The sequence below is a fragment of the Glycine soja genome, chromosome 7 (assembly GCF_004193775.1).
Source record: "Glycine soja cultivar W05 chromosome 7, ASM419377v2, whole genome shotgun sequence".
NCBI lineage: Eukaryota > Viridiplantae > Streptophyta > Magnoliopsida > Fabales > Fabaceae > Glycine > Glycine soja.
The window spans coordinates 10,497,730-10,569,601 of NC_041008.1; the positions used below are offsets into that span (position 1 = coordinate 10,497,730).

Here is a 71,872-nt window from a genome sequence, read left to right on the forward strand (position 1 = left end):
TATATATCGCATGAAGGAGTACTATCTACTGAGATTGTAAGTTTAATTTACAATTTTAAAAAAATTATTGATATTATTATTCATTATTATTTCTAACTTTGTAAATTTGAATCACAATATTATCCTGGTCATCACCAACATCAATCATATGCAGAACCCAAAGTACCTCCCATGCATGTTCCTGGATATATGTCCCAACATCATCCATCACAAGCACAATATCAATTAGCAACCTTCTCTGAATACGCATCTCAAGGATGTCAACTATGTTTTCAACTAGTAGGGTTCTTATCATATATGCCTCAATACTCATTTCAAGTCCCTTCTACCTCAAATGTTTTTATGGCCTCTCACAAATGTTTGTCACCACTTTCAACACTCTACAATCTGCATACAATCTACCACCATCGAGCTTTTGTTATCGTCCATCATTACCTACTCAAATGCGTGACATGGGTCATGAAAATGAGGAAGATGATGATGATAACAACAATACCAACAATAATGACGACAATGATAATGATGAGAACGATGGTGACCATGTTCCTCAACGACAACACACAATTACACGTGAGCATCCTAAAACAAGAGGAGGTAGAAGTCGTAGACCAAGAAGACAACAAACACAGATAAATTCAGTCCAACAAGATGAGAGACTGAGACACGTATTTAGAAGAACTCATTGTGGGGCATCATCTCAATATTAGTTTTAAAAAAACGTGTAATTTTCATTTAAATGTCATCAATTTTTAAATTAAAGTGTTTCAAATTTTTAGTATCTCCTTTTAATTTTATTATGTATTTTTATTAATAGATTATCTAAATTTTAAATAAACAAAAACATTTAAATAAAATAATATTAAAATATATAACATATTTTAAATAATAAAACATTAAAATAAATTAATAACATATAAAATAAAACCATAAGAAATATACACCATATTAAATAAAAATTATTAATAAGTAAAATTAAAATTTATTTATTTTACATTTAAATAATTTTTTTAAAATTTTAAAAAATTAGAATAAAATAAACTATAAAAAGAAATAAACTTTGAAAAAAAAACAAAAAACTTAAGAAAAAAGGTTTTATGACTTTAAAGTCGTAAAACAAAAAACAAATACTTACGACTTCAAAGTCGTAAAACAAAAAAAATTAACTGAAGGCGTAAATAGTTTTACGACTTCAGTTAAAAAAATAAGAAGTCGTAACACCTATTACGACTTACTCTTTTTTGGATAATTATTTAAAAGTTATCCCGGATTAAAAAATTACGCTTAAAATACCCCTTTTAGTAAAAAAAAAACCAGATTTTAGACACTATCTATGCCCTGGCTATTATTACACTGCCAAGTAGAACTCTGCCGAAATCTAAAGTTCAATATCCCTTAGTTTTACCACAGGAGCATTAGCAGGCCTCTACTTCTTTTCTTGCCCTCCACACAAACTTGCTTTTTCTGTTACAATTTCATGTGGATAAAGATAAACCATGCCTTGACAAGGTTTAGCATAAAGTCTCGTTTTCACAAAATACTCTTGGCTGATGTTGATTTTTTCATTTGCTTCATAGATCCAGTTAGTGATTGGTATTTCATTGCTAATATCTTTGTATTTGACTCTTGTTTTTCTTCTGCTTCTTATTTTAATTGACGGAAATAATGCTGGAAGATTGGACAAAAAATATGTGGTACATGTTGTTTACTATTAGAATATTAGAGCTCATATCATGATGCTCATAGGTGGTTGTTTGATGCCAGATACATCAGGTGCAAGAGTTCATTTTTTATATATCTCTTTTTATTATCAAATTTGACTGAGGCAAGTCATTACAGTTGGGATGCAGCAGTATTAGCATCCCTTTTTCGAGCTCTAGATCGGGCTGTGAAACCGGACCAAACAAAAATCGGTAGATGTTTGTTGTTGCTACAGTCATAGGAGTGGGACCGCATTAAATGTATTATTCCAAAGATAGATCACCTATCCATGGAAGAAGTACAAGAAGGACACAAATTTCCTCTTGCACGAAGGTGATCTCGTCCAAGGATCCAAACAAATATTCCCACCAATTCAGTGAGATTGATAGGTGTCATATTTGATAGACTATATATGAATGAGGTTCATTTCTTAATTTTAATGACTTAACTATTTTTTTCTGTTTCCTATTCGATTATAAATATGTGACAATAATAATGTATGTGTTGCCGTTCTTGTGGACTCCTTATGACACACCAGAGATAAGACCATTAATTAATGATGTTAAGGTATCAATGATTGTTCAAGCAAAAGTCCCTCACATATGTTTTGCAATTACGAAAATGACATCCAATAGACATGGTCATGAGACAATTTGGACTGCGACAAATTATTCCAGATGACCCACAAAACGTAGATCAACTCCATGACATAGATATTTGAGGGAGAACATATATTTTTTGGCCTCACCATCATCGTGACTGGATTGCCAAATGGAATTATTGGAATGATTATATTGTTCATGGTGAAATGGACCAAGGTCTTTTGCATGAAAATTCAGAATACATGCAATGGTATATACGTCAAACTAGATGACATATATCGCGTGAAGGAGCACTATCTACTGAGATTGTAAGATATTGAAAACGATTATGTAGGGTCAGACAGTGAAAAGAATAGTAAGGGTATAAAGAAAAAGAAAGACAAGAACAAGATGGAGGCAGAACTTAATTTCTTACTAAGAAACTTTTTGATTTTACATTTAAATTGGAATAATTTCTCAGGTCAAAGAATATTTAACAATATCAAAGTATATTGTCAGTTTAATTTACAATTTTAAAAAATTATTGATATTATTATTAATTATTATTTCTAACTTTGTAAATTTGAATCACAATATTATCCTGGTCATCACCAACATCAATCATATGCAGAACCCAAAGGACCTCCCATGCATGTTCTTGGATATATGTCCCAACATCATCCATCACAAGCACAATATCAATTAGAAGCCTTCTCTTGATACGCATCTCAAGGATGTCAACAAAGTTTTCAACCAATAGGGTTCTCATCGTATATGCCTCAATACTCATTTCAAGTCCCTTCTACCTCAAATGTTTTTATGGCCTCTCACACATGTTTGTCACCACTTTCAACATTCTACCATCTGCATGTAATCTACCACGATCGAGTTCTTGTTATCGTCCATCATTACCTACTCAAATAGGTGACATGGGTCATGAAAATGAGGAGGAGGATGATGATAACAACAATAACGACGACGACGATGGTGACAACGATGGGGATCATGTTCCTTAACGACAATACACAATTACACGTGAGCATCCTAAATCAAGTGGAGGTAGAGATCATAGACCAAGAGAACAATAAACACATGCAATTCGTCCAACAAGATGAGAGACCGTATTTAGAAGGACTCATTGTGAGACATCATCTCAATATTAATTTAAAAAAACATGTAATTTTCATTTAAATGTCATCAATTTTTAAATTAAAGTGTTTCAAATTTTTATTATCTCCTTTTAATTTTATTATGTATTTTTATTAATAGATTATCTAAATTTTAAATAAACAAAAACATTAAAATAAAACAATATTAAAATATGTAACATATTTTAAATAATAAAATATTAAAATAAATTAATAACATATAAAATAAAATCATAAAAATTATACACCATATTAAATAAAAATTATTAATAAGTAAAATTAAAATTATTTTTTTTACATTTAAATATTTTTTTAAATTTAGAAAAATTAGAAAAAAATAAACTGTAAAAAGAAATAAACTTTGAAAAAAACAAACAACTTAAAAAAAATTTAAAAAAAGGTTATACGACTTTAAAGTCGTAAAACAAAATAAAATTACTTACAACTTTGAAGTTGTAATTTTTTTTAACTGAAATCCTAAATAGTTTTACAACTTCAGTTAAAAAAATAGGACATTATAGCACCTGTTACCACTTATTCTCTTTTGCGTAATTATTTAAAAGTTATCTTGGATTGAAAAATTAAGCTTAAAAATACCCCTTTTAGTAAAAAAGTCAAATTTTAGACATTATCTATGCCCAAGCTATTATTACACTGCCAAGCACAACTCTGCCGAGATCTGAAGTTCAATATCCCTTAGTTTTACTACAGGAGCATTAGCAGGCCTCTGCTTCTTTTCTTACCCTCCACAAAAACTTACTTTTTCTGTTACAATTTCATGTGGATAAAGATAAACCATGCCTAGGCAAGGTTTAGCATAGAGGCTCGTTTTCACAAAATACTCTTGGCTGATGTTGATTTTTTCATCTACTTCATAGCTCCAGTTAGTGATTGGTATTTCATTGCTAATATCTTTGTATTTGACTCTTGTTTTTCTTCTGCTTCTTATTTTAATTGACTGAAATAATGCTAGAAGATTAGACAAAAAATATGTGGTACATGTTGTTTACTATTAGAAGAATTAAAGATGAAAACAAGCACTAAAGGTAAAGGATGCTCATGTCGAACCTGCTAGAATTTGCCTTACTAATATTCAATACCAAAGTAAGGCTTCCATTGCCATTCACTTGCTTCGAATTTGCATTTGTCTTTACCATTATTTATCCCGAGGACAAACTTTTATTGATGTGTTTGTTACCAAAATTGAATGTATATCCATCTCAATACACCTTTCCCAAATTCTCAGTAGTTTTAGATGCAAATGAATGAGCACTATAAAAAACATTAATTATGAGAATGTGTTGTAGTGTAACATTACTCAATTACACTATTCCTAGGGAAAACACTCTAGTCAAATATGTAACTTCAGTTTTTTTGGGTTCATTCCTGTTTCGTACTGTTAATATATACAGCCCTGCAGAGAGAGGCCAGACGAGGAGAGGGTGCAAATTCCAAAGCAATATTTTATATTGGCGCCAACACACATGAAGAACGGGGTGTAGTGAGAAATGATTTTCAATATATACTATAATTGATTTTATTTTTAATAAATATTATTAAAATTAAATATATTATCTTAGATTTTGAATAATAATTTATTTAGATAAAAATAATTAAATAAACACTAACATTATAGGTAAGTTGATTATTGTTGAAAAAACATCAACATGTCCCACCAAAAAAGGACAATAGTAAGTTGATTATTTAAAAATAAATATAAAGAGGTAAAAATATTCGGTACGAACACATAAATTTCTAAATTTTGGGGCTAATTAAATTCCTATGATTAATTTTAATAGAAGAACTCAAATAGAAAAAAAAAAGATTAATTCGGTAAGCTAATTAAAGATTATGAATTAATTTAACCTTCTTTATATGTCAGACCTTTCTTTTTCTATTTCTCCTCTCAATCGAATATTAAAAATTTGATACTATCATCTTATTTTATTCTTCTTTATTTTTTTTTCTCAGTTTAAATTCAAACAAATACAAGCTAAAACAAAAGAGGAGAGAAAATAAGTAGAATATATATTTTTATTAAATAGATATTAAATAAGTAGGACTAGGAGGAAGAAAAAAGAAAAAAATAAAACGGAAAGGTTTTCTCTGCATCGCAGCGAAGAAACCTCAAAACAAAACCCTGCCTCCCTTCTTCACTCTTTGGCTTCGCCGTTCGGTCACAGAACACATTTTTGAATTGAAGAGAATTGGAAAGCAAGAAAGCAAGTAAGTAACAATGGCGACTCGCGACGGCGGCATGAAGTCGACGTCAATAAACGGCGTTAAGATGTACACGATAGCGTCGCAGCAACCGTCACTCGCTTCATGGCTTCCCTCCAACAAGAAGCAGAACTCTCATCGCAACGTCAAAAGTATACTAACTAACCTCTCTCACCTTTTTTTTCTCATTCATTCATTTGCTCATTCTTCTTCTTTCAGGTTACACGCAGAACCTGCAACTGCTCGAAGACTTGCGCTTCGCCACCGCCGCCACCAAAATCAAGGCCACTCCCGACGGCGAGTACATCATTGCTTCCGGCATCTATCCGCCGCAAGTCAAGGTCTACGAGGTCAGGGAGCTAGGCTTGAAGTTCGAACGCCACTTGGACTCCGAGATCGTTGATTTTCAGGTGCTAGCTTTATTTCTAATGAAATCAAAAGTTAGGTTTATAATCTCCACTTGTTGTTGAGCGAGCCTCATTTTGTTTATATTTACATTAGTTCATGTTTCTGTGTTTGTAAGCGGTCTCTTACTGAGGAGGAACTGCATAGCTTCAATTGAAATAAAAATAAAAAGTTAGGTTTATATTCCAATTCCAATAGTTGTTCTGTTGTTCTTTATTTTTATTTTATTTTTATGTTTACATTTGATAATATCCTCTCTTGTGTTTGTAAATAAGTAAATTGTAAGCGGTCTGTTACGGAGGGATTGATTGGTAGAGGTAACTGCATAGCTTCAATTGAAATAAAAAGAAGTTATGTTTATATTCCGATTCCAATAGTTGTTGTCTTCAATTTATTTATGTTTACATTCGTTAATATTTGCTGTTTTTGTAAACTGTAAGTGGTCTTTTATGGAGGGATTGGTTGGTTTAGGTAACTGCAAAGCTTCAATTGAAATAGAAAGTTAGGTTTTATGTTCCAATAATTGTTGTGCTTCATTTTGTTTATGTCAATGTTTTCTTTGTGTTTGTAAACTGTGAGCAATCTATTACAGAGGGATTGGTTGGTTGAGGTAACATGTTTTTGCTAATGTAGGTTCTGACAGATGACTATTCGAAACTTGCATTTTTATGTGCTGATCGCTCTGTTTATCTGCATGCGAAATATGGAAAGCACTACAGTTTGCGGATTCCAAGGTTTCTTCTCTATGCTTTATGTGTATTGATTGCTCTTGGAGTTTAAAGTGTGATTTGTGCTGAAAAAGGATTGTTTGTTGTTATCATTTGGTAGGATGGGGAGGGACATTGCTTATGACTGCTGGTCTTGTGACTTGCTTTGTGCTGCATCGTCCCCAGATCTGTACAGAATTAACTTAGAGCAGGTGTTTTAGCTTATAGCTTTCTGTTTCGATACCTTTTCATATTGGTTGAGTTTTGAAAAAAAGAAATACTGAAAATGGAAAGCTGTCTTTCTGACTTGTTAGGGGCGATTCCTCTCTTCCCTTAACACACAATCCCCTGCATTGAATGTAGTTTCTCGAAGGTAAATACTGTAACTTAAATACTAATTTACCCTGCTTTATTTTCTTCAATTACTAAATCTTTGTATATTTTGTGTATGTACCTTGCAATTTTGTATTAAATCACTGGAAATTTAATCTTTCTGAATTTTAGCAAGATTCATGGATTAGTTGCCTGTGGTGGTGAAGATGGTGCTGTGGAATGCTTTGACATGCGAGTGAGATCTTCAGTTGGTAGAATTGATGCTGTTGGACCTAGTGGTGATGTTGACCAGGTAGCATGTCTTCTCTCTCACTATTTACTCACAAGTTTCAAATGGGCAGGAAATGTTTATCCTTTCACCTTTTCCATATCATAACCAAATATGAGGTTATAGATTACTTGGTAAATTTTGTTGTGTAATAGACATCTTTATTGTTAACCTTTCCATATTTGTAGGAGGTCACTGCATTGGAGTTTGATGAAGATGGTGGTTTCTTGTTGGCTGTTGGAAGTAGTGCAGGAAAGGTATGATGCTACATTGCTATCATAGGCTGTGTGACCTGTGCCATTATTGGGACAGTTGTGGCAAATTTTGTAGTACTTACAGTAGTCATGTCTGGTGTTATATAGGATTTTAAGGAAAGGTTGTCTTCATCCCACAATCATAGGTTTGTGAAAATGGATGTATATACTATTAAGACAAGACAGGCTTATTTCATATAATGGGCAATGTTAAGGGCTAATTTCCCAAAAGCTGAAGCTATTAAGTGGAATTCCATGAATGGATTTATATCTCTGACATGGAATTCTACAATGGGCATTGTACTCCATAAATTCTTCAGTAACATAAAATAGACGTAATAGAAAAAAGAAAAGAAAATCCACCATCTGTTGAAGAAACATAGCCCAAAAAAAGTAATGAATTATGGATATAGCATAAACCCCCAATAGTGAAAGTCTGTGGCTTGAAGTTACCTTGGAATTCCTCTAGATGCAACAACCTATTGAGTTTGAAGTGTGGATAATGCAATAGGCACATTTTACCTTGTACTGAAATTTGATTTAGTTATGAGCAATGAGGGCACCAAGGATCAAATCTTGACTATTTCATCTTAGGGCCTGTTTGGGTAAGCTTCTCTAGAAATATTTCTAGGAGAAGAAAATAAGAAGAAAAAAATGAAATGAGCTTTTCTATAAGTTAAAATAAGCTAACCATTAGTTAATTTGTAGATGTCCTCTCATCTTTTAGAGAACCTATAGGAGACAGCTTCTACAAATTAGCTAATGGAGAGCTCATTTTAGCTTATGGAGAAGCTCATCTCATTATTTTCTTCTCTAAAAGTGCATCTAAAGAAACTTACTCAAACATGCCCTTATCTGACTTTGATACCATGTCAAGCACTAAGTCTTACAAAAGCTTAAGTTGTTAATTGGAGGTCCAAGAATGGTTTGATATCTCTAACTGAGCCCAAAAAGTAGTTGGATTAAGTGAGAGAATCTACAAAGTCCAAAGTTATGTTAGAATTCATAAAGTCAGAAGATAAGCTATTACCTTTTACATGATCCCTTGTTTCGTAATTATTTGTTTGAAAATGATTAGACCTCTGGGTAGACATAGCTGATTTAAAAAGTGTACACAATGGAAATAGGACATACTTCTTGTGGCAGCATAGAGGGTGGACTGGTTTTCTGTATTTTTTCTAAATGCTATTTATTGGGAAAATCTTTATTACTTTTAGCAGAAAAAAAACTCCTTGTGGGAACACAATTTTACTTTCTAAACAAAACTCCACATGTATTTTTCCCCCTTGAATATGGATACTTTATACATTAAATTTTGCATATGCAGGTTCTCATCTATGATCTGCGCTCATCACATCCTGTACGAATACAGGATCATATGTAAGTTGACATTCTCATTTGAGAAATTTATATTTGTGTTTGTATTAAAAATAATTATATCTTTAATTAATGGTTGGTTAAAAAATTTCTTACAGGTATGGCAGTTCAATATTGGATATTAAGTGGCATCGTACTCTTAACTATGAACAACCAATGTTGATTACCAGTGATAATCATGTTGTTAGAATATGGGATCCTGAAACGGTAGAGGAATTTGCTCCCACTCTCATATTTCATATTAGTAGTTCAACTGCTTTTCTCCAAATTGATATGTACACCTTGGTCATCCATTAAAATTGTGATGTGTAGTGTCTGTTTTAATTAGTTGGATCATTCAGTAACATTTTCGTAGGTAGGAGAAAGAATGATCAATAATGTTGCATGGCATGATTGACTTCAAGAATTCAATTGTGACATGTTGGGACTTCTATATCATTCTATATATTTGGAGATTGTTAACAGATGTCAGACTTTGAAAACATGATCTTAAAGTGTTTTCAGCAAATTTTTGCTAAGCTATAATTTGTTAGATAAATGTACAAAAATTTCTTCTTACCAAATGTTAATGATTTAAATTTAAATCTATAATAATATTCTACTTATTACCTTCATATTGTGGTTCACCTGTTAATCTTCATTAAATGACTTTTCTTGATAATATGTTTTTGCAATATCTAAACTAAATTGTACATGCATACATCTTATGTTTAAAATGAGCTTGGTATCCCTTGTTCCTAAACATTTTGGTAATTAACTGCATCTAGATTGTATGTTTTATCAGCATGGGTTGTTTTGATTGATTAATCTGTTTCCAGGGAGAAGGCTTGACCAGCATTGAACCGACAACAGGAACAATAAATGATGTGTGTACATTTCCTGGCAGTGGTTTGATCTTGCTGGCCTTGGACTGTAGTCAAATACCATCTTACTTCATACCATCGTTTGGACCTGCTCCCAAGTGGTGTTCTTCCCTAGAGAATTTCACCGTATGTTCTTAATATTTTGATTATTTTATTTTTGTTCTGGTTATCTATGTTGTGACATTATAACTACTTTTACAGGAGGAGTTAGACATGGGCGGACAAACAACTATTTATGATCATTACAAATTTTTGACAAAGGAGGAGCTTGAGAGGTTAAATTTGACTAACCTGATTGGCACCAATCTACTTAGAGCCTACATGCATGGCTTCTTTATTAATCATGCATTATACAAAAAGGTAGGTTGTCTTTGGTATGTTTTCTACTTTACATGTGTTTCTCGAGTTATTGAAATGCTGATATCTTTTTTTTTTCCTAGAGCCTGACTGGCCTTTTCAGTTTTTACATGAATTCTTAAACATGATAAGTTGGTAAATGAAAAAAACCATTTAATTTATTAGCTTAATGGAAAAAGACATGAGTGATTGGCATCTTATGTGTCAAAACATCTAAGAACTTGAGCAAGCTTCATGATGGAGATTCTTTCCTTGCCTTTATCATGTGCTAATTTTTTGCTGTAAGCCACATTTAATTTTAAATTGTAAATTGGCTATTTTCCTTTCAAATAATGTGTTTGGTGTGTTGGATGAACGTTTTGGTTCACCCCAGTGCTTTTGGTATAAAAAGGAGGTCTAATTGCAGTGTGTGGTTTATGTCTATGGTATATTTGGTTAGAGAGAGATGCTCACATTTTCAAGGGTGTCTCTTGGCTCTTAAGTTTGATTTTGGGTAGGGCTGTATTTGTGACTTATACTTTGCTCATAGCTGTTTCAAGGAAGTTTACTTTTCTTGTATTCAAAAAACTAGATATCTTTGCTTGATTTTTTCCTTCATTATGTTTTACTTTTTCTGTTTTGGAGAATAACCAATCCTCAGCTTAGTTGTAATTGTTTCGTTATATATATATATATATATATATATATATAGAGAGAGAGAGAGAGAGAGAGAGAGAGAGAGAGAGAGAGAGAACTATTATACCATTCTATAACTTTCAACTAAATAATATTCTTAAAACACTCACCGTTGGATTGAAAGTTTGTTTCACATAGATCATATATACAAAATTTCATATTAATCCAAAATCATTTGCTACCTCGTTTATATAAATTAAAATCGATGTAATATAAACATTTCAAAATATACTAAAATATGGACCATTTGATTATCTTCTTGTTCAATTTTGACAAAAACAATCTTGGTAATATGTAGATATAATTCAACGGTTAGATTAATAAAAATCACATTCTATATCAAGTTATAAAAATGGTCTAATAATTGTTGAAGTTACACCGGTATAATTCAATTCCTCCATGTGTGTGTGTGTGCATATATATATATATATATATTGATTACAGTATCATGTTTATGCTGTAGTTATTTTTCTTAGATGTTTCTAGACCTAGAGTCTGTTTTGTCCTATCATATGATGCATCAATTATTTTGTAGGCAAAAGCACTGGTGGATCCTTTTGAATATGAAGCTTATATTGAACAGCAGAAACGAGAAAAGATGGAAGCTGAGCGTGCCTCACGAATCACGGTAGAATTGATTCCTTCACTAATCATTTTAGTTTTCTATTCATAGTTTACATAGGTAAGGGTGATTAATGATTTATAATTATTGCTCTGCCTCAATCATTCTCCTTGCAGGTCAGGAAAAAGTTACCCAAAGTTAATCGGGCCCTTGCAGCACGGCTCCTAGAAACTGAAGAAGCTGAAAATGAGAAGAGAGATGGAGATGTTGATGATGGCGAAGCTAAAAAGGCATCCAAGAAAAAGAAAGGGCTCAGCATGCAAGATCTTCAGGACGAGCGATTTAAAGCAATATTTACAAATGAGGTACTGTAATATGAAATATGGCAGTTGTGTTAGTCTTTTTAATGACTTTATCCTCTCTCTTCAGCCCTTTTATTCTAACAAGTTTTAAGATAGTTATCATAGCTGGCTACATTTAAAACGTTATAACTTCCCACCATCCCCAATGGGTTGAATTAAATTTTAAGCCCTTGTACTGATTAATGATGATGCATCAAAACTTTGGCATACAGATACATATCATTGTTGGATTGATTTTTCCACTCTAGTCGAGCATATCATTTTAAATTTTCTTATAGATGCTCAATGTAAATTATGCATACAAGAACTTCTAACTACAAATTTCAAATTCAACTGCAAAATTGGAATATTTGAATGCATTTGATGGGAAATTTGGTGGACACATGTAATTTGTTTGTTCTGACTTGTGATTGCTTTTCCTTTAAACAACACATTTCTCTTACGGTTATTACTTATTCCATTTCAGGAATTTGAGATTAAGGATTCCTCACAAGAATATCTGGCTTTACATCCAATGGGTTCTAAGAAGCAAACATCCTTGTTAAAGGAACATTTTGAACCTGTCATGTCAGATGATGATCAAAGTCTAAGTGATTCTGATGCATCAACATCATCACAAGATGAACCTGCAAATGGAATGAAAGACAAATCTCGGGTTCCAAGGTGAGAATGTTACCAGTTTTTTGTTAGGTTTCTTTTCCTTTATATGGGAGATAAATAGGGTGATCCGTTAGGATTTGGAGCATTTTATTAATTTTTCTATAATCAATGACATTTTCTTTGAGATCAATGGCATCTTTATTATTGTTCTATATCTATTAGTAATTCATAATTACTGATGCATTTTTACATAATATGCAGGATGTATGAAATTAAAAATGAGCAGCATGCAGAGGCATTCTGGAGCCAAAAATCACTTGCAGGGGAGGACTCACTTCCTATGGGAGACAGAGTTGCAGCTCTCAAAGATAACCAACAACCTTCTCGTGTTCCAAATGGTGTTAAACAGGGTCCAGGAGGATCACGAGAAATCACTTTCTCCACAAGAAGCTCAGCTAAGTACAAGGAAGACGAGGAAGATAAAGAAGTGCCACACAGGAAAAAGAGGGGAGTTCAATCCTTGGGGCTTAAGCCGCAGAGACCAGTGTTTCGTGGTCAAGGGAGAGGGAAACGGGGGAATGGCAGAAGAGGACGTCGATAATGACCTTTTACATAATGTAAATGGCATTTGATTCTTCTTAGATCTTGCTTGCTTGATCCTTATGGCTCAGTTTTCCATCCATGCATCCTGTGACTGAAGGCATGCACAGGGTAGGCAATGGCTGCAGGGCTACATGATCTCTGATATGTAGCTGAACATCTTAATGCGTTTACTTATTACATTTTTGTTCTTTCCCCTATTTTTGGATGCTCTATCAAGATAAATTATTTTGTGTGGAACCTACCTTAATTGTTACAGTTTTGTTCAAAAACCAAGGATAGGGGAGGAGGTATGAGTAATCTCAAATGTTACATAGGGATTTATCTCTCCCTTTAAGTGAGAATGTACCATGTACTCCGAATTTTGTTTTGATTATTCTCACCCATTGGGGCTGAATTTTCCCCCATTATGTTTATTTGTGGGTTCGACTGCCTCCTCCCTCGTACAAGAAAAAGCTCCATAATGCTATTGAATATAAGTTCTGACAGAAAGAACGTTCATTGGCGTTGGATGATGATTTTCTGATTATTTATTTTGTCAATGTATCCCCTACAAGTAGTTGAGATATGTTAAATTTTCAAAATTGTAACCAGAGCTTATTCATAATAATAAATTGATGGGTTTGTTCACCAAATAGATTCATCAATCACTTATGGTTAATGGCTGTTGTGAATTTTATCCAAAAGTGAAAGATCAAAATTCAGTAGTAATCAATAAATTCTGAAATTGTATTACTTTATCGATCCAGCAGTTTATGAAATTATGCTCATATATTACTTTGTAAGTTCTTATTAACGATTCCGAACTAATCATTGATATCATATCTATATGAAATTATGCTCATATATTACTTTTTAAGTTCTTATTACTTATGAAATTGTAGTTTTTTTTTATAGTGCGACATTGACATGGAATAGCACTAATGAGTATTTTGTTCATCAAATTTTGATATGATATCATATTGAAATGTAAGATAGGATATCAATGGAGAAACTACATGATATGACAAGGAATTGTGAACGTTTATGTTTCTATTTCGAACTCTTAGTACCACTTTACGTTTGTTTTGTTGGGTTTAATTGCGTTTTCTGCATAATTCCTAAAAATCTGATTTATGCACGTTTATGTTTCTATTCGAACTCTTGGTACTGCTTTACGTTTGTTTTGTTTGGTTTAATTGTGTGCAGGGAATTCAATACTTCCTAATTGCTTTCGAACCAACACAAGAAAAATTGAAAGTTATGTTAAGGGTGTGTGGTGGTGACCAGGTCACGTAAGAGAGCCTATGTGAAGTGTACATCACTTCCGTTGGGAGAATGAATACTTCCGAATATGATGAAGCAAGCCTATATATAGACTATATAGCTATGGACTATAGTAAAACAAGGCTGGGTTGAGCTGTACATAATATCAAAATGTGCCATATCTATTGCTGCTAGGTCTTGGTATTACCATATTGGCATGGTTAGTGCACTCCTCAAGTTTAACATTATTACTTACTTTTTGATAAAAAAAGACATGATCATTCTTCCCCGTATAAGATTGTTGGAATAGTCACAATTCTATATCATGTTATTGCCCTAAAACTAATTGGAAAGATTTTGTTTTAGTGTCTTAATTGACAAAAAAATCTTTTTTTCACTACTATTTAGAAAACCAAATAATCCAAAGGATTGGGCACAGTAACGTAAAGTTTTGCTACATTCATATGTGGGAAAGTGATTATTTATTATTTAGCGGAAGAGATCGTATTTGATTCTCATTATGCGCAAAAGTGTTCGATTCAAAAAAAGAAAACAAATTAATTTTCTAAATAGAAGAATAAAATATCAACAGAAGATAACCAGATAAGGTATATAATGATAAAATGATGAAGAAAGTCTATAGTTCCTATACAGAAAGCTAGGAGGGGCAGAGGACCCTAAATTAATGTCAATATCAAACTTGGGATTTAGAGAACGGTTTGCGTGATTGAATCATTCGCCACGGTTCAAGACTTGCCCCTTTTGTCTTTGCATGATTCAAGAAGAAAATGGCCCGTCCATAGTTCAATCCTGTCTTGGGTTTGTTTAATATTAAAATATCACAATAGGGCCTAAATTTGACACTTGTATATCTCGCAACATTTTATAGTATAAAAAGATTGCAATCATTTATTGTGAGCAATAATTCACTACTAATTTGGGAGGAATAATCTACTCCTAACATGTAAGAGTCTCACTTTTCACATCAGAGCAATACTCTTGGCTCTCAAAAAATGGAAACTCGTGACCTGTATACATATAAGTTTTAACACATTTCTTGAGTATATATTACTTTATCTAATTTGGATTGGTTCCTATTATTTTTCTCGAGAGATTTTTTTTTTCCGATAAATTTTCTCTTGAGAATTTGACCTGGCTTAAAAATATGAAATTTCAATTACATATGATAATTAACTTGTGTCAAATAATTTTATATAGGATTTCATTTTTAACATTTAATTAATCACGTTTTAAGTTTCAAATAGATGAACAGCTAACCAAAATCATGAAAAAATAGTAGTGGTACAAGGAACTAACAAAATTTAAAGGATATAATTTTCAAAGACGAATGGAATCGTTTCATTTTAAGGATATATTTTTTATTATATTTTGGGGGTAGCTGCTAGTGATGTGGACTAATATAGCTAATGAAAGGAACCCTTAACCAGCCCGTTCTCTTGTTTATATTCATTAGTTAATTAACTTGACATTAGGTATGCTTATTTCACATTTTCCGAATGCAAAGGCGCGTTCAGGTATAGGAATAAATTCTTCCACCCATTCAATGAATTTGGGATTTTGTGCTTTAAAAAAATTGATCAATTATCATGCATGCACCGTCATATCATTGTTAGACGCACGTAAAAACAAAAATGCTTAATCTATGATAATTTTCGGCACAACCTAACCATAGCTTTAGCTAAGCCTATATGGTAGCTATATATCAATCAAATGGGATTGTGTGTCCCTTAAAATGAATTCACTTTCAAGGATAGGATGGTTATGCTTGCACATGGGCAGAGTCTAAAGGATTGCAATGAAAATGACTTACAACTCAATTCAAACACCAGATATAAATATGGGTCAATTTGGTTTTAGGTTTCATAATCATGGAACAAAGTGGGTCTGAAACCGAATGACTTTAATTAACCAGTTACTAGTTAGAAAAGCTCACCACTAGTGTCTAGTGCTAGAGCTTATTGGCGTAACAAAAAGTTTAACTTGATGTAATATACCAGTATTCTAATGAACTTGTCATTGGTTTTATTTTATGCTTGCAAACAAGATTAATGAACGTGAATTTGCCAACGAAATTGGTTAAATGAGCAGAACAAAGATATTTGTTTGGCTTCTTGTTTAGCTAACGACTTCTGTGCTTGATTGAAAATATATACAAAAGAGAATACGGGTGAGTAAGGGATTAAGCATGGGTTGAGATGGGTTTATTTTTGTTTTTATCCAATCTAAAATTTTGAGTAGATTATTCATCCAAATTTGAACCCGACCTGATCAAGATCCCAAACCTTGACTTTCTAACGTAATATATTAATCTCAATATTGTGTATTATTAAATCGTAGAATAAAAGAAGTATAAAACTTAAATTAAGATATATTTTATAATATATATTTAAAATAAAGGGTCTAATATCTTTATGGTCTCTATTTTTTTTTTTTTGTATTTTTACTCTTAATTTCTACACTTTTATGTCAATAATTTATATTTAAAATTAATTATATTTAAAAAACATGTTCAAGATGAAATGACATTTACCATAATTATACCATACGAACTATTTTTCTCTATCTTACTCTTATGGTAAGTTTGAATGGAAAGGAAAAGTAAAAGTAAAAATAAAAAACAAATATAACAATGTTTTTTTTTTAATTAAAACGAAGTAAAAAAAAAAAAAGCTAACTTCTAAGAATAAAATTTCAAATTTTTCTTCTGCTTTTCATTTTTCAAATTTTTCTTTCATTCCTCACTTTCCATCCACCTTTCTAAACAGAGTATTAGTTTAAGAAAGGTAAGAATTTCAATTTAATCTATTCCGATGTGCTTTGATGAAAAATATTATTAAATAAAACTATAAAAGTGACATTATATAAAATAAAATAAAAATGGTAGTCGACGTTCTTACTTTTTATCTAAGAAGTAAGAACTAATTAAAAAAAAAGGGAGGAAATTAAATTACACAAACATGCAATCAAGTATTAGCAATAGCAAACAGAGGGAAACATTATATGAGAGAGACAACATGTTTTTTCTGTTGTCCCTCCTATATGGCTAGAACTTGTCCTTAACCAATTCTCAATAAATTCTACTCAGCTGCATGCCTATAAATCTCCTTCCTCTTCCCATGACTTCTCTTTACATCTGATACAGTCTCTTTCTTTTCTGGCTTTTCTCTTGTTTGATAATTGATATGCCACTTCTAATCTTTGGTAGTATTGTAGTTAAAAACCATTGGCAAGGACATAACATATTAACATTAGAGTGCAAGAAGTAGGTATCTCTTTCTTTCTCTGCCTATGCCTCTTTCAATGTCTCTCCCTCTGTCTCTATTTTGGTTCTTTCTGTATGTTTGATGAGTATGTAATATATTTAGTCCAAAGATCATGCAGGGCTTCAATCTGAAGGAGAATAAGATCATGAGAAAGATATTCAGCAGTGATAACTTCAAAGGAGAAAATCAGAATTCGTCAGAGGCCAAAAAGGAAAGTCCTAGTTTGAATCAAGCATCGGCAAGATGCTTCTATCATCAAACCAAAAAGTATGAGGTCATAATAGTATGAATTCTTCAACAATTGTTCTCTTTCACTTGAATCCTGTTCTTGCTATACTATATTTACCTTGAATGTAACTCTCATTTGAATATTAATGTGCACAAGGATCTTTGTTGGTTCCTGGAACATTGGAGGCATTACACCACCCAAGAACTTGGACATGGAAGACTGGCTTGACACACAAAATAATTCAGCAGATATATATGTTCTGGGGTATTCATCTTCTTTGGTTACTTAAGATGCATGTGAGAGAATCAACTGCATAGAGACTAAACTGTTGGATTCCTATTATTTCATTATGTGTGTTGTTATATCAGGTTCCAAGAAATTGTACCACTAAATGCAGCAAATGTACTAGGTCCCCAAAACAGAAAAGTTTCTATGAAATGGAATTCTCTAATTGGGGCAGCCCTTAACAATAGAACACCAACAAAGGTTGTTGAAGAAAATAAAACAGCTGAACCTCAGAAGATATATCCTTTGAAGGAGCACATTTATGCAGAGGGAGAACATGGACAAGATTTTCAGTGCATCATAAGCAGGCAAATGGTGGGAATGTTCATCACCATTTGGGTTCGATGTGACCTCTATCAAACGATCAGGCACTTGAGTATCTTGTCTGTTGGCTGTGGAATCATGGGTTGCTTAGGAAACAAGGTCTGTTTTCACATATCATAGAGAAACAGAAATGCATGTTTTTATTTTTTTTAACTAAATGTTTTCTTTGTTCTTTTTATTGATCTTAAAATACAGGGTTCAATATCAATTAGATTTTACTTGCATGAAACAAGCTTTTGCTTTATATGTAGTCATCTAGCATCTGGTGGGAAAGAAGTAGACCGAAGACATAGAAACGTAAATGCAGCTCATATTTTGTCCAGGACAATTTTCCCTTCTGGTCCTCTGCATGATATGCCTCAAAAAATTATTGATCATGAGTAAGTGTATCCTGAATTGTGTATATTATTATTATTATAGGAAACTATCATTTAGGTTAAAGAAATAAGTCATCAACTAGAAGGAACATTTTTATAACAATGAAGATATACTATCATTATATATTAGATATGTAACTATTACCATTTCCAAGTCCTCAAACTTTTATTTGTGATTGGAAAAATTTAATTAACTTTGGGTCTGTTCCCATGCAGCCGAGTAGTCTGGCTAGGCGACTTGAACTACCGAATCTATATGCCAGACTCTACAACAAAATCATTGATCAAGAGAGGAGAGTGGGAAACCTTGTTGAAACATGATCAGGTAAGGCTCATCATGTTACTTCTTGCATGGCATCATTTTGGATTAGTTAGTTACCATAGTTCACTGAGTTTCAAGATTTAAACTAAATTGGTTTAAGGCATATCATGCTACTTTTTGAATGTCAAAGTTTTTTTCTTATTAATTAGTTACTATAGTGTCCCGATCTTTAGCTGAGTTTAATGGTGCCGTGTTGTCCATATAGTTCACTTCACATAGTGGGATAAGACTTTATTATTATTGTAGTACCATAGTGTTCTGAGTTCAAAATTTAAACTTCCATGCAAATTATATAGCTCAAGATGGAGCTCACAGAGGGACATGTATTCCAAGGTTGGCATGAAGGAGCTATAGAGTTTCCACCTACATACAAATACCGTCTGAATTCTGTAGACTACCTAGGCTGTGATCAGCAGCATGTGAGCAGAAAGCGGCGCTCCCCAGCATGGTAATTAATCAAACATTAACCAATTTGGATGATTCTCATTTCATGACATGTTATTACTTTTTCATGACACAAACTTCCTATAGTGTGACATGTTATTACTTTTTCATGACGCAAACTTCCTATAGTGTGACATGTTATTACTTTTTCATGACATGATCAGAGTCTCACTTCAGATGCTTTATTTGAACCATTAGCAGCCATGGCTACTCTAAGTCTAACCACAAGATTGTACTGCAGGTGCGATAGAATAATATGGTTTGGGAAGGGAATGAAGCAAATCCAATACAACAGGAGCGAGTCAAAACTTTCTGATCATAGGCCTGTACGAGCAATGTTCACAGCTGATATCAGGGTTGCAGGGACTTGTAAATGATTAAAAAAGTTACAAAGGCAATTTGTCCAAGAAATTTTGGTTTTAATGGACTAAATTTAGTCATGGACCAAAACCAGACACAGACACCGGACACCTAACCAAACTTAGTCCTGGGCTAAACCAAGCATCGGTCCACCAGTCAAACTTAGCCATGTGACCATTTCTCAGATGAGAAGTTTTAGGATCCTAGGAAGACATTAGACATGCATGTAGTAGCTGAATTCTTTGCCCATCAGGATAAGCATTTGGAATTTATTTCTTGCCTAGAGAAAACATAGGAAGCCTGACAAAGAGTTGCTCTCCATATTTTTTGGAGGGAGAAAAGGGGGGGACATGGTGATGCAAATCGTAGAAATATGGCATGTTTGTACTATAAACTCGTATAAGAAACTGGTATTATGACTTCAAATTCAGTATTCCTATGTTATGATATGTTTAATATTCACCCAACCCAAAAACCCCATCAGTTAATTATTTGTGAATACGTCAAGATTAGGCCATTGGATGAATCTGAACAAATTATTAAATGACAAAAAATAATGCGCTAAAGGAGTTTTTTCTGCAGTCAACATTGTTGTCATCTCATTAACATTTGAATTGGCAATCTTATGCACATAATATAATGCGCTTCTGGAGCAATCATTTCTCTGCACTTGACCTTTTGTTCCTTCAGCCACTTAGTTCCATGTGGTATTCCATGTTTTGTTTTGTTTTTTTTTTTGAAAGGATAAGAAGATAGTTATATTAAAAGATTCTCAGTTTCAGCAAGTGGTGCTAATGAACCAACCCACAAAAAGAGTAACAGAAAAGGTCTTAAACAGAACATAGCAGTAAAGGAACCTCCTAATCAGTAAACCAAAACATATTAGATACTGATAAATACTCCCCATAACATAATTTTCGAGACCCCTTAAAAACCCATATACATTTCGGTAAGACAGATTCCAACTATGCCACATTTGAGAACATTATTTCACCGCGTGACAGCTTTTTTGCAGCAACATTCGAACACAATGCTTTACAGCTTTTGTGAAACCGATATTAACCCCTTTAACATCTGTTATTGCAGCTCCATATCTTTTCTTTGTTGTTGTCTTATTCTTTGATTTGCTTGATCCTTTGGTTTCTATTGTGATTTTCAGTCATGAAACTGATCCAATACATGGATTCAGAAAAGTTTCCCACCATCTATTTGTACAAATTCCTCTGTAAACTCAGAAAATGTCACAAAATTTCCTGCAAACCTTTCATCTTCATTAAAACTAAGAACACCCAATACATTCCTTGGGATTCATGATCCAATTTGACAAGGAATAAGAGAGCCCCGCCAGCAGCTTTATTCCATTCCCAGGACATCATTTGAATTTTTTCCAACAACTTCATCATTTCCTATAACAATGCCTGTGAAAATCAAAGAACTGCAAGCCCTCCAAATGACCCATAGCACTGCGTATCATACCATATACCGACACCACTTCATGTGAGTTAGCTGATAAAAAAAACATCTTAACTGAAAAGAACTGTTTCGAATATCAGAGTGTAAAGGAGCACTGAATCCCCACCAGTCTAGAACTCTACTCCATAATTCCCATGACTTGCAGCACCCTAGTAGTATATGATTAGTGTCCTCTATATGGCCATCACACCTCTTGCAGTCAACTTCTCCCTAATCCATAATACTCCTATAAACAAGATTTTGTAAAGAAGGAATTTTGTCTTGGACAACTTGCCATACAAAGAACAAAATCTTGGAAGGAATTCCTTTGAGCCACATATTGGAAAAAAGTCCACATTTGGGCCTTCTTCTTTCTGAGGTTATATACTGTAGTTATGGATACAAGTCGAATGTTCTTTTCCTTCTCTCTCTCTCACCCCATCTCCCTCCTTCTCTATCTCCTCTCTCTTTGAATGAATAAGTTAACAAAACCTGAAATGCAAACATGAATTTTACATTTTACATTATATCTCAAAAGTATAATTAAAATCAAAACTAGAGTAACTAAGCTTGTTCTATCACCTTACAAGACTTCTATCTAGTGACCACTTCATGAAGAAGTTTCTCATCTTATCAATCTTGTGCTGTTTTTCTGAAGAGTGAGAAATTTTCCAGCTTTTAAAGCAAGCTCATTGTTCATCAAACAATCTCTCTTCTCACAAAGTGTATTGATCATAGTGGTATATTTTTGGGCATGTTGACAACATCCCTTCATTAAAAGATGCTTGCAAAATTAAGTGCAGCATTAGGTGTTCCGACTTCATACGAACCATTGGTAAGTATAGTTATGCGTGATATATATTAACAGACTCCTCCATCAACAATATGCTGAAGCAAGGCACTTGCTACCAAGATGCTGGTTTCTGTAAAGTGCATCAATGTAATTGATAACATCCAGGGGTGGAGCATTGTCATGCATCTCATTAACAAGCTTCCACGCATAAGAGATTCTCCCAGATCTGCACAAGGCATCAACAAGAGAAATGTAAGTTATGGTATCAGGAACCAAATTTTTTAGATGCATGTCTTTAAAGAGATTAACGGCCTCGTCTATCCTTTCACTCTTGCACACTCCATTAATCAAGAAGGTATAACACCAAACATCAGGTGCCAAGCCCCTCCTAATCATTTGGTTAAACAATAAAATTGCTTGGTTGAAATGTTTACTTTTGCATAAAGCATGCAACAGGGTACTGTAAGTAACAATATCAGGGGGTGGACCATTATTATGCAACTCATTGAGAAGCCTCCACACAGAGGACAACCTCCCAGATTTGCACAATATGAGGAACCAAATTCCTTAAATGCATTTCTTTCATGAAATTCATGGCCTCACCTATCCTCTGATTCTTGCAACACCCATCAATCAATATACTATAACTCCAAACATCAAGTGCCATGCCCCTCTTAATCAGCTGGTTAAACAACACAACCGCCAGGTCAAGATGTTGCCCTTGGCACAAACCATCCAACAAGAAACTGTAAGTAACAACATCTGGTGCCACACCACTCTCACACATTGCCTTAACAACCTTCCATGCAATCGCCACCCTCCCACATTTACAAAAACAATCAACCAACAAATTGTTGTTGGTTCTGCAATACGAGAATCAGAAGAGGGTTGAAAAAAAAGAGAGGGTTGTCAATCAAGTCTCTGCTATGGGTAACTATTTCTTTGTTCCCCTTTGAAAACTTCTCCTCTGTTCTTTTGAAACTCAAAATCATTTTGTGTCATCCTTTCCACATTATACAGTATTTTCATTTGATGGTTTTTATTCTAGGAGTCGAAACTGCGTGGTGGTTTGGATAAGTTTATAACGTTTTCTAATTTTTATTTTGCTTCCATCAAAATATTTCATTTTTGTTATATTGTCAATTGTGCTTTTCTCCATCTTCTTTTTTGTGGTCTTGTATGCAAAGGTGAATGCTTTTGGTGAATTTCATTTCATCTCTCTTTTTTCCCATTTTTTTCTTCTATTGTTACTGGTATGCATGACTTCAATTTTTTTCCTGCACTGGTAAGCATTCTCCTTTGAAGCCCCCACCCTAATTAGATATGCAATTTTTATAATTTCTTTTGCTTCCTCAAATACGTCATTTTTTACATGGTGATTTTTTTTTCTTCCTTTAATACACAGTTGATAAAAGGAGTGTGGTTACCTATAGAGCTGACAACTGACCCGTGTAGGTAAGTATTGTCTTTTCAAACCCCAATTTCATTGTTCTTTGGATACTAATTTTATCAGCTGTTGTTAATTTTTGTTATTAGTAATCATATCTTTTAATTTTGATTCATATGTTGAATTGATTCATATGTTAAATTAACAGATGATTATCACTAATGTGCATTTTGAGTCTGGTGTTTGTCATACAGTCTATTTAGAAGCCGAGTCAATTACACTGTTTTAACTGTGTATTTTTTTAGTGTTTTTCAGATACAGTTTTGTGTTGTTCTTTAAATTTGTAGAGTTGCTTAACTTTGATGTTGCATCTGATGCATTTTCTACCTTTAAGGTCAGATCAGAATCATCCCCCATTTTAATTTCCATTATTTGTCTTACTGATAATTTTAAAGTTCTACATGACACTTCTTCATACATCCGTATGGATATTCTTTGCAGGATCTTCTTACTAAGCATGTAAGCGTGGTCTCTGAATTTTTGACAGCTTACTATGACGAGGTTTGTTTCCTCCTTGACATATTTATCTGATTTGACCATATCAAGGCAGCACTTTTATGCTGATTGAGAAAAAAATGTTTATCTAATATTTATACCCTAGGAAATTGTGGGGAAAATAAATTAATCGATTAATTGTTCTGCTCTCTGTGATATAATTAAGTGTTCATATCCTCATATTAGAATATGTACATAGTACATATTGCAAATTGAATGATTGGTGTGGTTTTATCTCCCATATTACATTTCAACTTTTTTAATAGGACTTTATGTTCCCAGTTCTTTGATATCTATAAGAGAAACTCTTGACATCTCCTAATTATGTCACAAGGAGGCAGTCTTTGAAGGTTTGTTCTGTCAACAATTTTCGACGTTTTTGTTTCCTTATCATATTTTTATTTCTGTGAATTTAACAATTAAATTTCTATGAATTTTAGCTTCTCTCAGAATTTCTTTGGATGCTTGATGTTCGTTCACATCTTTAGGAGTGAAAGAAAAACATAATAAAGAAACACTGGGTAACTCTCTAGCTTTATTTATCATTCCTATAAGTAGAAGCTTAACATCAAGGCATATTTAAATAAAACAAGAAAATTAATATATTAAACCAGCCAGAGTTTTCCACAACATAAAAGGAAAAAGATGATGGCTCTTACAACTAATGTGATGAGAGATGACTCAGACAAGGTACATAAGAGAGCAAGAGTGGGTGTGTGCACCTGTTCCACTAGCAGTTGCTAATAGAAAAGTTGAAATCACTGGCCCTGTGGATTAGAAAGATGGTCATCAATGCTCTCAAATGTGGAGCTAAAGTCTTTATGGTTAGTACACGTACACTCTACATTACTATGTAACTTTACTAATTTGACTATAGTTGTTAATCAATATCCAAGTTGAAAGTTGATGCATATATAAAAATAGTATAAAATTAGGTGTATTCTAGCATTTTCTTTTGGCTTAATTATAATTTTAGTGTCCGATTATAAGATTTTATTATCTTTATTTTAACCAAGAGTTTAACTCAGTTGGTTGGTGAAAGAGTGTATAAGTTGTTGTAAACTCTTGGTACCTCTTTTTAGTTCCTATAAATAAATAAATAAAATCTCTTAAAATTTCTCCTTTTTTATAATCAAGCCCTTTAATAATGATTTCATCTAATAATGACTCTATTAGACCAAAATTTCATAATCAAGCAAGAGTAAGAGATTAAAAATTTAATGAAGTCTTTTGTTTTTTTTAATTATATTGGAGTCGATTGAATTCAGTTTATCTTGGACCAGAACACTGAAAGTTGTTGTTTCTAATTTTTATTTTTATTTTCAACTTCTCATACTGATTTTGAAGATGCACTGCACCAAGCTGGGAAAATCTTATGAAAGGCCATGTGAAATGCATTTAAAATCTTATGGTTAAATACTTGTGATATTAATTTCTTTCGTGGTATTTTATTTCTCTTATTTTTATGATTTTTTTAATATGAAAATATGGACTTGGACTGCTATTCTACAATATGATAAAAGAAACATATATATAATTTGTGTTTTGTTTGGTCATGTTACATTTTTTAAATGGACAATTTGGTTTTTCTTAATTAAAAATCTAATTGTTTTTGGTATGTTTTGTAATTACTCTATTATTTGCGTTTTATTTCTTAGTTATTTTGTTTTCTTTTCTTTGAAGCTCAGGTATGGAAGAGGATGTAGAAGTTTAGATTAACTTTTTTTAGTGTCCTACGACAAATATGAAGGCAGAGTAGTCAGAGAAACTAGCAAATTAGGAAGATTGGTGTAAGCAAGTTCTTATTATTACTTTCTTGATAAGGAGGGTATGCATTTTGTCAATATTTTTAAGTACATATCTTTTTTTATCCTAAAGAAAAAATTAAAATGGTAGATTACCGATTTCTTTGTATTCGTAAGTATGGTTCAAAGATCATGGCAGCATTAAGAACAAACATGAGCATTAGCTTCATTTGAGATGTAACATTAGAAAAATATCTATCAACCTAATACCCAAATTAGAGGATTGACTCACATTTCAAAGTGACAATGTAATAGAAAAGTTGAGTGAATACATGCAACCAATTATTTAGCCTTCCCAACTAACATGATAATTTTCTTTATTTGTTTTTACATGGATGTTTATCCGTGTACTCACTATCACGCTACATTCAGAATATGACCATTTGAAATGTGTTTGACTTTTGTGTGCTTACTATCTATATCTTTTCACTTTGGAGGTTTTTTTGAAAAGAAGAATGGAAGAAGGAAGGAAAGTGTCTGAGTATTTTATCGCTTAGGTTAGTTAACCTCTTTCTTTTGTGGTATTTCATTTCTCGTATTTTTATGATGTTTTTTCATATGAAAATATGGACTTGAACTACTATACTACAATATAATAAAAGAAACATATATATAATTTGTGTTTTGTTTGGTCATGTTACATTTTTTGAATGGACAATTTGGTTTTTCTTAATTAAAAATCTAAATATTTTTTGTATGTTTTGTAAGTACTCTATTATCTGCATTTTATTTCTCAGTTATTTTGTTTTCTTTTCTTTGAAGCTTAAGTATGGAAGAAGTTGCAGAAGTTTGGATAATTTTTTTAACAACCCCACGAAAATTGCAGAGCAATATATGAAGAGTAGTTGGAAAAACTAGCAAAATTGGAAGATTGGTGTAAGCAAGATTGGTGTAGAATGCAAAAGAAGCTGATGAAGAACCTATTGTTAAATCTGAAACTGATATAAAGATCAGAAACCAAGAGTCTTCTAATGAAATCAATAAGATCATCCACATTGGTAGTTCCTATAACATAACAATGTTATCAGAAATCGAGGGTGCTAAATCACTATTCAATTAACAATGATTTACCTGAATTAGACTCAACTCAAGTGCCTAACCATCAAATCATGATCTTCTTTGTTTTCAGTTACGAGAAAGATTTGATGCAATTATTCATGATTTTTGTTTTCTTCTACCAAAATTCTATCTGATGTAGGTGATTCTTGGAATTTTGTTGACAAACTCACTTGAAGATTCCTTCATTGGAGTGTCTCATCTCGAGAAACACTTACAAAGATTCCAAAATCTTATATATTTTATTGTTTTATCTTAATGCAGAGCTTCAATGATTGGATGAAGTTTGGCATGAATTTTGAATTTTTCTAACATCATAATAGAACTTGCTCAACTAAATAATAAAATCATCTCGGCTCAAAATAAGGTTGTTCAAGACTTCATGCAATTAATATAGAAACTTATATCCCAATGTGACATCCTATCAGAGCATTGTGTTCCAGCGTTCTTTAGCATGAGGTTCTCCATAGTCATCCGCCTAACGATCTGTTCCCACGAACACAAAGTTCGAGATCATCATAGGATCCAAACACAAATAGCACACGAGGAGTGATTTATCACATTCCTAACTAATATAGGGAAACATGAAAACATAGATATACATATCATATAAATGAAATATAACTTACTTAAACATAGTTCATGTCATTCCACCACCTGTTGCGTAACACTACACCTCAACACAACATGCCTAATTTATTTTTACATCATTCACGTACTCAATGCTCAAACACAATATCACTCAACCAATCAATCAATATCAATCGATACACAAGCGTTATGCAACATATATACTAAGACTCAATCTTATATGCAATGTGGTACCATCTAAGTGAAAAACCTCGTTAGACGCCCATGAGTACATGACAAGACAAACCACACACTGGTAAGTCAGGTCACTCTCACTAGGTAAAATCAGAGGGAGACCAGTCAGGGTCACGCTGTTTTGCGAGAATGCTCCAACCATGTGGGGCTGACACAAGCTTAAAGGAGCACTCAAATCGAGTGTATTTACCCCCAAGGCCTAGGCTCTGAAAAGTCTGTTAGGGTCTCTCCCTCCTGATTCAGGTCCAACCCATAAAATATTGTAGTACATAGACTCTATGAATTGTACAAAATACACGACTCCTCAATTATTCTCAAAATAATTTTATCTCGTTGCGCTTGTGATTGAACTCGTCGGGTCCCCACAGTGGTTCCCATCACAATACTCGTCACGCATTAACTTGTCGCCCTTAAAGGGTCTTATAGTTATGTGATTATATAATTCATAGCTCACAACTCAATGCGCACAACATCTCAATGCACACATATATTACAAGTTAATACATACTCAATTTATCACATACACTCAGTCTCAATCACAAATGGTATAATCCCAAAGTAACATGTTATCACACCTCATGAATCATATACACTTTACCTATGAACTATGCAATACACACAATCACTCAATTGTTTTCAAAATTATTTTAACTCGCCACGCTTCAAAGTGATTCAAATCGTCGGGTTCCCATAGTGGATCTCATCACAATATTCGTCGCACAAAAACTCTCCGCCCTTAAAGGGTCTTACAATTGTGTGGTTGCACAGTTCATAGCTCACAACTCAATATATACAACATCTCAATACACATGTATCTCACCATTCATCACAGGTTCAATTTGTCACTTGCTCACAATTTGAATCACAATTTCATAATTTCAATATAACAATTTATACAAAAATGTTTCTCACAACATGGGGAGTAAAACCCCTCAAACAATTTCACACAATCATATTAAAATCAATGAATTAAAATCATAGGTGAAAAACACAAAAACACCAAGAGCACTCAATTTTATCAACCAATTCGCATCAGAATATCAATTGGTCGGTCAAACACACAATATCATATTTATAATCGTAAAGGAAAATTATAATTCAATAAACATCTCAAAATAAACCTCAATTTAATCCTCTAAGGATCCCTACACATGTTCATTCTAACCCCCAATTGCGATAAATTCATCCCTTACCTTTAAGCGGGCTCACGTGTGTATTCCGGCAACGATAGTGGTATTTCTAGTGGTTTCCTGAGATTTCTCAAGCGTTTTCTCTGGTTGCTCTGCTAGGGTTTCTAAGAGTTAAAGAGAAGGAGAAGAGATTGAAACCTTCATTCCACTGTCTGCGTGCGATGCGTGTTTCTCCCTGCATAGACATTAATTTGAAAATACCAACTATGAAGATGTGCATAAATGAATTTTGAACCTGGTGTCCAAATTTCACGATGATCCAACGATTAACAAGTCTGGGATCGTAGTTTTACTAGGACAAGTTTGGATATATGCGGGAAAAGAGAAAGCTCAGTGTGAGAGACATTTCTTCCACCACAAACATTATCTCAAACATCCTAACGGTGAGTGTGTGAAAATAAGTTCCGAACCTCGTGTTCAAATTTCACGACGATCCAATGATTACGAGTCCAAGATCGTCATTTTAGTGAGAGAGGTTTGAGTGTATACGAGAAAAAAGAGAGTTTTGGGTGAGAGAGAAGGAAAAAGGAATTTGAGAGGAACACAAAACGTAGAGACGTACCGTCACTCCCAAAACTGACCTAATATGTCTCTACTTATAGCTAGGGTACTCTTAACCTATTATTTACTCTATTTTTCTTTATTTTTATTATTTTATAAACATGAACTCTATTTTATCTCCTATAAAATGAATAAATAAAATATTTTTTTATTTTCCTTCAAACTATTATTTTTATAAAATTATTTCTCCTTATTTATTTATTTATAAAAATCTCATCATTTTTCTAAAACTCTATTTATTTATAAAAAAAACTTTTAAAATTTATTTTTCGAAAATTATGGTGTTACAATGGTTATATTCAGTTGTTGAGAGGTCAATATTATTTCATGTAGGAATATGCTTGATAGGACTGAATTTTGCTTCTTATCTTTTCATGTTGTTGTCTTTTATTATTGCTTTGCTTCTTAATTATCTTCCATACTTCTGCTTATTAAGTGAGATCTTCATTGGTTAGCTTCTTCTTGAAAGATTTTTCTTCAAGTTTAGCTTGATGTCTATATTTCCAATGTTGACAAGTCATATGCCTTTCCAATATTATGTTTTTATTTAATTCTTGAATAAGTTTAATTTTTTTATAATGAAATTTCTTTCTTACTGTTACGAATACTTTTTTTCTATCACACTTAAGGTTTTTAAAGGAAAAGACATGTATGGGCCAATATGTGTATAACAATGGACAATTAAAAACGTGTGGGACTATTAAGTTGATCCAGCAAGGAATTTTACGTGGGTGGATAAAATTTGCATGAGAATTATTTTCTTTCGCTTGATTGAAACAAGGCTAGGCTCCGCTAGAGTTTCTTCATTATGTACACCATAGTGTTACCAGTTTTTTCTCCATTTGCTTTTGTGTTGGTACTATAATGTACCCTCTCATTCATTTTAACCGAAGACAAGTGGTGCAATTTCAACGGTCTACTACCTTTCATAAGTATTTTAATAGGTGGGGTGCTACAATGATCGTGCATGGTTCATTTTTGTAGGACAGAGCTCATCTTTAATAGGTGTTGCCTTCAAGATAGTCCACCTTACAGGCAAGGCCTCTGCAATCTTAGTCATAACAGCTGTTTATAAATGATTGTGATTCTTGGCTGTAGCATTTTATAGACTTCTCTATCTAATTTGGATTGAGGTTCTTGCAGTTGAATACTCAAATGTAGGAAATCTTCATGATCGAAAGTAGTTTACTTGCATTGGATCAAATGGTGGTTGCATTTGCTAACTTATCTCACTATAATATATAAAAAAAAAACTTTGTTTCTTCAAAAAATGTTCAACATTCCATCATCTTTTCCCAGCTTAGAGTTGTGTCCTTTGCAAGAAAACACCAGTACTTCTCAATTATCATCAATGTCAGAGAAAGATGTGAAAAACAAATCAGCATTACCTTTTGCGCCATAAGTTCAACAAGTTGCATTAGAAACCTCCCCAATCCCTTTCCCGGAACACGAGGCTGAAGCAGTAATTCATACACATAAAGCACTGGTATCTCTTCTTCCAAAAACAAAGCGATATTGTACAAATCCAACCAAGGGGCCACTATCTTCTAGACAACAAGTTTAAGTCTCTCCTGCAGTAATATTGTTGTCATCTCATCAACATTTGAATTGGCAACCTCGTGCACAAATACATAATGTGCTTCAGGAGCAACCATTTCTCTGCACTTCACCTTTTCTTCCTTTGGCCACTCAGATCCATATGGTTTTTCCATATTTCACTGCAGTTTTGGGATATATAAATCAAACATTTTCATTAGCCCATTCATTATAACAAACAAAACCCAACCATAAACCTAAAAAATAAAAAGAGAGATTTTGACACTTATAATATCACACCATAAACAAATGAAAATAAAATCCAAAGTTTCAAACAAATTCTTCTCTCTTTCATTGAATTAGCTAGGTGCAATTTTTTAACAGAACAAAACCACATAAACAAAAGGGAAAAGTGACAGATTTTCCTATGCATTATAGAGCATCAAACAAATTAATCCAAACAGGCATTTCAATTAGTTAGAAAGCCTGTTAAGTTAGTTTCCAAGTTCGTTAGGAGTCCAGGTAGCTGTTGATGTGTGAACATGAACACATCTTTTACTAATCCAATAATATTTGAGAAATGTTATTTATACAACAACTGATGCAACAAATAATACAATTGAGAAAGAGAAAAAGTAAAACCTTTTGGTATTCGCATATCGCTTTTTATTTTTAAACTGTAGTGTGAATAACATAAGGGTAAAACATCATTGAGGTTTTGAAAGTGTATATATAGTGTTCTGACCTTAGTCCTAGAAGTATGAAAATTTCAAAAAAGTAACTCAAAGTATAATCTGTCAATCACTTTTTTTGAGAAAGTCATCTGACTTATATTAACATATGTTTAAGAACAAAAATGAGAGAAAGAAGTTAAAATTTAAGAACTTTTTTTTTTAATTTCCTTAGTTTCATGAATTTAAGTTGCAACACATTACATATTTAGTGACCAAAATAGTGAACTTTTTTGTTTTCGAGTTTCCTTAGTTTCATGAATTTAAGTTGCAACTAAATGTGTAAGTTGCAACACATTACACATTTAGTGACCAAAATAGTGTTCTACTATAACTTACTTCATCCGTTCCGGATTACATGACGTTTTAAAGAAAAAACTTGTCCCCAAAAAGATGTCATTTTACAAAACCAATAATTTCATTAAATATATTTTTCCAAGACTATCCTTAATCAATACTTAGCGGGAGTAATAAATAGGAAGAGTAAACAAGTCATTAATTAAGGAGATAAATGGTATATTAAGAAATAGTATCTAAATAAATTCATTGCTAGAAATAGATTGATATTTGTTTTGTCCAATTTTTGTATCTCTTTATCTTAATGTGGTTTATTATTTTTATATTTGCAAAGAAATTTGAGAGAAAAGAATAAATAAACTAGGTTCTTCATGCGGGAAACCAAGGATAAAGTGTCTTAGTAGATGTGGATGGAAACAAAGATTTCATTAGATAGAGAAAATCATTAACATTGCATTACAAGTAGTTTTGGCATGCTAGGTCCCAACATTATCACATTCTGAATTCATCCTTCTTCATTTTTATCATTTTTTATTTTCTTGTTATCTCTTTCTCTTTCCTTTACTCCAACTTTCACATTTGCAATTCCCTATCTTTTCTTTCTCTTCTAATTGCTTAATAATTGGGTTTGCATCACTTAAGTACAACCAAAGTCCACGTGGATTCGACACTTAGACTTTCATTTTAACTTTACAACTTGTTACAAATTGATACACTTGCCAATAAGTTAACAAGTTTTTGGCGTCGTTGACTTGATTGTTACAAACCCCAATTTACGGGTAATCGTTCTTGATTTTTTTATTCTTTATTTAATGTCTGTTTTATTTCTTTTACCTTGATAACCTGCATGTAGTGTTTCTTTTTCTTGTATGTGAGGTACATCTGTTGGGGAAAACCTTGTTCCCTTGAACCTAGAGATCGAAACAACTTGCAAAAGGAAAAACGCTGCAAGAAGAAAAGAGAGCAACAAGAGGTGCAGATCAATCAAGGAGAGAAAAGACCCCCATCTGAATCATCCTTTCCCTCTCCTGTAACCAGTGCACATCCTTTCTCTAAAGAACATATCATGGCAAAAGACCGTCCACAGAGGATGACGCTAGAAGATTACTCTAGCTCTGCTACACCTCAGTACTTCACCAACATAGCCAGACTGAACATGTAAGCGGCCAACATCACATATCCACATTCCCTTATCTAGCTAATCCAAGGGAATTTATTCCATGGCCTACCAAGTGAAGATCCGTACACACACCTTGCCACATACATCGAGATCTGCAACACAGTGAAGATAGAGGGAGTTCCAGAAGACGCCATCCGCCTCAACCTCTTCTCTTTCTCCTTGGTCGGTGAAGCAAAGAGATGGCTTCACTCATTCAAAGGGAACAAGATCGCCTCAACCTCATCCTTCCACCAACACCCTGACGAATCGTTGAGTGAAGCACTTGACCACTTCCATGGGTTACTCTGGAAGACTCCTACACATGGGTTCAGTGAACCAGTTCAGCTTAACATCTTCATTGATGACTTGCGACCCCATTTCAAGCAGCTCCTCAATGCCTCCACCAGTGGGAAGATTAAATTAAAGACTCTAGAAGAAGCCATGGAGCTAATAAAGAATATGGCAGTCAGTGATCATGCCATCCTCCGTGATTGAGCCTACATACCCACAAAGAAAAGCCTTCTTGAGCTTACTTCTCAAGAGGCTATGTTGGCTCAAAATAAGCTTCTGGCCATGACTTTAGAGACCCTCACAACAACTCTAAGTAATCTCCTTCAGCAATTGCATGTAGTGCAACCTCCACCATCTTCAGTCATGTACATTTGGGGATGCAACATCTATGGTGGTGCTCATAAGTCAGGCTCATGCATGGTTCAAGACGACACAACCAACGATGTCAACTACATGGAAAGTTAGAATTGTCAAGGATTCCATCAAGGAAGACCACCAAGATTCTATCAGAAAGGAAATTCTTCTCAGGGCTAAGGTTGGAGATCCCATCCAGGGAATAACTTCAACCAAGGAGGTCCATCCCATCAGCCTCCTAACCAAGAGCCCAACCTATATGAGAAAACCACCAAGTTAGAAGAAATCTTGGCGCAGTTCATGCAAGTTACCATGTCACACCAAAAGAGCACTGAGTAAGCAATCAAGAATCTGCAGGTACAGGTGGGCCAATTAGCTAAGCAAATGGCTGAAAGACCCACTGAGACCTTTGGGGCCAACACTAAGAAGAATCCCAAAGAGGAATGCAAGGCAGTCGTCACCCGAAGACAGAAGAAGGAGGACGCTAAAGCTGACAGAGTATTGCAGGATGCGAGCAAAGAGGAAGGAAAGGATATAAAGAGGGAATAAGATGATGAGAAGAAAGAAAAGGATGACAAGGTCTTAATCCCAAGACTAAGAGTCAGTTAGCTCAAGAGGCTAGAAGAGAGATGTGACAACCTCTATCCCATACATATATGTATTAACAATAAAAGGAATAAAAATTCAAATATTAATTAAAAGTATTTAAAACATATTTAAATACAAGCCTTTCAAAAGGGTAAAAGGCTCACATTCACATTTCTAACATCATAATAAAACTTGTCCAAATAAATAATAAATTCACTTTGGCCCAAAACAAGGTCATCTAAAACTTCATACAATTAATATAGAACCTATACCCTAATGTCACATCCTATCAGAGTATTGTGTTCCCATGTCCTCTAGCATTAGATTCTTCATAGTCATCCACCTATTCATCTGCTCCCACAAACACAAGGTTCGAGATCATCACAGGATCCAAACACAAATAGCACACTAGGAGTGAGTTATCACATTCCTAACTAATGAAGAGTAACGAGACAACATGTAGGTGTAAATATCATAAAAACAAAATAAAACTTACTTAAACATAGCTCACATCATTTCACCACTTTGTCACCCAACATCACATCATAACACAACGCGTCTCATTCATCTTCACAACATTCACGTACTTAAGGATCAACACACAATATCACCAAGTCAATCAATATCGATCAATACACAAGCGTTATGCAACATATACACTAAGATTCAATCCTATATGCAATGTGGTACCATGTCAGTGAAAAACCTCGTCGGGCGCCTAGGAGTATATGACAAGACAAACCACACACTAGCAAGTCAAGTCACTCTCACTAGGTAATATCATAGGGAGACCAGTCAGGGTCACAGTGTTTTGCGAGAATGCTCCAACCATGTGGGATCGGTATAGGCTTAAAGGAACACTCAAACTGGGTGACCCCCAAGGCCTACACTCCGAAGAGTCTGTCAGGGCATTTCCCTCTTGATTCAGGTTCAACCCAGAAAACATTTTAACACACAAACTCTATCTATGAAGTGTACAAAACACACGACTCCTCAATTGTTCTCAAAATAGTTTTAACTCGTCGCCCTTAAAGGGTCTTAGCACTAACTCGTCGCCCTTAATGAGTCTTAGCATTAACTCGTTGCCCTTAAAGGGACTTATAGTCGTGTGATTGTACAATTCATAGTTCACAACTCAATGCACACAACATCTCAATCACATACATACACAATTTATCACATACACTCGATCTCAATCAAAATGGTATAATCTCAATTAACACTCTATCACACCTCATGAATCATATACATTTTACCTATGAACTATGCAATACACACAACTACTCAATTGTTTTCAAAATCATTTTAACTCGTCGGGTTCCTACAGTGGATCCCATCACGATACTCGTCGCCCTTAAAGGGTCTTACAATAATGTGATTGTACAGTTCATAACTCACAGCTCAATACACACATCTCATTACACATCTATTTCACCATTAATCACAGGTTCAAATTATCACATACTCACAATATGAATCACTATTTCATAATCTCAATATAACAATTTATACAAAAAGTTTATCACAACATGGGGAGTAAAACCCCTCAAATAATTTCACATAATTATACCAAAATCAATTAATCAAAATCATAGATATATAAAAAATAAATAAAAACACCAAGATCACTCTATTTTATCAACCAATTTGCATCAGGATATCAATAATGTATTTATAATAATAAAGGAAAAATTACAATTTAATAAACATCCCAAAATAAACCCAATTTAATTTTCTAAGGATCCCTACACATATTCATTATAACCCCAATTGCGATAAACTCATCCCTTACCTTTAAGCGGACTCACGTATGTTTCGGCAGCGATAACGGCATCTCTAGCAATTTCTTGAGATTCCTCAAGTTTCTCGTTTGATTGCTCTGATAGGGTTCCCAAACGTTAGAGAGAACGAGAAGGGATTGAAGCCTCCATTTGTACTGTCTTCATGCGATTCCAATATCTCCCTCCACGAATATTATCTCTCAAATCCCAACGGCGAGTGTGTTCAAAATTGAATCATGAACAACATATCAAAATTTCATGACAATCCAACGGTTAACGAATCCGAAATCATATTTTTACCAAGACAACTCTGGGTTTCTACGGAAAAAGAAAAGTTAAAATGCGAATGGTATTTCTCTCAACTCTGGCATTTTATCATAATTTAGAACGGTGAAAAGGTGAGAAATTGAGTTTCGAACCTGGTGCTTAAATTTCAGGACGATCCAACAATGAATAAGTCTGCGATCATCGTTTTTCTAAGGCAGGTTTGGTGGTCTCCGGGAAAAAGAGAAGATTTTGGGAAAGAGAAGAGAGAAAGAAAATGAGGGGAAGAGGAGGCATCGTCGGTCTGAAAACTGACTTAACATATCGCTATTTATATCTAGGGTACTCACAACTTATTATTTACTCTATTTATTTATTTTTATTATTTTATATAAAGGAACTCTATTTTATTTCCTATTAAATGAATAAATCAAATATATATATATATATATATATATATATATATATATATATATATATTTCAAAATATTATTTTATTACAACTATTTTTTCTTTATTTATTTAATTATAAAAAATTCACTATTCTCTAAAATTTTATTTATTTATTTATTTTTACTAAAAAACCTTTTTAATTCATTTACGAAAAATGGGATGTTACAAGAGACACCACTAGCATCACCAAAGAAAGCCCCGTACCCTTTGGTGCCATCGGAGAAGGATAAGGAGCGCTACTTCAAGAGGTTCCTTGACATATTCCAGAAGTTGGAGACTACTATCCCTTTTGGAGAGGCCTTACAATAGATGTCATTGTACACAAAGTTGCTAAAGGACCTCTTCACAAAAAAAAAAAAAAAAAGTACATCAACAGCGAAACCATAGTGGTAGGAGACAATTGCAGTGCAGTAATCTAGAAGCTGCCACCCAAGTTCAAAGATCCAGGAAGCGTGACCATCCTATGTTCTATTGGGAATGTATCAGTAGGTAAGACTCTTATTGACTTAGGAGCAAGCATCAACCAGATGCCCCTTTCCATGTGTAGGAGAATAAGGAACTTGAAGATTGACCCTACGAGGATGACGCTCTAGCTGGCAGACCGCTCCTTCACAAGACCATATGGGTAGTTGAAGACGTCCTGGTCAAAGTCTGCCACTTCACTTTTCCGATGGACTTTGTGATCATGGACATTGAAGAAGATGAGGAGATACCCTTGATCCTGGGGCAACCATTCATGCTAGCTGCAAAATGTGTAGTGGACATCGGGAATGGAAACTTAGAGCTGAGCGTGGATGATCAGAAGGTAACCTTCAACCTATTTGAAGCAATTAAGCATCCCAACAATAACAAGTCATGCTTCAAGGTGGAGGTAATTGAGCAAGAGGCGGACTACGCTATGCAACACCTGGTGACTTACTCAGCATTGGAAAAGGCTTTGAAAAATGCAGTTGATTTCCTGACCGATGAGGAGGAGAAAGAGATGGAAGCCTGTTTGGAGGACTTGGAGCGATTGAAGGAGATTTATGCAGGGGAAAATGCTCTTGAAGATCTGAAGAAGGACAACCCTTTAGAAAAGTCACAGATGGAGTTGAAGACCCTACCTACGCAACTGAAGTATGCTTTTCTAGAAGAGGATGAGATCAAAACAGTTGTGGTCAGCAGTGACCTATCATCAGAAGAGGAAGCATAGTTGATGGAAGTTTTCAAAAAACACAAGTAAGTTATTGGGTGACACATCTCAGATCTCAAGGGAATCAGCCCAGCCTATTGCATGCACAGGATCATGATGGAGGAGGAGTACAGACCAATGAGACAACTGTAGAGGAGACTTAATCCATCCATGAAAGAAGAAGTGAGGAAGGAAGTCCTCAAGTTACTTGAGGCTGGACTCATGTACCCTATTTCTGATAGTGCTTAGGTAAGTCCAGTCCAAGTGGTACCCAAGAAAGGAGGTATGACAATGGTTCGAAATGAAAAGAATGATCTTATTCCCACTCGGACTGTCACGGGATGGAGGATGTGCATCAACTACCGAAAGCTCAATGAAGTCACAAGGAAAGACCATTTTCCTTTGCCTTTCATGGATCAAATGTTGAAGTAGCTAGCGGGACAATCTTTCTACTGCTTCTTGGATGGGTACTCAGGGTATAATCAGATCGCAATGGATCCCAAGGACCAAGAGAAGATGACTTTTACATGCCCTTTTGGTGTCTTTGCCTACAAAAGAAGTAGGAAGCAGAAGGAAAAGACACACCGAGTCTCAGAGCTCTCTATTGAAGATATCCAAAGCCTGAGTCTCTCCCTTAGGGGGAACCTTTGTTCTTAGGCATTCCTCCCTTTCTTTCTTCTAGTCATCTAACCCCTTCTTCCATCCACATTAGCCTCTGAAGTGTAAAGTCTCTCATGGATATGAGAGACTAAACCCCCATTGTTGGGAGCCCAGCAGGCCAAACTCTTGTAATATAACTCTGTCTATTATCTATTTAATGCAATTATGTTTCTATTATTTTTCTGTGCTTTTCTATTATTATGGTCTAATCATTCATGTAATGTTTAGAGGATAATGCATTGAAAAATGATTATTTTCTAAAGAACTGGATAAGAGTATCTAAATAAATTCATTGCTAGAAATAGATTGATATTTGTTTTACCCAATTTTTGCATCTCTTATTTTAATGCGATTTATTATTTTTATCTTTACAAAGAAATTTGGGAAAAAAGAATAAATAAATTAGGCTCTTTGTGCGGGAAACCAAGGATAAAATGTTTTAGTACATGTGGGTGGAAACAATGATTTCATTAGATAGAGAAAATCATTAATATTGCATTACAAGTAGTGTTGACATGTTAGATCCCAATATTATCACATTCATCATTCTGCATTTTTATCATTGTTTATTTTCTTGTTATCTCTTTCTTTTTCCTTTACGCCAACTTTCACACTTACAATTCCCTATTTTTTCTTTCTCTTCTAATTGCTTAATAATTGAGTTTGCATCACTTAAGTACAACCAAAGTCCCTGTGGATTCGACACTTGGACTTCCATTTTGATTTTACTACTTGTGACAAATTGATACACTTGACAACGAGTTAACAAACAACATATAACAACAAATCCAAAACGATTATTGTTTACGTGGACACGATGAAACTTGAGGAAAGGAGCGAGGTGGTCCTTTTGGGCACATGCCATTTTGGTGAGTTCTTCAACGACTTTCTTCTTGACAAATACATAAAAGATGGAACAAAGTTGTTAGAGTACAAGTGTGAGGTAAAGTCTCACATCGAGTATAAATGAAAAGGTTGAACTCCATATAAATGAAAAAAAAAGACTCATAAACCTGAACATTAAAATTTTGTTTAGATTTTTTTATCTTTCGAAAATGAATTTATCAACACTTTACAAAAATACCTATTTACCATATTTAATTACTAGTTGAAGGGATTAGACTTTCACTCTTCTCGGAGGATATCCAGAATTTTTTTTAAAAAAATTGACCATTTTATTTAAACCCCTCGTTATTTTTATTTGCATTGATTACAACAAATACATATGGACTGCATTAAATCCAATTCAAAAGAATAAAAATACAGATTGACAAACATTGTCAGGCTTGTCTTACTACTGCTATTATTATAATTATAGTAATTAATTATTACTGTATTATTATTAGAGAGATTAACGAGCGTGTTAATCAACAAATATTTATAAGAGATGTGAAAAAAACATTTATATGATTATTCTAGTTTAGTTTAATTAATGGTTTTCAGTTTAAATCATCCGTAAATATTTATATTAAATATTTGTAGCAAGAAATTTATTGTGTTTAATAATTCTTTTAATTTAATTAAAATTGTCTTTTGTAAAAGATACATTATGATTTTAATTAATAAATCGTTGTTCAGTAAAAAAAAAACATTGATTCTACTAGAATAAATCTTTTAAGTCTCATGAAAAAAAAAGTAATTAAAAAAATATGTCTTATTAACAGTGGTTGGTTTTGTTTTGAGATGAAAATTAATTATTAATGAAATTAATAAACAGTAATAGTGCTATGTACCATATGACATGATTACAAAAAAGATACTTTAATTTCTAAAATAAAATAAATAAAATTTATTATTAATGATAATTATGCTGGGTTCGATCGAGATATACACGTGATTTTGTAATTAGGTATTTACTTTTTGCATTTTCACTAAATTATAAATATTAGAAATAATTATGGTTGAGGTCGAATGTGACCATTACGAGGAACAAAATTATTGTCAAAATATTAAACTCAGTTGTATATTAAAATTCCAATCTTGACTTAAAGATGAAACAACTCTACCCATGTTGATTCACGGCGCTTGGCGATTACTATAAATATATATTTTTTTTTTATAAAAAAAACTTAGTTAACAATTAAATAAAAGAGGCATGGCATGGCTAATTAGTAATTACGGTGAAAGGCGAGGGCATTTGGAGAATCCGAAATTGGGATTTGGATAAAGAAAGATCGTTTTTCTTTATTTAATTTTAATTTTCCGTGTTGGAAGAAGCCAACTATCAACTCCCTCGCTTTCCTTCTCTTGTGTTGTGTGTATATAAAGAGCCACACTCACACCACCACCAAACCAACAAGGCTACAGCAACGACAACAACAACAACAACAACTTCTCTTCTTCCCTCTCAGACTCTCTCTCTCCTTACCACTGTTTCATGCAAAACCATTTCTAGGGTTTTCGGTTTTCTCGCCATTCTTCAATTCTCGCACTCCGACACCGCTTCGCCATGGCATTTCCGAACAAGAAGCTCATCGACGACCCCAATGGTGCGTGCGCCTCTCGTTTCCCTCTCCTCTCACTCTCTCCCCCTTCGCTCCGTTCAATTCCTCGCTCTCTGTCAAATTCCCCAGCAATCCTCGCCTTCTTTGACTTTTGCCATCGACAATTGCTGCGTTCTGAATGCTTTCGCCGCAGTTCCGTGCGGAATCGCCTTCTGGATTATTTTTTTAACTGTTTGTGCTCTGTGCATTTTGTTGACTTTTTTTTTTTCGTTTTATAAAATCTGTTTGAAACTTAAATGTTTTAGCATTAGGCTTTGATTGAATTTGCACTGTGCTTTAAATGACGGAAATCGCTGCTACTGGTCGTAATATTCGACGTGAAATGTTGTAGAATTGATTGTGATGATTTCCTGTTAATCTAGCTGTTTTAGTTCGAAGATTGTGATTCAATGTGAGAGTTAGATTCCGATTTAGATTTTTTATTCTGTTTGTATTCCCCTTAGTAGCACTGCAGTTCTTTATTATTCTTTTTCTTAAGAGATTTTGCAATAATTAGATAATTTATATATAAATGTATTTAAACATTTATTATTTATTTATATATGTATGTATATATGTATATAATTGTCTTGAAAGTTGAATAATTGCTTTTGTTTTTAAATTTGATTGCAGATGTTGTGACTGAATTCATTGAAGGTCTTGTGGAGACATATTCCGGACTACAGTATTTAGATGGCTTTCCTCTGGTGATTACAAAAACACTTACAGAAACATGCATAACTTGTGTAGTATTAGTGAGAGTTGCTGAAAGCAGTTTCTTTTTCTGTTGTTTTTCGCTTGAATGTAGGTGAAGGTTGTCTTACGTGCAGATGTTTCAGCTGCAACATATGATAAAGTTGCAATCGTATCAGGTATGACCATGCATTGGATACTTTATATTGCTTAACAGTTCATTTTTTCAGGAGTTGTGCCATTGGGATTCTGTTCAGAGTGTGTAAGAATTGTCATGCCAATTAAGAAAAAAAATTGAAAATAAAGTTCTAAGAGGAAGGAATAGGATATAGAAAATGGTTTGTGGAAATATGATATTTCACCCTATGAAACATGTATAAAATGAAACTTCTTAGGATGATTTTGCATCTTTATTTGTTCAATTTAATTGTGTTCATAGGTTTTATTGAGGAAATTGTGTACATCCATATGTTATGTTACAGGGGGAGGAAGTGGCCATGAGCCTGCCCATGCTGGATTTGTCGGAGAAGGAATGCTTACAGCAGCAATATGTGGAGATATATTTTCTTCTCCACCTGTTGACTCAATTCTAGCTGTATGTTTATTATTATTAGAATTTATATTCATATTACCTTTTCATTTATAAGCACAACATTCTCTTTTCTTCTTCTGATGCCACCTATTGATTTGGAAATTTAGGGGATACGAGCTGTAACTGGTCCTAAGGGATGTCTTTTGATTGTAAAGGTATTTTTTTTTCTTTCTTTAGCATTTTGTCATCCTAAGGATGGCTTTTTGCATTGGTCTTTCATATAAGTATGCATATTAGATGTCCTACACATGGAAAGTGTTATCTGTGGTGGTTAAGATCATAAACAGTGAAAAGATTCATAAGTAAGCTTCTTTTTTATTATAATTATAATAGTATTATAATATTGTGTGCCAAAAAAATTTAAAAAACTCGTCATCTTGTTAAATGAACTTGACGCTGTGAATAACATATAAGAAAGTGTGGCTTTTGCACTAACTTGAAGCTGTGAATAGCATATAAGAAAGTGTGGCTTTTGCACTAGTATGGTCAGTTCATGATGAGTCATTAGGATTTGCTTTTGTTTCTGGATTCATAGTGTTCGAATTTGGGTGTTGATAGAACTATACTGGTGATCGTTTGAACTTTGGCTTGGCTGCTGAGATAGCAAAATCTGAAGGTTATAAAGTTGAGGTATGTCTAGCTGGCTAGAGTTTTCTCATTGTACTCTAAATAATTAAATATTTAATATGTAGGTAAAGTATGACATGTACTTTGCCTATTCAGACTGTTATTGTTGGGGATGATTGTGCACTACCTCCACCTCGAGGGATTGCGGGAAGAAGAGGTTTGGCAGGGACTATTCTGGTTCACAAGGTACATTCATGAAGTCACTTCTTTCCTTTGTTACCAATGCATATAAAAATGCTCTAACCATACATTTTCATTAAAACATATGAAGGGACTATGCGGGGTATTAATGTAATTTCTTTTCTTGACATCAGCATTATTAATTGTAAATATAACTGTAACTAAATATTATGTATTTTAGTATAGTTGTTAGTTATGTATTTCCACACGTTTAAGGATATTTTTGTTTTGTCTGAGCCAGGTTGCAGGAGCTGCTGCTGCTGGTGGTCTTTCTCTTGCTGATGTTGCTGCTGAAGCAAAACATGCATCTGAAATAGTGGGAACAATGGGTGTTGCTTTGACTGTGTGCTCAATTCCTGGTCAAGTTGCATCAGATCGTTTGGGGCCAGGAAAGATGGAACTTGGTCTTGGAATTGTAAGTGTTCTTTATTAGTTCAATCTCCCATTAAGAAAAAATATAAAACTCAATTTTTTTGCAGTATTGCATATCTGTCATTCTGTTTTATAGCATGAAATAAGCTCTTGCATTGTTATTTTTCTTGTGGTTTTCAGATCACAACATTGGAGATAGTGTGCTTTTCTTTGTTCTTTGTTCTTCTCTTTAAATTATTCTTTCATAAAAACTACTCTATAGTTATTTGATATTTTTCTCCCTAATGCTTGTGCTTGAAGTCTGTCTTTACTGCAATCTATTCTCATTCAAATTCCAAATTAAGCTCATTATGTGGTAGCATTTTACAGCATGGAGAACCTGGGGCAGCTGTGGCTGATATTCAGCCCGTAAATGTGGTGGTTTCTCATGTTCTACAGCAAATATTGTCCACGGTATGCTGTATGCCACAATATTGCATGAAAGCTCTTGATGGGTGTATGCTAATTAATTGGGAATGAAATGTTCTTCTAACATATACTTTACAAGCACATCACAAATTCACAATAGTTGGCATGTGTGACAAATGAACTATGATGTTCACCCTTTGACTGTACTAGGGGCATTCTGTTTACGATACTCAATTGAGTTTGAAGAAATTTAGCATATAAAGTTCATGTACCCCTTAGTATTTCATATATAAGGTGTCCTATTCTATTTGAATAAGCTACCTGTTAGCACCTGAGTTTTAGTGTAAGGTTTATTTATATATTGGAGACACTGTAGAGACCAAACAATGTCTTGTGAACTTATGTTAGTACAAATTAGTATAAATAGGAAAGTGAACAGGACGATGCACTAAATAAAATAAATTCTCAGAATTGAGTCAAAATAAACAATGACCTATTAAAATCGGAAAATATATTCAAATGATAGAACCCTATGGCCCTACAAATATTGGACAAAGAAACTTATTAAAGAGACATTCTCTCTCTAAGTAGCATAAAAATGTCAAATGGACTATTTTGTCTGCTAAAATTTGTAATAGTTAAATTTGACTACAATATCTTATTAGAAAGGACTTTGGGAATAATGTGCACAGATTGATCCCAAAATTGCTTCTTCTTATCAATCTACTCTTTCCTTTCGTCAATAAGAGTGTACTTTAAGCATGTAGGCAGTGCAATTATCATTCTAGTGAGTGGGTCACAATCTTTGTTTGGTAATGTTTGCAGGAAACAAACTATGTACCGATAACTCGAGGAGAAAGAGTGGTCCTTATGGTCAATGGGTAGGTTCATGAATGTGTTTAATAGATCTTCTCATTATTGAATGTTGAGAAAAGAAGATAACAGATCTTTAACACATGTTTTGTCTACATCCAAAGAGGTTTCATTGAAAAAGTTGTCTCATCTAATATATTTTCATATTGAAAATATATTGCCTTTTATTAGGTAGCATTAACACAATTCATCCATCTTTTTAGCTTTTTCTTGTGCATTCTTTGAAGGTTTTTAACCTCCCTTCTTCAATCCTCTCTCCTCAGGCTTCTGTCTTTGTAAATTCTTCTATTGAATTTTTTAAAATATGCATGTTTTTCGGGCATACATTTTACTTTTTAAATATTCAGACATTCCTAAATCACGAACCCCATAATCTAGAATTTCAAATATTACATCTGAAAATGCTTTCAATTTTTTTTTTTTTTTTTATTGATGTTCAAGATTCCTTTTGACAAAACATTTTGCCTTTAGAATGGTTACTTACTTCTTAAATGATTTCTCATATGCAGGTTAGGTGCCACTCCTACAATGGAACTAATGATTATAGCTGGAAAAACAGTTCCAAAATTACAGCTAGAACATGGATTGGCTGTTGATAGAGTTTATACAGGGTCATTTATGACTTCTCTTGATATGGCAGGTTTGTTACCACAGCCAATAGCAATAGGCTTCTTTTTTTTTTTTTCATTATGCAGTTCTGATTAGCATTATTTCATTTTCTGTTAGGTTTCTCAATTTCTATTATGAAGGCTGATCCAGTTATTCTTCAACGATTAGATGCTCCAACTAAAGCTCCTTATTGGCCTGTTGCTGCTGATGGTTAGTAATTTTCTCTAGTTGTTTTCATCAATCAATTTTATTACATGGAAAATTTTCAATGTTGGTACTTTTCTAGTAACAAGCTTTTACCTCTAAAATGTTCATTCAACTGTGATATTGATTGGAGCAAATTAATTAATTATTCGTTGATCGAACTTTTGAAATTGTTTTTTCTTTAAAGGTAATCACCCGCCTGCTAAGATTCCTGTTCCAATTCCAGCATCTCGATCAGCAAAGACTGATGAGGTATATCCATGGAAATTAGATGTCATTTCCCTTCTATACCATGTAACTATTGTGATCTAAGAAATTAGATTAGGACAAATATGCTTAATAACAACCCTATGAAAAATGATCATATGAATTCTATCTGATTGGATTATCTGGTAGTTTTTCTGTTTTAGCTGTTGAAATTTGACTAGCATTTTTTTTTTTTGTATAACATTTGATACTAGCTTTGTTGGTTCTTTGTGGTTAGCTGAACTTCATCTATTTGTTGGTTTAATAATGAGTCATTTAGTTGGGCAGGGGGGATTCCTTCTCTAAGGAGCTGTTGCTCTGGTCATTGATTTGTATTTGCTCTTTGGGTTTTTGTTTCTCGTTCAATAATACTCATTGGGCTAGACTCATTCTGGTCATTATCATTGGTCCAACCTACTGGATTAGGGGAGGATTTCATTTTTGAGTGTGGAATTTCTGTCCATACCACCAACAATGTTTGATAGATGGATGTGTTGGGTGGATTGCATGGCCAACATGGTGGCCTCTGTGGAAAACCATCAATCCTCTTTCACTGAATTGAGCCTTGCATCAGGAGAGAGCAAAATTAACAGTCAACTGTTAGGTTCCAAAGAGAGGGCATCATCATCCAAGCACTTTGGAGGAGTACAAAATGGCAGTCCTTTCTTGTTGCTGACCCATTATATCTCCCTCCACATCAGACTTTGAATTATGAGCCCATCATAAAAGGACATTCTAGTTCACAGAACATTTTTCACAACAAAAATACATTTTCAAATTTTCTTTATTTTTAATGCAACCGTTAAACTTCATCTATTTAAATTCCTTCCCCTTCTACCACCAGCACCTGGCCACTGGGTTCTCTTCCTTGGCTATCTTGAGTCATCTTGGCACCTTCCTCCAAATTTTGCTTTCTTCCTCTTTCCCCTTCATACAATATTTCTAAAAGGCTGCAATGACTCCTGTATTTAGTATGAAATTAAGATTATCAACCATCAATTTTGTATTAGTGCTAATTTATTGCACTAAGCATTAAAAAATTGTCAAGAATGAAGACTATTGCTACCATCCAATCAAACTCTTAGTTTAGTTGATTTTATGGTGACTTTCAGCATTAGCTCAATCTAGTTGTTCTCCAATATAAGTGAACCCCCTGCCAGTCTTGCAATCAGTACAAAACAACAAATTACAATACAATAGTTTGTATAAAAAGAAATTCATTCAAATTTTAGTATGTGAATTATGCTCTTTTATGCAACTCAGCTTATTTTCATGCATGGTATGGAGAGTTTTTTTTTTTTTTTCCTTTTGGCAACATGGTGTTTGTTATTAATGTGCAATGATGCTTAAAACATCTTAACTTCTTGGCAGTGGATGTCCTGTTTCTCTTAAGGGAAATAAATACTTCATAGTTAGCTTTCTGCTTTCTTGATCCTTTTTTACACCTCCCCCTTCCTTCAGTTTTCTTTTCTTGTGTCTTAATACAATTTTTTTAAAATCTGGTTTCCATATTTGCTTTATGTAAGCCACGAAGTCAGCCATTACAACTAAATGAGCAAGGCCAAATTCTTGAGGTAGCCATTGAAGCTGCTGCAAATGCAATTATAAATCTGAAGGACAATTTAAATGAATGGGATGGTAAAGTTGGTGATGGTGACTGTGGATCAACTGTGAGTCTTATCCTCAAAACTGTTTACTTGGTTTAGTTTTAAATGTTGCTGTATCATGTGTATTACTTGGTGTCTGATTTTTCTTCTGCAGATGTATAGAGGTGCAAAAGCAATTCTTGAGGACATCAAAAAGTAAGTTTATGCTCTGCATTGCTTAGCCTTCTATATATTTTTGTTTTTCTTGTTTAGATTTATTTACCCATGTATTTGATTAATGGACTATTTGTATATGTTTTTCTTTATTGCTTTATAAGAGTTTATGTTCTTGAGGAACTGCAATGGTGGTTGCTGCAAAAATGTTGTCAATTTGGATTGTGATAGCAGTCTGACCTAAACTGCTATTTTTTGTTCAGTTACCCTCTAAATGATGCTGCAGAAACTGTCGGTGAAATTGGTTCATCAATTGGAAGATCCATGGGAGGAACAAGTGGGATCATGTATGATGCCATTCCTATGCCTCCTTTAAAGTTTAATCATTTATGCTATCTGAAATCTGACTCTTGTCACTCACTAATTTCTTTTCCAGATATACTATATTTTTTAAGGCAGCACATTCGGTGCTAAAAGCAAGTTCCCATTCTGGTGTCACTTCAAAACAATGTGAGAACATTCTCCAAATCAAGCATCGTTCAACAAAAACTTTACAATATTTCCCCTTTTATCCTTTTTTTGGTTGGACTTTCCACCCCTCATGAGTCCTTTTGTTGATTCAGGGGCTGAAGCACTCGCAGTTTCCATTGCTGCTGTAAGTAAATATGGGGGGGCTAGTGCTGGATATAGAACATTGTTAGATGCCCTTATCCCAGCATCGTTGGTTCTTGAAGAGGTAATATCTGTTCATTTCCCTTCATTATTTTCATGACTTTATTTACTGTTACTTACAATGATTTGGCTTTACAGAAATTAAATTCTGGAGTTGATCCTTGCATCGCATTTGTTCTCTCCTCTGAAGCTGCATTGGCTGGAGCTCAGTCAACGGTAGACATGCAAGCACAGGTGACAACTTATTAATGGTTCAAGTGGGAAAACTTTTGTGGTGTAGATGCTTCCTTATAATTTAGAGTTTAAAATTAATCTATTGATTTTTTTCACACAATTAGTGAAGACTGAAGAGAGTTCCAACCTATTGTAGTGACTGAAGGACCAAATTCCTAAATGGCATGAAAAATACAAAATCATAAGAAAATCCTTTGCATGTTTTAATCTACTGTTGTCATTATTAGTGGATCTGATGGGGGTAGCATATGCAGGCTGGACGTTCGACTTACTTTTCTGGAGAGATTCTTTCAACAGTTCCTGATCCTGGTGCTATGGCTGCCGCTACATGGTACAGAGCCGCGGCCTTAGCTGTGAAGGCCAAATACCAGAGCTAAGCTATATACTTGAAATGTCCTGTTTGTGCGGATATACCCAAGTTTTGTTCCAAATTTTGTACTCTCCTGTAACCATTTAAGGCTCTCCGCTTATGTCTTTCATGCATAAAGCTGAGAGAGCAATTCCCAGTCACTTTCATATACGCCAAAAATTTAAAAGTGGATGTAAATTTGAAACTTTATTACTACAATCGACAATAATGTCAGTCTCAATTTGAGCTCATGATTGTAATCTTCGTGGCTGCTTTATTCATTTTTATCAGTTTACAGCATGCCCTTAAGTTGAAAACAATAAATTTCGTTGGTCATTTCTCCCAAGTGAAAGATATGGAATGTACTGGGGAAACATTCAGAGTGGCTGATAAAGAGGAAACGTAGCAACATACTTGAACGCACACTTAACAGTTACCATATTCTTTGTTATTGATTAGAATTTATTAAAAAGAATTATTAAATAAGTCATGGATCCTACAAAATATTGTGGGTTGATTTAAAAAGTTATAAATCTCAATATATCAAGATATATTAGATTTTGACTTTTGGTTAGGAGAACTTCGGTTCACCCAAAAAGAAAGTGTGTTCGTTAATATTCTCTCAAAATTAGATAACTTCATATTTTGAGTCAAACCGGTTTGCCTGAAAATTGTGGTGTGAAATGAATGAGCTTTAGAGGAAGACACGTTAATCACAAGATACATTGAACATTTGGTAACCAAGTAGTCACTCATCTTGTGATCATGGTGATTCTACTGCTTACCTCAAAGTAAATGGAGATTATCGCCAGAGAATTTCTCAATAAAACATACACTTCTATAGAATAAAAAATGACCCATTTTGCTCTTTTATTGTTTAAATTTTTAGTCTAATAATACTCTTGCTATTTTCTTGGAGATATTGTTGAAAGGAGTGGAGCAGAATCGCCAAGAATTGCATAGGAGTGCAGTTGTACGAAAGTAATTAGAGTGAGTGATGGATCAGTCGTTATCTTGTCAAACGTGGCCATTTGAAATGTTAGTGGGCTGTGAGTTCGTGCATGCATTAAGCTCTCTCACTGCCCCTAGCTGAATAAGACGTGCCCTGCAAAGAACCTAGTGTGTTTTCATAGTGTCCTTCTATATTGGCCCCCTTTCATGCGTGACTTGCCAATTTCTTCCTTTCATTCAATATTCAGATGGAAGTTTGAAAATTAGCCCTCTCGTAGATAAAACCAATAGGCTCAGCTTAAATGGTAGAGGATTGCTTGATTTTCAAATGGAATTGGACTTTGCTAGCAAACCACCTAATCGCTTAAGCCAGCCAGGTTTCTTCTCATTATTAATTGATTAATTTTAAATTCTCTTACAATATGTTTTTATTAATATTTTGTTTTTGCATAGTAAGTATTAAATGTATTTTGTATATTCAAAATATAAAAAGTATTTACTTTCTCATTTATTATTTCTTTTATATATACAATCCCAATTTCTTATGATAAATGCTAGCAACACCCATTCTTTATTATTGGTTAAATTTATTGAAAACCACCAAATTTTATAGATTCTACTTCTAATTCAACAAACCTCGCCATTTTTGTAATTTTGAATGAATTTTAAATAGTAAGAAATAAATTATATAAAAAGTGTTAAAAATATATGTTGTTAGCACTTTTCTTAGAACACCTCCAAGTCACCAAGGCACAACTTTACCGCTGCACGAGGACTCGCCCTCTGGTTGAAACTTATTAAACACAAATTCTTATTAAGAGTAACTCATTGAAAAAGTTCTTATCAAGTACTCATGAAGCAGTGGATGCTTACATGAACATTGGTCCTTAAAATTTTGTGGGTTCCACGTGCATGTATTTTTAGGAAATAATGATAAATATAAGGACGCAAGGTTATTTGTATGATTCATTTAGTAAAAGTTTTTAAAATTGTTAGACCGAAGAGGTGTATTGCTTAAATTATGAGTGATATTGTCATCTATGCACTTGACATACTAATGGTAATGTCTGATTAGTTGGAAAAAAAAAACTATATTATAAATGCATAACTATTAAAATCATTATATTCTTTTTCTTTTTGGTAAAAGAAAAAGAAAACCACCCTTTTCACAAAAAATCATTAGTGACAGGTAAAATGGATTGTAACTTGTAAAGTGCAACATAACCGCAAATTATTGAGGATACCCTGTTTATAGAAAACTCCATTGGAAAGAGATCAATGTGCCGCAGTAGTGCAAGTTGGCTGTATATAAAGGGAGCATTAGCCTCTCAACATCTTGCGGTTAGGTTGCAATTTGCGAGTCCATGTGCTGTCTTTTCTTTTGTCCCTAATTCGAAGAGCAGCACCTCAGTACTGCTAACATGCCAGGTTGTTTCACCTAAACTGTGGTCTTGTCTCTCGGGTTCTAGGCAGATGTTTAAATTTCACATTTCATTGAAACCCTTTTGCCTTTTGCCTTTTACAGAGACACATGCAAGATCATCTTAAATTTCACATGAGTGACATGTAATCTTACATGATTAATAGATAATTTTGTTTTTTATAATATATGGTTAAGAGTTTGATTTTTAAGTCTTTGTGTATAAAAAAATATCTCTTAAAAAAGTTATCTGCTTAAATGAATCTTAGTATTACAAATGATTAGTTGAAAAATACCCTAGTTAAACACTTAAAAAAGAACAAATGTCACATGGGTGTGAGACAGCTTAAGTTAGAAAGGGGTGGGAGTCATTAACCTTAATTTGTGATTCTAACTTCCTTTCTTGTGGAGGAAGGGACATGAACATCCGTTTTAATTCTTTTTGGATTTGCGTACAAACGAAGGTAAAAATTGAATCCATAAGGGTCAGTACGTGGTCCAGCAACGTTGCAAAAGATTCTTTACCACTTATTGATCTGACTTTTAAGTCCTACCCTTCATTTATTTAATGCGAAATGAGAATGAAACTGTAATTGATCCAATCATTGGGTTCCATAGCCCTTCAAGGTACAAATGTTGAATTGAAAAATTATTATCCATACATTAAAATTTTATAATTGCATAATTAGGGTCTTTTTTTCAAATTTAAATATTGAACATGAAAAAATTATGCAAGTGGAAATAGAATGGACATCAAAAGTAATCCCGAGTCATTCAGCAATAAAAAACATAAATCTTAAACATATTATTATTAGTTTTGTACTACTTATAAAATGTATTACAAGTGCATGTGTTTATAATTTATTAATTTACTCAAGAAAGGTACTAATACCCTTTGAGTAGGCACGATTGAATTTGCCAAATTTTAATTATTTCATTTTACAAAAACTCGTAGAAAAACTAATGAGTCTGGAAAAGAAAACCAGGAGTTGTTTGATTCTATTTTGGTTTTCAATATGCTACCATGTCTTAATGTTCTTTGATCGTGTAATTATCAACGGATGACTCGTTTAAAAAAGCTTAGTAACCAAAGATATCTTTATATTTAAAAGTAAAAAACTATAAGGTTTTTTAAGATTTTAAGGAATTTTAAATTGAAAATATTAGATTCTTATGTTTAATATGAATTTCAAATATCATTTTGAAATAATAACGTTTTAAACAACATGTTGTTGATTAGACAATGAAACTAAGTTTGAATTCTTTAAGAATCATGTAGATGAAAAAAAAATTGGGAGGAAAAATCTCATTGAAAGTGATCATCTAAATTTTTAGTAAAGATGGATAATTAGTAAAATTAGTGAATATTTTACACCAATGATGATAAAAAATAATAATATTTTGAGAAATTTAACGATGTTCATGGAAAAAAAACTCTCATCAAGGAATCTGGAATCCAAAATTCACATAGCCCAAAATTTTTTAACTCTTAACAACAGTTATGATAACATCTTTAAGCATCTATCCCCAAAAATTATTATTTTTAGAGACGTGATTTATGAAAAACATAATTCCCAAGAACTAAACAAAAAAACATGTTCCAAACACGTCCTGACGCTTTACATGCTAAGCACAGAATCCATGCTGTAATCTTTATTTATTGAAACATAATTTAATAATCCGTTGGCAAAGCATGATGACCATGACCTTGCCATTTTGTCAAATCACCTCCCAAGAACAAACTTTGTTGTATGAAAAAAATCATAATAAGGATTATTATATTTTTTTTACAGGAAGAAGTAGGCAACAAAATTCATAAGGGGTGCACCGGTTGCAAAGTGACAATAAAGCAAAAGAACATATCCATTTCCTGAACCAAGGTAGGAATTGCAAGCAACCCAAAAATTTTCAAAAATGCATGACAAATATTGAATTATAACATCAAATAGCAATCACAAATGGTGGTTGTGACTTCTGAGATGCATTGGAACCATAGAAGATATCGTCAAAGTCATCTGTCACCCCAATACACACATATCTATGGTGTTAAAGTGAATAATCATGATTTAAAACCTTTTACAGTTAGCTTAGAGGTGGAAGCTTAAAGTCGTAGTTTTATATAAAGTTCTAAGTACAAATATTAATGTCGCCAATATAAAAAGAAAAAATAATGCAACTCCTCTGAGTTTAAATGTGACAGAATTAGTTTTGTGTGAAATTTAGTCTACCATTTTCCTGAAAGACGAGAACTTGGGTTAATTTTTTTAATTTTTTAATATAAAAAAGTGCTTTTAAAAAAGTATTTTTTTTAAGAAACGGATATAATTTTGCTTCTTCAAAAAACAAAAGAATCCTTTTCTTAAAAAAAATTTAAATACATACATAAAAAACAATAAAATTGTTTATTTTATAAAAAAAATATTTTTTATTAAAATAATATAAGCTTAAGAAAATGGATCTACTAGTAGGTGATTTTAAAGCATCACCTGTCTATGATCTGAACTAATGTTTGCATGACATGTATTTATGTTTTTTTTTTTAAATTTAAAATAAAATAACTAATACCATTGATTACATATCATATAGAAATTTGTGGAGACCATGAACTAACAAGTGATAGAGATAAAGAAATAACTTCACAGCTGGTAAATATAGAGGGCAATTAACTCATGCACCAGTCGAAAACAAAATTAATTTTTGCGAAGCAGTCAAATGACATTTTTTTCAAAACAAAAAATTATAAGAGAAGACACACCCCTTACGAAATTAGGAAAGATCACCAACAGCAGGAATTTATAGTGAAACTAGCTAGCTTACACATTGTCTAATAATCAAACCTAAGTCACGGCATGTATACACTAAAGATTCAACCAGATGTGTGAACCTGTGAAGACAGTAAGTCAAGTGATATATATTGAAAAATAACTAATGAAACATCAACAATTATTTATTTTAAACATTTTATTAACATCTTTTATTTTATTTTTTTTATCTTTTTCATCCTATTATATCATAAATCTTATCAAATTTATATTTTTCTCTTTTTCATATACCATTTACGTGTTCACCTCATAAACAGTTTTATTTTACCTGCTACTTGAATCTTCCCAAGCTCCTGTATATTACTTCACATACATGAATCTTCTCCTTATTTTTCCTCAAGTAAAAAACTCAAAAAGAAAAATAAAAAACAAATGTATACTAACGCATGCATCAAGGATATAGATAAATTACAAAATCATTACTTCCAAGCCTCGATTTAAAAAGAAAAAGAAAAGAAAAAAAAGAGAAGAAAATATTTTAAAAATAGCAATAATAAGATACATGCATCTCTCTCTCCCTCTAATTAAGTTTAGGAAGTGGGATCATGACTGAGTGAGAGAAGAGAGATTAACAGAAGAATTAGTAGAAGAGTTAGAATTGTTCTTGTGGTTATGCATCCACACCTTGAAAACTTGTCTAGTGACTCCCACACTCTTACAGAACCTCTCAATCTCATCATCCACCTCTTTCCTCTGCAGCTTCCACCCTAGCTTCTCCGCAAACCCCAACATCTTCTCCTTCTGCTCAGCGCTAAACTTCGTCCTGAACCTCTTCTTGCTGCTTCCTCCACCACTCCTCTCTCCCATCTCCATTCTTCCCTCCCCTCCTGAATACTCCATCATGTCTCCGCTCCCTCCAGTCACGACCTGCGGCCCTTCCACCGCAGGGCACGTGACCTTGCGGTGGAAGTTGCGATGACAGCCGCAGGCCATGCACTGGAGGGAAGGGGACGAGACGCTATCCGCGTCGAGGGTGAACTCCCCGCAGCCATCCGTGGCATAGCTGCCCAGGCTGGCTGCATGGTTGCGGAGGCACTCTCGGTAGAGATAGTTTGAAGATGATGAGTTCTCCATCTTTCTTTCTTTCTTGCTTGTGTGGTTTTTGTGTGACTTTGAGAGAGGGGTGTAGTGAAGGTTTTAATATATATATTTATTTGGTGTATGTATTGTGTGGACATTGATATGGAGAGTGACGAGAATAGGCATGGTTGGAGAGGATATTTACGGTGTTCCCCGTTGCGTGGACATGCTAGCGTCCTATACAACTAGGCAATATCTCCCCTAATGTCATCTACATAAAAGTGTCAAAGGACATGCAATAACCAAAGATAAGATTACATCAAGTTTGTGTAAAAAACAAGGGGAAATGTTGTGAGAGCTAGAATAAGAAACAAAAATAAAGAGAAAAAATATAATGGAAAGAAGATGAGAAAGCAAGTGGATGTTTTCTTAAGTAGTTTTAGTTATATGGTGTTGCATATTTATCAAATATATTGGCTGACAGATTGGATATATATATATATATATATATATATATATATATATATATATATATATATATATGCCCCCATGTTAGGGGCTCCAAAGGCGTCAAAAATTGCCCATACAACAAACAACTAAGTCTTTGATTCACAATGGCGTGGAACTTCACACACACAACTGAATAAGAATATATTGTTGTTCACATGCACCACAAACATTTGTCAGTCAGAGATATCAATTACAATCAAGATCATTCATTATTCATCATCGGTTACCAAGCTCAGTATGATGGTCATTCTATTTACATATATATAAATTAATCAAAATTAAGGTCATACGATACGAAGCAATTTTAATAAGCTAGAAAGGAAAAGGAAACCAAACAAATATTTGTATAGTCTCATGTATCATATTTGCAAATTTTGATACTATTCCATGTACTAAACTACAAAAGAATACTTATTCCTTGTGTTTAATTTAGAGAACAACAAATCAAAAGAAAGACGGTGGCATGGTGCAGATCAATCATGCAGGTTGAGTTATCAAAATATACAGTGCATACAGATAAAACTTAGATATATACAATTTAAATCTTATGTGTTTTTGGCATTATTTTCAACCTGAATTAAAATTTTACATTAGCAAACATGTAATGAAAATTTGCATTAAAGATAAACATAAATTACTGAGATCCTAACGTAGAGGGATTGAGGTAGCTTACGTGAAGTCTTACATTCAAACTTCATTGTTGTCATTGTATAAAAAAGTTACCAAGATAAAATTTCAATTCTAATTAAAATATAAAACCAAAAATATTTAAGCAACCACATTTTATAGCATCTTTTGTTTTGTGTGCTTGTTAGGAATTTGTGCTAAAAGATGTGACGTTCCAATGTAATAATACTCGATGGCTCTTCAAATAGGATCGCTTCCAAGAGAGGATACAAATTCTCATGTCCACATTAAAACTACCTCTTTTCACATTCTTTACACGTTACTAGTGCTTGTAATTATCAAACACCGACATCGACACCAGATACGATACGGACACGGATACATGGACACTGTAATGTATAAAATATAGAACGTAGTATAGGTATCATATTGGTATCAAATACTAATACGGACGCGTGTCGGACACCGAACACTGTAAGGAACTGAGGTGTCCGTGCTTCATATGCTTTTAACGCATAATCAAACACACTTAAAAACTTAGTTTTGAATGAGGAGATAGAAGAAGTGAGGTGTGCTTAGGAATGGAATGGGATGGTGTGGGCATGAAGAATAAGTGAAGTGTGGAGTGAATAATAGGTGGGTTGGAAATTGAGAGTGCAAAGGATGAATTCACTTGATGTGTCGGAAAATAATTATAATGTTTCAGTGTCTTTGGGAAGCAAATTGCTTTGTTTCCTTTTCTCCATTCAGTGTCCAGTCACTGTACTATGTGACCCTTTCCAACAGTACCACAACACCCGCAAAGCTAGTTATAGCTAGATGCCACTTTTGGTGCACAATCGGCTTGGTCTGTTTGGCTCTTTTTGGTTAAGGCTGCAACCAAAATGTGCTCGGTCTATTTTCTAATTATTATCACTTTATCATTCCTTATAATACTAATCAGCAAAAACAAGATTAAATTTTTTCTTCAAAAAAGTTAGAAATTGAAACGTATATACACTATAAGGTAACAAGGATATTGCAAAAGGAAAAGTTAAAGGGTAGTTTAAATTTGTGGCTTACAAAGAAAGGGGAAAAAAGGCTGCTCAAATTTGTTACGATGATTGTGGTAGAAATGATTAACTGCTTTCCTCATCATGTAGTGCATTTTGGTACATGATTGTAATATTTAGATTTTTTTTTTTTACAACTGTTTGATGAAAAAGCTGAAAAGAATATTGTTTCAACCTATAATATTTTGCCTTCAAAATTACACAATCTTGTTGTTTCTCAAGAATTCTCTTCACAAATTTTGCCTCTTAATTTACAAAATGTGATGAATTTTGACCTAATATATCAAGTCTGTATTGAATCGTGAATACTTTCTAACAGTTTTGAACCCGTCAATAAATACACATACTTAAAATAATTAAATTTTTTTGCTACTTTAAAAGAAATTATTTTAAATACATGTATTTACTAAGGATTCAAAATTCAGAAAGTGCGTTTTGCTATTTGGGATTTAATAAAGTATGGCAAAATTCGTCACATTTTGTGAACTGAGAAATATAATGTGAAAACAAATCTTTAAAGATAAAATTTCAGTAATTTGGGGGGGGGGGGAGGGAAATATAATTAAGTCTTTATTGATTTAAAATAAGTTAAAGCAAATATGTATTTAATGATTTGATAAGAATTAACCCAGTTAAATAGTCACACTAATATTAGAATTAACTTGCCAACTGGGCAATTTTTTTTCTCATGGAATAGTGATTTTTTTTTTATATTTTCATTATAGTTTTCTTGAATTATCATGTTATTAATGTGAAATTTCACCACTTTACCAATAAGAATCAAATCTGAGTCATTGTTTAAAATTTAAAAAATACAGTACAAAATAAATGCAGGTCTTAACTTTTGATTTTTTTCTCATGCCACTAAAATCTAGTTTGGTGGACAATGACATCCTTCTTCACAGAAATCTAAGAACTAGTTAAGTAGTTGTAAAAACTAATTAAGTAGTTGTAATCGGTATACTTTTAAGTAAGTCTTTATTAACAAGTTTAGCATGTTATTGTCGTCCTATCTAATGAAGAGTATCTTTCTATTCTATCACTTTGTATTATAATAATAATAATAATAATAATAATAATAATAATAATAATGTTTAAACCAGAGCGATGAACTCATAATAACATTTAGCTGCAATTTAAACGCACACATTATATAAATATTATAATAATAAAAAAAAGAAGCAAAGAGATATACACTAGAACCAAACTCCACCTTAGATATGGTGAGCCACCCAAAACCATCACTATAGATATCATTGATTATTTGAGTAGTTATGTTTTCATAAGTCATAAGTTGCCATTGCCATGTGCAGAACAAGGATTCATTTCTAATTAGACAATTATGTCTGGATTGAACTTTCTATATTTTCACACATATATTATGCTTCTGCCATTAGCTGCTAATGAGATAACCCAGCTAACTCTTCTAAGGATAATCATGGTGCATGCACGGCAACCTAAATGTACTTGCCAGATACGAATATTTCCTTGTCCACCACCATTAACTCCCTACATGCTTCAACTGTAATGTGGTCAAACAACGTGGACAGTTTCCAAATCCAAGTTCATGAACCTGCCAAGGTTTTTGTTCTTCACTCAGATTAAGTGAATTAGAATATTATCCTAGTGTCCCTTATACCTTAAACATGTTCATTATTATGTATTAAACTATAGTATTCTCTTCCTAATTATATCTTCAAAGTACTGTGAATAACTTGTTCGGGCCACATGCTTTGCTGTAAGCTCTTGTAAGTGATGGAAGAGAAATTGTTAATTCATCTTGTTTCATTATAACTCATACTTATACAAGTAAAGAATTCATTACCCTAAAAGAGTTCGAATCTCAAATGTGGTTAAGAGTGTGTTTTTAAAAATATAGATGAATAGAAGAAAATGAGATTAAACAGTGGTACATTTGGGTTCTAATTAAAAAAATGAAACCAAAGATAATAGAACGAAACAAAATGTTTTGTTCTATTCCATCCATTTAATAAACACTACTTAAATGTGCAAGGGAAATAACATGAGGCATTATTTCATATACACACTTAATTATTCAAAACTTTTATATTACGTACGCGTGTGATTTTCATTGTTATTAATAAGAGAAAAGCAAGGTCACAATCCTTATCAGTATTAATTAGTGCTTATATGGAATAACTTACGTTTTAGGGAAAATTCACATACTTTTTTAAATTATTACAAAAAATGGTAAAAGTAAGCGAATATTGTTTTTTTCAAAATTATTTAACTTTATATACACTTAATGTTAATGTTTGCTTTATAAATTGACAAATTATCTTGGGCTAGGATTTTCTTTATAAGTAGACATCGTAATTTAAATACAAGGATGTATATCACTCTCGGTTATGATTTAATTAGGTGCTTTAGGGCCCGTTTATACTATGCCATATATATATATATATATATATATAATAGCATCTGTACATGTGCTTTCAGTATTTTACCGATTCGTTTCATGCATCTAACCCTAAACTTGGCTTAACACGTATATTTTAAGTAGAGAATTTCAAATCACACACACAAACACACGGAGAGAAAGACAAAAAAAATAAGGGTGTTTACTGTTGAGGATTGAGTTGAGTTTATGCATATTTTGAGCATGCGTGTAATCAGAACTTAAACAAGAGTGAAGTGCTACACAAGTAAAAATAGCATCTACATTGGATATCAATGCAACTGAAAAGTAAAGGAATCAATGTTTAATTAAGTATATTCGAATACTAATGTTTCTGGTTAGAAACTTTAAACGACAAGCTCTTAATATAATATTCTAGAGTCTTTTAACTAACTTCTATGATAATAACAACTTATTCATATACAAATGTCAAAAAGGAAAACAAATACCAAACTCTCCTGTTGTGGACGTTTGACTCATATTAATTGGTTGGAAAGGCAGAATTAGTCTTTGATTATGCTTACAGAATCAAACACGTTCTCTGGCAGTTTACCAACAATATTGCCTTATCATTGTTCCAAGTCATATGTAATAAGATCCTTGGCTTCAGGAATCTCTACATGCCAGACAAGTATTAATTATAAGCTAGAAGCTAGCATATACATGGCCTCATATTGATAAAGACCACTTTATATTTTTTTATTTAAATTATCTGAACACTTCACTATAGCTACTAACACAACCTTTGTGACCTGTATTAATTCTAGACCTCGGTAATGTGGAGCCAATTAAGCATAAGGTGGTTCACGTTCTTACTTCAGGTTTTTTAGTATAAAAATTATTTAGTACTTATATTTATACAATTCTTTTAGTTGCTCTAATGTGGTAATAACTAAAATGTGCTTTTTGTTCTTCGTAAACAGACTTCAAGTTCAAATTCTATAAAGAAATAACCCACTTTTATTTTTTTTATAAGGTTCCTAATTTTTCTGTTATTCTCTCATATTTAAAAAATAATTAGTCATTAATTTCAATCAAATAAATTATCTGTTAATATATCAATCCTCACTAAATTCAGTCCACAAAAGTTTCCTGAATTGGTAATATCAAAAGTCACTATTAATTTAATAAATGATTTTACATCCCAAAAAGTAAAAAAAATACACTTTTATTTTTTGTATGATCTATAATTCTGTGGGCTTATTTTGTAAAAGCACCACTGATAATTAATGGTGAAATAATGGGGATAGTATTGTAATTAATTTAATTGTTTCGTTCTTGCTTAGATGGCTGGATTTTAGCAGTGTTTTTTTTGGAAGGCTGGATTTTAGCTGTTTTGGAGACAGCCCTTCGGACTTTGGAGAGTCACATACCAACTACCAATTCAACAATTCCTTATGATGGATCAACAAAGATATATTAAATATAATTAAAAAAAAAACTCTTATAAATATTATTTTAATACTTTATTGATTGTATTTATATTGAAATTGTTTTTTTTTTTTTTTGTTTCCATCTGACTGACCCACCTTTAGAAATTGTGCTTGTATAAGAACTAAGAAAATATTATATATATTTACCAAAAAGTACTTTGTAAACGATTCATCCATGTTATTAAACTATATTTGTTAAGCATAACTTCACATGTAAACCAGAAGATATTATTGTAACGTTAATTGATATTACAACGCTTGATATTATTTTAACCCACTAAGAGAGAACCAAGGTTTCTTAAAAGTCCAAACTAAGAGAAAGAAAAATCACATTAGACTGGTAATGTTGCGTAAGAGATTGCAAACTAATATTGAAATTCTAAAGTACTATGAAAACACTACTCTTAAAGGCTATATTTGATTTCAAATTTAACCCAACATGTTTAGCATTGTTACAATTTTATTAGATTGGGAATGTTATTTTCATACGTTGTTCTCATCGAGAATGTGTGTTACCCTCCAACTTGCATGATTGCAACAAACTGATGGAGACTACCATCACTTCTCAAACTCAATGCCGTTGCTTCAGATAAAACATGGCAAGATCACACTTGTCAACTTGTCACTGTTCTATGATTTTAACAATGAATTATGAACCTACCTCAATTTGATTTTGAAACGTCTCGTGCTATCTATCACATATCCGGATTCTCTACTGTCAAAAAAAGCACACATTTATACAATCAGACGATTAAAACCGTTTGATAAAGATCCAATGATTCATAAATTATTTTAGTAAATTCAACTTAAAAAATACCTTTAAAACATTAATCGTCTGATTAAATCAAACGATCCATGTTCAGGACTGCATGAATACAAGTAATCCATATTCCTATCTATCACCTACATTCTACCGGACTGTCATAGAGTGTAGACAATGGCGTCACCGAGTAAAGTAATAAAGTGCACAAAGGCGTATGTCAACATACACATTATGGCATAAATAGATTGCACTTTTAATGACTGACACATTTTCAGCAGGGTACCCAAATTTGTGCTCTAGATTTAAACTTTTTAAAATAAAATAAAATAATGATAAACTCCTCAGGTGCTTTTAGAAAAAAATATCATGGCCTCGTGGGATTATATTACTTTGTTTTTATGAAGAAAAAAATGTTTTTTTATAGTAAGTTCCTGTAAGAGATTTTGAAAAAAAATATATTAACAAAAAAAACTGGGATAAGCATGTACTTAAAATGCATACATTACAAATTAATCTTGAGAATTGCAATTTATTGAAAGCTTTTACAAACCATGGGTCTTTGTCATGCTAAAAAGACCTCCAATATCAATCAAGCTTATGGACAATGTAATTTCTCTGTCATTTAGTCACACGTTTAGATCCTCTTTCTTTTTTAGATAATATAACCAAAAATATAAAAAGATACATATTCCTACACACCATCTCCTTTTTTTACCCCCTTAAACTAAGTGCAAAATTGATTAAACATTTTTGGTGCAGAAACAACACCATCCTAAACTTGTTTAGCCTTGGGCTGAAGTCTTTTACTAACCTTTATTATCAGGAACCACATTGATTAAAATCAGGAACAATGGCTTTTTAGGTAAACTATGGATTTTATCAGACTTCATAAAAATTCAAGATTTTTAGGTAAGCTTTTAGTTTTGGATGCTACTCCTCAAGTTCAACAAGACAGCATCTTCTATTCATCACTAGCTTCATCTCCTATAAATCTTAAACATCCACCTTTTTTTTATCCGTTAAAACATCCACATTTATGTTCACACTTAACAGCCTCTAGAAGGCCAAAAAAAAAACTGAACTCGCGGCTTTTTTCCCCAGCAAAAACAGCAATATACCAGCTCTTTTCTCAAATAATATTCAGAAACAAGAGAGCAAAAAGCAAAAGACTTATTTTCCATTTTAAAAAGAAAAATAAAGAAGTGACACTTTTAATCAATTTATAGAGAAATAAACCCAGGCCCTTTGGGAACTCAGTTCAGCTCCTCTTCGTTTTATCCAAAGAAAAAAAGAGAATTAAAACTAGACCTTCAGTTTTCACTTCAGATGATACAATACAATTGAAATCTAGTGAAAAAATATACCTTATAATATGTCTTCAAATTTCTAATAAACTATCTGTAATTATACTGCTGAACAAGAAGTTTGAGTTACTCGTCAGAAATGCATATCATCTCAATTCTCAACTAACATACAACTATAAATTAGCAAAGGAAACAAATGACATTAGCATATACAACAATCATCACCCCAAGAGTGGTTAATCACAATAGCAGTGGATAATCCAGGCAAACTTTAGCCGCACTGTCAGGGGTTCAAATCCTAGAGTCACCACTACAGGGAAGGCACCTAACCCCCACCCCTGGCTTAAGGGTTAATCCCACAGCATTGCTAGTGAGTATTCCCAGCCAGGGACCAAAAGAGTACATAACAAATTGTCAAGTAGTAACACTTGAACATGCAAACACTGAATGCCAGAAAATATGCACAGGAACATATTACTAATGTAACAGTCTACTAACAGAAAGTCACATACATATGCTGCAACTTTTCATTCCCCTTTAACACAACCCTTCCCGTTTGAGAAACCATATCAACCCGCAATTTCTCATTTTTCTGGTTTACTAATAAACCAAAAGTGAGACCATGTACCTCTAACATCAATTTTACATACATAGATTAGTCTTATAACAAGTACTAGTTTAAGTAACAGACAATAGTTTTATTTAGAGTTCTACTGGGAACTAACTTTACTATTCTATTTTTTATGTTAGTACTATTCTATTTATTATTAAAGAAACTTTTAATCAAGCATAAAGCATGAACTTAATACCAATTCAGATTTGACACATAAAAGTCATGATTTGATTCAAAATAAATTTCCCATAACCAGACTTGCATAAAAAAAAATCCGCCACTATGACAACCATCTTACCTGCACAGTTCAAAAAACCTGTTTCTCTGAAAACTGAACTGCATCTATCAGGAATTTAAAATGATTTGGAGATCAAATTGTTTGGGTCCAATTGCAAGGTATGAGACTTGAATCCCAAATTGGAAAAATGAAATTCAGGTATGGGGTTAAAAGACCTTGGGTCTCCAACTACAATGGCTAGCTTTTGTGGTATGGTTCTACAATGGCCTTATCACATATCGTTCAAAATAGCAATGCTAGGATGTAAGTACTTTTATTCATTTTTGAAAGAAATACAGTAAAAAAGAAAAATATTCTGGATAAAACATTAAACACTGTTTTCCACACTTTCTTTAAACAATGATGAAGCATCCATTCAATCGGACCATCTAGAAACACATTACCATTTTAATGCATCGTGAAGTGTTTTCCCTTCCAACCCAGCTTTCACAGGTCATGAACAGTAGGCATATTTTAATTATGGTTTTACACAACAGACAGCTTGGTATCTGAACAATTGAAGAAAAACATTTAGTTGCAAGTAAAAAAAGAGTTGGAAATAATGGTCAATCACCAGTAGGTTTATGAACCAATTAAATTCTCCTACTAAATATTAATAAAACAAGACCTCATCAGGTAGTTCCCAATCTGAACCAACCAACCGATAGATGAGTTCCCATGTACTACATCCAATAAAGTGAAGATACTAACAAAGAGAGTTAGAAGACAAAACAAGATGTCTAATGAATTTGAAAATTGTTGTACTACAAACCAGCTAAAAAGTCTGTCTCTGGCCAAATACGCATGTATATACATCACAAACAGGCTAAAAGACATAACAGGCCAGATGGCCACAGACTAGATCTACCTGATGGTGACAAACTTGTTGGTGCCATGTTTTGCCCAATAAGTCCTCAAATCAATCGGATTAGAAAAGTTATAACCCTCGGCGGCGAGTTTCTCTAACACTTTCTTAAATGCTCCTATACTCATTTTCCTTCCAGCAATCCTAGCACCACGCCGCTTGGTACTCATAGGCAAAGGATATACCGACATGCCTGTTGTGCAACATGCAGACTGCCAACCACCAGATCCCCATTTATAACACTGTTGCGTTGCCCCGGTGCATGAACAAACTGGAATTGGAATGCGAGAAATATCCATATCAATCCCATTTATTACAATTTCAGTAGTTTTCTTCGGAACCCTTGCACGTTGAACTGCAGGAGCATTCTCATCCTTTGGCGCACGAGGCACCCTCTTTGGCTTCTTAGCCTTGGGAGATTTGGGAACCTTGGGCCCCTGTCTTTTCTTACGAGTTCCATTTGCCTTCTTGACGACAGGTGCTTCTTCCACTGGCTTTTCTTCCTTTGGCAATTCCGGTGCTTGAATCATTTGAATTTGATGTGCTGAAGATGTCTCCGGAATACCACCATAATTATGGTTTGTAGGTATCATATTCATATATTTGTCTCTCTGACTAATCCATGTATCCCTCATGTATTCGATAGGGTATGTAGCTTGGGGCATACCACCAATGTCCCTATGGTGAAATGCCCCATCAGTGCCAGCTAAAACCACAGCATTGCGCCCTCCAATTAAAGGTTTTTCCGGCAAGGATGACATCAGCTGCAGCCCCAGGTGGCTCTTAAACGACGTAGCGGGTTCATAGTAACCCCAATTACGTATGTTAAGACCATTATCACCATCCATCACAACACCAACTGATGAAAATAATTAAAGGAGCACAATGTACACGATGTTAAATATCCTCACAAATTATCCAGGTCCACTGCATTCTCCTAACAAATCAACACAATTCAAAACATACAAAGTTTAATAACAAAAATAGAACCGAAAAAAAAACTACAACAAACAGCATGCAATTTACTGACCTAAAAACTTGCCATTGTTTCAGCTCAGATAAAGTCAAACCAGAAAAGGGGGTAAATTACACAAATCCCATAAATGTAGACATGCAAAACCTCATACCCCAAAGGTTTCAGCTTCTTTGTTTTGATCTAAGATCCATTTTACCATAAAAAAGTGGATAAAAAATCAGATCTTTGGGTAAAAAACTAAACAGATCAACAAAATCTAAGATCAAAATGAAAGTGGGGAAATGAAAAAAAAAAAAAAGGATTTTGATGAAAACCCATTTCAACTATCGAAGAAAAAATAAGAGGGTATGGGAATGTTTGAGCAGAGCGAGAAGGGAGCAGTACCTGTTAGGGTTCTTGGCGTCTACGAATGGAAAATGAAGAGAGCAAAAGGGGAGACAGTGGTCTGCACGCCATCTTAATATCTAATCTTAATCTTAAAAAATTAAAATAAAAACATTTATGAGATTTTAATACTAATATTTTTTAATTTTTTTAAGCTTTTTATAATCAACATTCAAAGTGAAAAGATGTTGACAGGTCAAAATTTATTTCTTTCATTAATGGATAATTAAAAACAAATTAAATTAATATATATATATATATAGTATGAAATTATTAATACATCTTAGTAAATATTTAAAATTAATTTTTTATACTGATATTTAAAATTATTTAAAAGGCACTTCTATTTCACAAGATAAATAATTTAAGAAGGAAAGGATAACGTAAATCGATTTTTTAAACACTTTTACAAACTATAAAAGAATGCATTAGTCATTAATTATTATAATGAACATTCAAACTAAAAAGAAGTTTTGAAATACCAAAATTTATTTCTTTCATTATTGGATTATCAAATGCATAAATCAAATAAAATTCCTTTTAAAAAAATCAAATAAAATTATATATATTACTTATTTATATATTCAACACCTGTTTCTCATTACATCAATCCCTAGAAATGTATCAGAAGAAAGAATTATATATAAACATGTGGCGTATTTGAGTTTAATTTATTTGTTTCATTTTATTAAGCCAAGAATGATTGAACCCAGTTTTATTTTATTTTAGTTTTATGTTAGTTACGATTATTTTTTTCAAGAGTGTTAGTTAAGATTTTTAAAACGATATCAATATACTTTTATATATGGAAATATGCGAAGTTCAAAAGAAATCATATATTTTGCACATTCAGTAAACGATAGCTCAACCTATAATGTCGTATAATGATAAATACATAAAAGAAAAACTATATTATGTTTTCTCGATTATCAAGTCTTTGAAGGATGATCATCTTCTCTCGTTTATCTCTATTCTATGGTGTTTATGACGGCGCCGCAACGACAAAGTTTGGGACAATGTGGTGAAACCCACCCATGTTTCTAGCAGACTATTAATTCTGATCCGAGAATGATCAAGTGGACGAAGCCCATGCCTAGAATCTTCAAGTGCAACATAAATGCTTCCTTATTTGTTGAAATGAACTTATATCCTAGCTGCATGTCATTCATAGACAAATTTACGGTAGAGGGTCCCCTTTACAAATTATTTACGTAAAAGAGTCCATTTTCTAAGTATTTATGGAGGGGGTCTCTTCTTACGCTGATGCCACCAGCAGGATTGGCGAGATAGGTGTGCCGCCATTGTCAATGGCGAGAAGCTTCGCGACGTGGCTGCATGGTGAGTGTGTCGCCAGCACAACTGGCGAGATGCATGGTGACGTGGGTGTGTCGCGTGGGTGTGCCGTCAGCACGACTGGCGAGAAGCCTCCCCCATTGTGTCGCCATTGCTTCCTCTGAGACAGCTTTAATGACTGAATTTGTTATGTGTTGTATATTTCAACTCTATTGTCTGAATGCGAAGACATGGCACGGTGATGAAGTGAAGTGGTGCATCAACCTCAATCTCAGGTACCCATTCTTTCTCAACCCAACAACTCCATTTTTTCAAATAATTCATGTCTACCCAGATGACAATTCATCTTCAGTTTTCTTGGGTTTCTTATGATTTTATATCCTAAGATTGTTTTTAGGAATGCTGAAGCGGAGAACTTTTTTTGGGGGGGGGGGGGGTGTTTATTTGTTTCTAGGTTTCTTTTATCTCAACAAAGGTTGGATTTCGAAGGAATTCTTGGTTGATGGTTGATGCTATATCTCATCAGTGTGTTTTATAAGAAATTGGGGTTTTCCCATTGCTTTGTATGTGGCAAGTCATTGCATTTGAGAACTGTTGGAGATCTTCTCCAACACTGTAGAAGGTTGAGAAGACATTAATTGGTGGGTATGGTTTTCTGTGCTTGAGGGATTTAAGCTTTGGATGCAGATTGAAGAGGGCTAATTGTTAAAACCATAACCCCATCAAGGTTTTTGCTTTGTGTGTTTGTGGAAATAGCTCGAGCTGCTCTGTCTATTTTCATTTGGTGTTTTGTTCCATTTACTGTGTTTGGTAGGAGGTTGCTTCATTTACAGTAAATTTGCCGCACCGGAACTTATTCATGGGTCCATTGGGTGGAAGCAGTATAGCAATATGAAGAAGGAAGGAGACAATGTATCTCGCCAGTGGGAGCAGCGAGACAGCTTCCACGTCAGCTATCTCGTCAACGACAATGGCGACACCATCTTCTATCTGCCAAGCACGCTTCTCGCTATTGTGAATGGCGGCACACCTATCTCGCCAATCCTGCTGGCGGCATCAACTTAAGAAGAGACCCCCTCCATAAATACTTAGAAAAGGGACCCCTTTACGTAAATAGTTTGTAAAGGGGACCCTCTACAGTAAATTTGCCATGCAATCGACCATTTCAATGCAGCCAGCCTTTTAGGGGTGTGTAAAAATTTGTGCGGTGAGAAAATTAAACCGAATTGGTTTTTAAACTGTTTTAATCGATTCAGTTTCATATTCAAATAATCAAATTGAGATAAAAATTGAACTGATTTTAAAAAGTTGGTTCTAAATTGAATTGATTTTTAACAAATTTGAAATTGTAGAAATAATTTGGTTAACAGAATTGATTTTGGAAAACAATTCACTCTTCTTTTCTTAAACTAGTTGAGGGAAAAACTAATTAGATTTAAGTTCCATTATAATTGGGCTATTCATTGGGTTGCACAGCTGGGCCTCACCAATGTTGATTTTGAAATGGACTGCAAGCATCTGGGAGTTGCTACGTGCACCCAACAAAATTGCTGGGGCACCCAGCAAACAGTGAATGGGCAATTATGTCCCTCCGAGAAGGCTATTTCCACAAATGATGTCAGCACTGACGGGTTACGTGGCCCACCAGGAATCCCTCAGCATCATCAGCATCTAACCCCTCAGCACCATCAGCACCCTATACGCCCGCACGCATCTCAGGTGCCTCCTCAATCACATCAGGGACATCCTCAGCCATGTCAGCAACATCCTCAGCCGTAGTCATCTGATGAACCCATTGCCCAGTAGGCCTACGCCTCTCGGGAACATCAGCTGCATCATGCTCATCATGTCTATCTCTGCCTATAAGTCTACCTATAGCACGACCTAAACCTCCTAGCCATGATCTGTAAATCATGTCGAACACGTATTTTTTTGGGTTAAAATATACACAACTTTCTTTATAAAAATAAAAACAAGTTTATTTATAAACAAATAAGACTAATTTAAATCAAATTATTTGAAAACATACACAACATAATTTTAAAAAAAATAAACAACTTCATTTATAAAAAAAAAACACAACTAATGTAAAAAAAATTAATTAGTAAACATCCACAACTTAATTTTAAAAAAATTAAAAAACTTCATTTATAAAAAAAACACAACTAAATTATTTAGTAAACATCCACAACTTAATTTTAAAAAAAAAACACAACTAATATAAAAATAATTAATTTCCAAACATCCACAACTTAATTTTAAAAAAAACTTCATTTATAAAAAACCACAACTAATGTAAAAATAATTAATTATTAAACATCCCCAACTTAATTTAAAAACAAAATAAACAACTTCATTTATAAAAAAAATATTTCATTTATAATAAAATAAACAACTTTATTTATAATAAAATAAAAAACTTTATTTATAGACAAAAAAAACACAACTACTTTCAAAATATATAATTAGTAAACATACACAACTAAAATTATATATAAAAATAAAACAAAAATGGAAAAAAAATTTCAAAACATACACAACTTAATTTATATCATATAAAAAATAATTAGTATTTAAAAAAAATTTCCAAATCACACACAACTTTATTTATAAAAATACACTACTTCATTTATAAAAAAAATACATAACTAATTTAAAATTAAATAATTAGTAAAATACTCAATTAAAATGATATAAAAAATAAACAAAAACAATTAACAAAAATAACCAACTTAATTCATACAAATAACCAACTTTATTTATAAATAAAATACACTAATTTTTTTTTTTTAAAAAAACAATATTTAAAAAAAAAACAAACTTCCGGGAGAAGGGCTGAAAGGTCATCCGGAAGAATCCTTCTTCCAGAAAGTTTCCGGAAGAGGTGTTCCGGAAGCTTTTCGGATGACCGGTTCTTCCGGAAGACCTTTCAGTACTTTCGGAAGAACCCTTCTTCCGGAAATCTTCCAGAACACGTTCTTTTGGAAGTTTCGGAAGACGGATCTTCCAGAAGGCGCCACCGTAAACACCCTTTCCCCATTTTTTCCGGCGTCTTCTACCCTAAGGTTTCACTAATGTTCCACTAACCTAAGGTTCCACTAACCTACCCTAAATGCTACAACTATAGTGCATAGCAAAACCAAAGGAAGGTTACGGGCACCTACCTCGAAGGCAAATGGGTCCAAGGGAAAAATAAGCAGCGGGCTCGCGGAGAAGGCTCGCGAAGAAGAAGACGCAGGAGGCTCGTCGCGGTAGAGAGAAGAGAAGAAGTTAGAATGCTTTCGCGGAAGAGAGAAGAGAAGAAGTTGAATGCTTCAGAAAGAGGAAAAAAAAAAGCTTTTTAAGTTTTTTAAATGAAGGGTAAAATGACTCATTCAATAAATTGCTGGGTGCACCAACAATATTGTTGAGTGCACCTAACATATCCCCAAACATCTTTTCCACGGTCTCAATTCGAACAGATAGATTGCTGAGCTCTGAATTTAGTTTTATTGTCAAATTTTGTAAGAATCGCATTACTCATATCACAAACTCTTCTTTGAGTTTGGTCTGCATATTCATCATGTCATTCTTAATTTTATCATTGCTCTAAGTATTAATAAAATGATATAAGCATATTTCATTAAAAAAGGAATTTGGTGCATTTTATAGGATAACAGAGAGTATGTTTGTTGATATTTTGTTGCATGAAAAGCGGTATTTAATATTAGTGAATATGACTTAAATAAGACAGTGGCATATTAACCTATATTAACCTCTATCATCGACTATATACTCAAGATCCTTGTTTCACTTCAGGAAATTCAATATATGTCGTAAGCTTTAGAAAGGATAACTTTACAAAATTCAGCCACATAAATGAAACCTATGCCTCACATTGTTGTTTCGTTTTAAAATTAATACCGAAAGTTAACTTTTGTTTTTACTACATTCCAAAATTTGACTCCCACGTTCAAATCTAAGGATATCTAAGATTTTATTTCTTAATTTTTTTTAATTTAATTTTTAGTCCTTAAATCTTTTAATTAATCAATTTCTCTCAATTTTTTTAT

General features: G+C 33.3%; 6 protein-coding genes and 1 long non-coding RNA gene across 12 annotated transcripts; 4 read left to right on the forward strand and 3 right to left on the reverse strand.

Annotated features, from left to right (window-relative positions):
* Positions 1–5,507: 5,507 nt before the first annotated feature.
* On the forward strand, positions 5,508–13,645 carry LOC114418713 (nucleolar protein 10-like). Its single transcript, XM_028384187.1, has 15 exons — positions 5,508–5,799; positions 5,867–6,057; positions 6,686–6,786; positions 6,881–6,971; positions 7,074–7,132; positions 7,264–7,384; positions 7,549–7,617; positions 8,942–8,994; positions 9,090–9,198; positions 9,810–9,980; positions 10,056–10,214; positions 11,422–11,514; positions 11,625–11,813; positions 12,277–12,473; positions 12,672–13,645. The coding sequence occupies exons 1-15, from the start codon at positions 5,664–5,666 to the stop codon at positions 13,009–13,011; spliced, it is 2,079 nt and encodes a 692-aa protein (XP_028239988.1). The 5' UTR covers positions 5,508–5,663; the 3' UTR covers positions 13,012–13,645.
* Positions 13,646–17,293: 3,648 nt separating this feature from the next.
* LOC114418714 (type IV inositol polyphosphate 5-phosphatase 9-like) lies at positions 17,294–20,329 on the forward strand. Of its 5 annotated transcripts, none has more exons than XM_028384188.1 (8): positions 17,294–17,538; positions 17,642–17,806; positions 17,925–18,032; positions 18,137–18,476; positions 18,573–18,757; positions 18,971–19,079; positions 19,373–19,524; positions 19,762–20,329. In XM_028384188.1, exons 1-8 carry the CDS (start codon positions 17,459–17,461, stop codon positions 19,895–19,897), a joined length of 1,275 nt encoding a protein of 424 aa, XP_028239989.1. In that variant the 5' UTR covers positions 17,294–17,458; the 3' UTR covers positions 19,898–20,329. The 5 variants fall into 5 exon arrangements, with proteins under 5 accessions (XP_028239989.1, XP_028239991.1, XP_028239993.1 ...); XM_028384190.1 differs by having other exon boundaries at positions 17,296–17,542; positions 17,649–17,806; XM_028384192.1 differs by having other exon boundaries at positions 17,296–17,542; positions 17,658–17,806.
* A 1,583-nt stretch (positions 20,330–21,912) lies between these two features.
* LOC114420304 (pentatricopeptide repeat-containing protein At1g62930, chloroplastic-like) lies at positions 21,913–23,321 on the reverse strand. Its single transcript, XM_028386240.1, has 2 exons — positions 22,729–23,321; positions 21,913–22,351 (listed from the first exon to the last, which is right to left on the reverse strand). Exons 1-2 carry the CDS (start codon positions 22,910–22,912, stop codon positions 22,194–22,196), a joined length of 342 nt encoding a protein of 113 aa, XP_028242041.1. The 5' UTR covers positions 22,913–23,321; the 3' UTR covers positions 21,913–22,193.
* Positions 23,322–23,733: 412 nt separating this feature from the next.
* LOC114417799 lies at positions 23,734–26,161 on the forward strand. Its single transcript, XR_003667927.1, has 3 exons — positions 23,734–23,906; positions 24,014–24,891; positions 25,756–26,161. It is a non-coding gene; the product is annotated as an uncharacterized LOC114417799 (long non-coding RNA).
* Positions 26,162–41,017: 14,856 nt separating this feature from the next.
* Positions 41,018–49,353, forward strand: LOC114418715 (putative 3,4-dihydroxy-2-butanone kinase). The gene is made up of 20 exons (XM_028384194.1): positions 41,018–41,278; positions 41,906–41,979; positions 42,081–42,144; positions 42,448–42,560; positions 42,665–42,712; positions 43,116–43,187; positions 43,281–43,370; positions 43,606–43,779; positions 44,106–44,189; positions 44,970–45,025; positions 45,527–45,657; positions 45,744–45,836; positions 46,018–46,082; positions 47,603–47,746; positions 47,838–47,878; positions 48,100–48,183; positions 48,273–48,346; positions 48,460–48,572; positions 48,647–48,742; positions 48,997–49,353. Exons 1-20 carry the CDS (start codon positions 41,239–41,241, stop codon positions 49,117–49,119), a joined length of 1,779 nt encoding a protein of 592 aa, XP_028239995.1. The 5' UTR covers positions 41,018–41,238; the 3' UTR covers positions 49,120–49,353.
* Positions 49,354–54,606: 5,253 nt separating this feature from the next.
* LOC114419126 (zinc-finger homeodomain protein 9-like) lies at positions 54,607–55,673 on the reverse strand. The gene has a single exon (XM_028384734.1). It carries the CDS (start codon positions 55,356–55,358, stop codon positions 54,828–54,830), a length of 531 nt encoding a protein of 176 aa, XP_028240535.1. The 5' UTR covers positions 55,359–55,673; the 3' UTR covers positions 54,607–54,827.
* A 9,210-nt stretch (positions 55,674–64,883) lies between these two features.
* On the reverse strand, positions 64,884–66,636 carry LOC114418717 (protein BASIC PENTACYSTEINE2-like). Of its 2 annotated transcripts, XM_028384196.1 has the most exons (3): positions 66,528–66,636; positions 66,198–66,323; positions 64,884–66,104 (listed from the first exon to the last, which is right to left on the reverse strand). In XM_028384196.1, the coding sequence occupies exon 3, from the start codon at positions 66,013–66,015 to the stop codon at positions 65,167–65,169; it is 849 nt and encodes a 282-aa protein (XP_028239997.1). In that variant the 5' UTR covers positions 66,016–66,104; positions 66,198–66,323; positions 66,528–66,636; the 3' UTR covers positions 64,884–65,166. The 2 variants fall into 2 exon arrangements, with proteins under 2 accessions (XP_028239997.1, XP_028239996.1); XM_028384195.1 differs by lacking the exon at positions 66,198–66,323 and having other exon boundaries at positions 66,528–66,612.
* Positions 66,637–71,872: the final 5,236 nt, after the last annotated feature.

What these genes read in the sequence shown, in the direction of transcription:
- LOC114420304 (XM_028386240.1), bottom strand. Translation starts at nt 22,912, where the DNA reads ATGTGTGAGAGTGGTGTGGCACCAGATGTTGTTACTTACAGTTTCTTG. An exon ending in TTGCAAGAATCAGAGGATAG is followed by an intron (nt 22,352 to 22,728) that starts GTGAGGCCATGA and finishes TGCCTTGTGCAG; the next exon opens with ATCTGGGAGAATCTCTTATG.
- LOC114418715 (XM_028384194.1), top strand. Translation starts at nt 41,239, where the DNA reads ATGGCATTTCCGAACAAGAAGCTCATCGACGACCCCAATG. An exon ending in GATGTCTTTTGATTGTAAAG is followed by an intron (nt 42,713 to 43,115) that starts GTATTTTTTTTT and finishes GGGTGTTGATAG; the next exon opens with AACTATACTGGTGATCGTTT. An exon ending in ATTCTTGAGGACATCAAAAA is followed by an intron (nt 47,879 to 48,099) that starts GTAAGTTTATGC and finishes TTTTTTGTTCAG; the next exon opens with TTACCCTCTAAATGATGCTG.
- LOC114418714 (XM_028384188.1), top strand. Translation starts at nt 17,459, where the DNA reads ATGCCACTTCTAATCTTTGGTAGTATTGTAGTTAAAAACCATTGGCAA. An exon ending in TTAACATTAGAGTGCAAGAA is followed by an intron (nt 17,539 to 17,641) that starts GTAGGTATCTCT and finishes TAATATATTTAG; the next exon opens with TCCAAAGATCATGCAGGGCT. An exon ending in CCTTGTTGAAACATGATCAG is followed by an intron (nt 19,080 to 19,372) that starts GTAAGGCTCATC and finishes CAAATTATATAG; the next exon opens with CTCAAGATGGAGCTCACAGA.
- LOC114419126 (XM_028384734.1), bottom strand. Translation starts at nt 55,358, where the DNA reads ATGGAGAACTCATCATCTTCAAACTATCTCTACCGAGAGTGCCTCCGC.
- LOC114418713 (XM_028384187.1), top strand. Translation starts at nt 5,664, where the DNA reads ATGGCGACTCGCGACGGCGGCATGAAGTCGACGTCAATAAACGGCGTT. An exon ending in GAATATGGGATCCTGAAACG is followed by an intron (nt 9,199 to 9,809) that starts GTAGAGGAATTT and finishes ATCTGTTTCCAG; the next exon opens with GGAGAAGGCTTGACCAGCAT. An exon ending in GACAAATCTCGGGTTCCAAG is followed by an intron (nt 12,474 to 12,671) that starts GTGAGAATGTTA and finishes CATAATATGCAG; the next exon opens with GATGTATGAAATTAAAAATG.
- LOC114418717 (XM_028384196.1), bottom strand. Translation starts at nt 66,015, where the DNA reads ATGGATGGTGATAATGGTCTTAACATACGTAATTGGGGTTACTATGAA.